This window comes from Sarcophilus harrisii, chromosome 1 (assembly GCF_902635505.1).
Source record: "Sarcophilus harrisii chromosome 1, mSarHar1.11, whole genome shotgun sequence".
Taxonomy (NCBI): domain Eukaryota; kingdom Metazoa; phylum Chordata; class Mammalia; order Dasyuromorphia; family Dasyuridae; genus Sarcophilus; species Sarcophilus harrisii.
Genome location: NC_045426.1, coordinates 651,506,213 through 651,573,278, shown reverse-complemented (window position 1 = coordinate 651,573,278; position 67,066 = coordinate 651,506,213). Strand labels below are relative to the sequence as shown.

Genomic DNA, 67,066 nt, shown 5'->3' with positions numbered 1-67,066 from the left:
ACTGGGAAATGAATGTAAACTGTTTGCATTTTTGTTTTTCTTCCCGGGTTATTTCTACCTTCTGAATCCAATTCTCCCTGTGCAACAAGAAAACTGTTTGGATCTGCACACATACATTGTATCTAGGATATACTAGGACATATTCAACATATATAGGACTGCTTGCCATCTAGGGGAGGAGGTGGAGGGTGGGAGGGAAAAATCGGAACAGAAGTGAGTGCAAGGGATAATGTTGTAAAAAAATTACCCTGGCATGGATTCTGTCAATAAAAAGTTACTATAATAATAATAATAAAAATGAGAACTTATTAGTGTAACCACCTCTAATTCTGGGGTTCAGGGAGAATGGTTCTTCTGGCTTGACTTTAGTTCTACCCTCTGACCTGGAACTTCCAAACTCTATCCCTCTATAAGTGCCTACAGCCAACAATGTCCCTACCCCCACTGCTTCTGAACTCATCTTGCTTGTGCTGGAATTATATCCAAAGTTCTAAAAAATTACATACCTTTTGACCCAACAGTAATACTACTAGGTCTCTAACACAAGACGATTAAAAAAAAAGAAGAAAAAAAATGTACAAATATGTACAAAAATATTTATTGTTATGGGCTAGAACTCTGAATTTGAAACAAAGGTACTAAGTCAGTGGAATTGATAGAGACAATAGTTATCTAATTCAACATGGTTCAGTATGATTGATTTAATTCTACAAGGAAATGTTATGGGCCAGAACTTGAAAGAAGGTACTAAGTGGAATTGAGGAGACAATGATTAAATCTAGTTTAGCATTGATTTAATCCTACAACAAATAATGTTATGGGCCAGAACTTGAAACAAGGTACTAAGTGGAATTGAGGAGACAATGGTTAAATTTAGCACTGATTTAATCCTACAATAAATAATGGTTTCCTAGTGATATAATGATTGGTTTGTACTCAGTGTGGAGCATATAAACTAGAAGGTCTTGGAGGCTGAGACAGATTCATTCCATCTTCCACCTTTGTTGTGGCTGGAGGCTGAGGTACAAACCCCTGGAATTTTTTAGAACTTTGGATATAATTCCAAATTATTCTCCAGAATAGTTGGACCTATTATTTTCTACCAACTCCACCAACAATCCATTAGTGGACCTAGTTTTTCTATATCCCCTCTAGATTTTTCCTTTTCTCTCATGTCAAGCTGAATGGTGTGAAGTGGTACTGCAGAGTTGTTTTAATGTACATTTCACTAATTAGTGATTTATACTATTTTTTCTTATGATTATTGATAACTTTGATTTCTTCTTCTGAAAACTGCTATTGATATTCTTTAACTATCAATTGGGAAATGGCTCCCATTTTTGTAAATTTGGCTCAGTCCTCTATATGATTTAAAAATGAGACCTTTATCAGAGAAACTTTTAAGTCCCTTTCCCGCTCTCCCAGTTTCCTACTTTTCTTCTAATTTTGGCTGCATTAATTTTGTTTGGGCAAAAACTTTAAAATTTTATGTAATCAAAATTACCTCTTTTTGTTTGGTCATGAACTCTTCTACTATCCATACATTTGGCAAATAATTTCCTCCATGTTCACCTACTTTGCTTATATCATCCTTTTCCTCAAAATTATTCAATAAATTTAATATAATATATAATTATAAATATAATAAATTGAATAAAAAAATAAAAAATTCAATAAATAAAGTTTTGAGCTTATCTTGGTATATATGAGATTCTGGTCTATGCCTAGTTTCTGTGAGACTACTTTCTAGCTTTCCCAATAGTTTTTGTTAAATAGTGAGTTTTTGCCTCTAAAAGCTGGGAATCTTTGAGTTATCTCACAGTAGATTATTATTATGTTCATTAGTTACTGTTCGTTGCATACCTAATTTGTTCCATTTATCAACCATTCTTTCTTATGCAATATTAAAGTATTTTGATGATTATCACTTTGTAATATAGTTTGACATTCAGCATAGTTTGACACCTTTCTTCACAGTTTTTTCCCATTGATTCCTTTGATAGTTTTGACTTTTTGTTCCTCCAGATGAATTTCTTTTTTTCTAGCTCTATAAATTAATTTGTTGGTAGTTTGATTGAAATGGTACTAAATAAATAAATTAAGTTAGATGGTATTGTCATTTGTGTTATATTGGGCTCAAATTACCCATAATCAAATAATATTTCTCCATTTTTAGACCTGTTTATTCATGTCAAGTGTTTCATAGTTGTATTTATATAGTTTCTGTGTGTGTCTTGATAAGTATAATCCCAAATATACTATCTGCAGCTATTTTAAATGGAATTTTTCTATTTTTTCATGCTGGGTTTTATTGATAATATATAGAAATTCTGATGATTTGTGTGGAGTTTTTTTGTATTAGTTTTTTTTTGGTTGATTCACAAAATTTCTTTAAGTATACTATCATATCATCTACAAAAAAAAATGATAGTTTTGTTTGCTTTTTCCTTTAATTGTTCTTTCAGTTTCTTTTTTCTTGTTTGTTTGCTATTGTCTACTACAAAATTGAGTGATAGGGGCAGCTAGATGGTGCAGTGGATAGAGCACTGGCTCTGAAGTCAGGAGGAATTGAGCTCAAATCTGGTCTCAGACACTTAATATTTTTTAGGTATGTAACTCTGAGCAAATCACTTAACTGCAATTGTTCCCTCCCCCCCAAATTGAACAATAATGATCATAATGGGCATTTTTATCTCCCCCTTGATCTTACTGCAAAGTCTTTTTAGTTTGTAGATTGTAGATATTTGCTCTTGGTTTTAGATAGATATTCCTTGTCACTTTTAAGAAAAGCTCCATTTATTCCTATCCTTTCTAGTATTTTTAATAGGAGTATTGTATTTTGTCAAGAGTTTTTTTTGCATCTATTGATATAAACATATGATTTTTGTTGTTTTTGTTATTGAAATGATCAATCATTTCCTAATAGTTATAGTTTCCTAATATTGAATCTGCATTCCTACTATAAATCCAACCTGACTATAAAAATCCATCTGATCTCGGGTGTTTTGTTTTGTTTTGTTTTATAGGGGGGAGGGGAGAGGATGCGATGAAGGAGGGTGGGGGTGAACTTATTCATGACTTGTTAAATTTTTTTTTTTGTAAAAATAATGTTATGCAAATATTCCATTTCTTCTTCTATTAATGTGGAAAATTTCAATTTTTGTAAACATTCATCCACTTCATATAGATTGCCAGTTTTATTGGCATATTGTTAGACAAAAAATAGATCCTAGCTATTGCCTTAATTTCATCTGGTAATTTTATCTGCTTCTTTCTTTTTAAGTCAGTCAATGGCTTATTTATTTTATTGACTCTTTCATAAAACCAGCTCAATTTCATTTGTTCAATAAATTTTAAGAATTAATTTTAATATATTCCTCTTGATTTTAAGGAATTCTATTTTAGTGTTTAGAGATTTCAAATTTATTCTTTTTCTACTTTTATTATTTGCACACTTAATTCCTTGATCTGCTTTTTGTCTTTTTTTATTGATGTGTTTAGAGATGTAAATTTTTCTCAAAGTACTGTTTTGATTGCATCCCACAAATTTTAATATGTTGTATCATTATCTTTAATAAAATTATTTTTTAATTCATTCATTCTTTAGGATTTGATCATTTAGTTTTCAATTAACTTTTAATCTATGCTCCAGAAGGCCCTCTACTGAGGGTAATTTTTACCTCATTATGATCTGAAAAGGATAAATTTAATATTTCTTATTTTCTACAGGTTTTTGTTTTTTGTGTCTTAATACATGACCAAATTTTGTGAATGTTTTATGCATGACTGAAATATAAGTATACTTCTTTATATTCACATTCAATATTCTTCATAGATCTATCATATCTATCTCTTATGAAATTCCATTCAGGTCAATCATTTCTTTTTGGTTCTTTATCTAGGCCACAGAGAAATGAATAGTATTCCACTATTTTAAGTTTATTACCTATGTTTCTCTATAATGCATTTAACTTGTCTTTTTAAAGAATTTAAATGCTATATCATTTTGTACCTATATAGTTTGTATTGATAGGAGTAGCTAGGTGGTACAGTGGCTATTACTATATTCATTTTTTATGGTACCTTTCAGTGAAAGGTAGCTTCCTTGTTTATCTCTTTTTTTATTGAGTCTACAATTCTCTGTTGTTTTGTCTGGAATTATGATTGCTTCTTCTGACCTTTTTTACTTCAACTTATGTGTTTCTTTGTTTTTTGTAATTCATATATTGTTAGATTCTGCTTTCTAATGTTCTGTCTTCCATTTCATGGGTGAGCTCATCCCATTTATGTTCAAAATCATGCTTGTTAATAACTCATTTTCCTCCATTTTATCATCTTCTATTTTCCTTGCTTTTTGTTTCTTTCCTTCTCTCTCTCTCTCTCTCTCTCTCTCTCTCTCTCTCTCTCTCTTTTTTTGCTAAGGCAATTGGGATTATGTGCTTTGCCTAGGGTCACATAGCTAGTAAGTATTAAGTGTCTAAGGGCAGATTTGAACCCAGGTCCTCCTGACTTGAGGGCTGGTGCTTTATCTACTGTGCTATCTAGCTTCCTCTCTTTTCTTCTCTTTGAGCATTTTGTTTTGCTTCTAATTAATCTCTTCTTTAATCCACCCTCCTTTCAAATCTCCAAATTTTCTTTTGTTTCCCAGGCAGGTGAAATGTATTTCTGTACCCCACTGCATCAGATGTACCCTTTTCTCCTTTTCTTAATTTAGAGAAGGGTGAGGTTCAAGTGTTGTTTGTTCCCTCTCCAACTCCATCTTTTTTGTTGTATAGACTTCTACTTGAACCTCCCATTTATGTGAGATAATTTTCCCCATTCTTTTTCTCTTCTCCCAGTGTTTCTCTACTCTTCTCTATTTTTTTTTAAATCGGTAAAACATACTTATTCATAAGTTTTCTGTCTAAATATATTCCCTCTATGACCATTGATGATAATAAAAATCTGAGGGATTACATGTATCATCTCCCATCTCCCTTATGATTATTCACTCATGTTGACCTTTTTATACTTCTCTTGGCTCCTGTGTTTGTCAAATTTTCTAATCAGCTCTGATCTTTTTTTTTTTTAATCAGTAATACTAGAAAGTCTTCTGTTTTATTAAAAATTCTCTTCTTTTCTCTGTGGGATTATATTCGATTTTACTTGATAAGTTATTCTTGGATGTAAGCCTGGATCTTTTGCCTTCTGAAATGTCACAAGACAAGCTCTCTGCTTCTTTACAGTGGTGGCTGTTAAGTCTTTTGTGATCCTGACTGTAGTTTCTCAATACTTGAATTCTTTTTATCTGACAGCTTGCAGTACTTTTCTTTGACTTGCAGTTTTAGCTATTATATTGCTGGAATTTTTGATTTTGGAGTTTATTTCAGAAGATTACTGATGGATTATTTCAATTTCTACTTTGCTCACTGGTTCTAAAGGATATGAATCATTTAAAAAATTTTTGTGAAATATAATATCTAGGTTTTTTTTTTTTTTTAATTATGGCTTTTACGTAGTCCAATAATTCTTAAGATTCTTTTTCCCCCAAAGCAATTGGGGTTAAGTAACTTGCCCAGGGTCACACAACTAGGAAGTGTTAAGTGTCTGAGATCAGATTTGAACTCAAGCCCTCCTGACTTCAATGCTGATGCTCTACCCACTGCACCACCTACCTGCCTTTAGTCCAATAATTCTTAAATCATCTATTCTCAATCTATTTTTAAGTCAGTTGTTTTCGCTATAAGAGTCCTTATATTTTCTTTCATTTTTTTCAGTCTTTTGACTTAGTTTTTATAATTTTTTTATATCTTCACATTAGCTTCTCATCATTAGCTACTATTTGGGCAATTCTAAGTTTTAGGCACATTTTCTTGAACAAGGATTTTTATCTTTTGTTTTAGGTTGTTAATTGTCTTTCTATATTTTTCTTCCTTAGTTGTCACTTCTTTTCTAATTTTTCCCTTTCTCATTTGGTTTTTAAAAATTAGTTTATCTCTTTTAAAAGACTTGCTTTTATCTGTTTCAGGAATTCTGGTTGGGCTTGTGTTTAAAAATGCATTTTTTCCTTTGAGGCTTTACTTGTAGATTTTTTTAAAGTTTTTTTTCCTCTAAGCTTGTGTCTTGAGCTTCCCTGTTACCATAACAACTCTTTACGATGGGATTTTAAAAAATATTATTGTTCCAGTGTCCTTTTTGCTTTTGTATTTTACGTTAGGGCTGAGCTCTATATACTTCTGGGGTAATTTCCAGAGTAAGCTTACATCATTGCACGCATTTCCATATGTTCTTTTCACAGTTTTTTCTGGGACCTGCAAGATTTCAGTGTTCCCAAAGTGATGTGATTTAAGGGCAGTCTAGTCACTAACCACTTGAGCTAAGTTCTGCAAGTTCCAAACATGGTTTGGGTCTGTCAGTTTGTTCTTGGTTGAAAGTTTAAATAGGCTACTATTGGACTCATGCATTATTAGCCCACTAGGAACTTCTGGACATTTATAGGGACTAAACCAACCTTTCATTTAGGATATCTGACCTGATTATTCCTACTGCAGCTTGGGCTACAGGATAGAATTGAGTCTTTGCTTTGTTTCTGGAATAAGAACCACATAGTCTGCATCTGAACTTGTTCCTTGCCCAGTACACAACTAAGACCCAGATCATTCCTCTCAATCATCCATAGGTACAGATCCCTTCCTAGATCTGTGACCCATAACTAAATAGTGGGCAACAGAGCTGTCAGGTTAACATCTATTCCTTCACTCTGCCTAGTTCAGAGATTTCTTCTGCTCTGGTGCTTCTTGACCTTGAGGTCAGTCATGGACTTCTTAGGTCCCTGGATACAAGAATACTCTTTATATTCTCCTAATCAGACTCTATTCCCTAAGTATGAAGCCCTATTTCTATCACTAAGACTCTTTAGACAAAGATTAAGACTAGACTAACATTAAGACACTAATTCTAAGACAAATTGAGTTTTTCTTAGGTTTCCTAATCAAAATTCAATATAGTGCATTTTCTAGATATTTGTGGAAGAATTCAAAGTGGGGAACTGGACTCTACTTCTTGCTCCTCCATCATCTTGACTTTGCCTCCCCTTTTTACACTTTTTAAATGAATACTTCATCCTTCCTAATACTTCATTCTTCCTGATCTCTTCTAGGAGGAAGACCGGCTTGCATATTTAAGGAGCAATCACTTACTTGGCAATGAAGAACTACAAACTAGAGGTCACAGTAAAATTATCTCCGTTTTCTGTACTTACCAGGAGATCCCCATTCCTTGACATTCTTGCTAGTAGCTTCCTTGGGGAATTGTTTTGACAAACTGTTTTTGGAGTAGTCTTCAATGCCTGAAATTACTGTTTTTTACTTTGTTAGTTTACCTTAACAGCCACACCCAACTTCCCTTTTCTTCTCTAAGCAAGTTCTTACCAAGCTTGTCATACCAGCTTGTCTTACTTAGTGTAATCTTATCTTATTTATATTCTTATCAGCTACTACCTTGAGTCCTTCTCTTTCAGCTCATCTTCCTCCTTGAATTCTTTCTTTTTTTTCCTCTTTCTCCTTTTCCATATGTGTATACATGTTTGGTGTGTGTGTTACCAATAAAACCCAGCAGAAAGAGAATGGAGAAAATCCATTTAAAATAACTGAAGACAATAAAATATTTGGGGTCTATAAAGACACACCCAGAAACAATATGAACACAATTACAAAACAGTTTTCAAACAAAAACACAGTCTAAACAATTGGAAAAATGTTAAATACTTGGAGTAGGGTAAGCCAATATAATGAAAACGACAAAGTTAGTTAAATTGATTTTCTTTTCCAATGCCACATCAAACTAACAAAAAATTTGTTTATTGAGGTAGGAAAAATATTTCTTTAAGTATTCATGTAGAACAATAGATTAAGAATATCAAGAGAATCAATGAAAAAAAAAACAATGAAAGTGACCTAGCAGTATCAGATCTTAGACTACTACAAAGTAGTGATCATCAAATCAATCTGGATAAGAAATGGAATGATTGATCAGTGGAATAAATTAGGTAAAGAAGTGAATGACTAGACTAATTTGTGTTTGATAATAATGTTTGGTAAATAATAAATAATAATGTTGGAGCAGTATCATAAGTAAATTAGGGAAACGTGGAAAAAAATTATTTGTCACATGTGTGGATAAGGAAAAGAGTTCATGATCAAATAAGACATAGAAAGGTCCTTGGGAGATAAGGAGGATAATTTAAAGTTTTTATTCAAACAAAATCAATGTGGCTAAAATTAGAAGGAAAGTAAAAAAACTGGGAAATACAATTTATAGCAAGTTTCTCTGAAGGTCTCCTTTTCAAATATAGAGAGAATTGAGCAAAATTTATTAAAATAAGATCTATTCCTAATAGACAGTCAAAGGATATGAACAGGCAATGTTCAGAGAAAAAAATCAAAGCTATCAATAAGCATATTAAAAAGCTCCAAATCAATAATCATTAGAGAAATGAAGACTGTAACAACTGTGAGGTACCATCTCATTCGTCACATTGGCTAATGTGACAGAAAAGGAAAATGACAAATGTTAGAGAAGATATAGGAAAATATTCTCTAGTGTTCTACTTCTGCTCATTTCACTCAGTATCAGTTCATGTAAGTCTTTTCAGGCTTTTCTAAAATCAGACTGCTCATCATTTCTTCTAAGACAGTAATATTCCATTACATTCCTATACCATAACTTATTCAGCCATTTCCAAATTGATTATCTACTCATTTTCCAATTACTTGCAACCATTACATCCTGAGGCTCTTCATTATTCTATGATAGAGCTAAATGTTAAAATGTCTTTTAGCATAACAATGATAAATATATATATGTCATTTTGTCATATTCACCCATTGCTCCTAATTCTGTCTTCTGAGAGAACAAAACAGAATTCCATCTCCATGTGTCAATCCTTCAAATAATTGTATAACACATGGCCCCAATGCCAGGCCTCATAAGGACTGACCTCTAAAGATTCATTTTCTCTTTTCCCTCTTGTGCTCCCACCTATAATTTACTCTGGAAAGTCTCCAAATATTTTCACAAGTACAGTTTCCACTGATGTGCATAAATGGGGTCCCCATTTTTCCATAAAAGACTCAAGTTAATACATTTTCACCAAACATAGAATAGGCATTCTTGCAGAATGCAGAAAATGTCCTGACAGATAAGAAAGTACTATTGGAAACACATAAATAGGTAAATATATAAAGCAATTACAATAGTTCCCCCAAGAAGTAACTAAATTTGGCACTTCCAGCAAGGGCAACATTCTAACATTTTGATAAGTCCCAGGTTTTCCATTGTAACAAATATACCCAATCAAGTAAAAACAATTTCCTACATTAGCTGTGTCTAGAAATGTCCTTCCCACATCTATAGTGAGTGCTCTTTGTGACTCAGACTATCAGTAGAAGACAAACGTAGTTTGGGGCTATTAGACAAGCAATTTCTTTCAGTCAGATCTTCATTGTTGTATGGATAATTTATTGTAATAGTGGAAGATGGCATGGAATCTCTTTCTAACTACATCATGGTTTTCTGTTCCTTACTACTTTCCAGATGCAGCAAACATATAATGGTTCTCTTTTCCCCTCCAGGAAATATGCTGTTCAGAACTCTTGGACTTGGGTTTGTCACAATGCACTCCAAGAAAACTAGGTTCTGGTGTCATATGGCCAAGGAAATAACTCCTCCCTATGCTTTTCAACACAAGAGATTGGAGTTCAAGAACATTGTCTAAGATTTCTCTTTCTCAGGCCATAGGGATAATCACATGAAAGCTTCTGCCATTACTTCAATAAGACCTTTTGATACTTCATGACTGTTCTTGTTGGTGCTTTATTTTGGGTTAGAAAAGTCCATTCTTAGGAATTCCTTTCTGATTTTCTGAATAAGAACAAACTTCTATCTGCTAGATGCTTCTGCCTAGAATTACCATTAACTGCTTGGGGACATAGAGAGGGAAGGGAGACCTACTCCTTCTGGAAGAAAGGTACGAGGGGAAAAAAGAGAAAAGAGGCTAACCAGTTTACTTTGAAAGGCTCTTGCAAAGAGATGACTCCTCCATTAAGATGTCATCCTCTTGAGTCTTAACCTACCATATCATCTTATGGACAATCTCCGTTGTTAAACCTCATGCCCTAAGAAGGGCCAAAGGGTGATAGCTAATTCATCACGAGAAGGTTGAGTTTTGGAACTCTAAGCATAAGTTCTCTGTCATCTTGAGACACTTATGGTCATGTCCATATAGGAAGTTTCTATATGGACATGTTTCTATAAGAAGATAGATAAACTTTTAAAACTGATCATCTCCTTTATATATGAAAATATCTCATCTCTCCTAATTCTTCCTTTCATTGACTCACCTAACATCATCTTAAGACCCTAAGATTACAATTTATCAATCTACAGCTTCCTATAATGCAGCATTCAAAAGGGAAGAGAATAAGCTCATACTTACCTACTATGCACTTCAAAATTCTTATAGTCCAACCTGTAGCATCACTTGTACCACAATCTGTTCCACTGATTGTACTATTTTTTTTTTTTAAAACAACTTCCACATTTTCTGGATGATTGCTGTTTGTAATAGAGTTTGAAATCTGGTACTGCTAGTCCCCTTCCTTCCCACACTCTTGATCTGGGGGATTTGAATTCATCAAGAACATTCAAATATCCTCCTGGGAGGATACTTATTTATGTTGGGACACTTTGTCAATCTTAATGCATCTTTATTACTGGTTTTCTTGTGGACATCACAGTGGCCACTCATACTGAGTTTTGTAGTCCATTGAAATCCTCAGATCCTTCTCAATGAATTGCTACTTTCTAACTGTGCCTTCTCTACTTAATACTTGTAGAGTTGATTTTTTTAAACTTTTAAACCATAAATCGGAACCATATCACTGATTTTTTACCTAGACTAAGTTTTATTTTAACATGTAATACTCTTTTTAGCTAGTATCTCCACCCAGAATTTCCTTTGGGAACATAGAAATTTGGCTTACTTGTAGGTGCCTATATAAAAAGCAAAAAAGAAAATGTCCTCTAAGTTCCCATGTAAGTACTCAAGCTAACAATATATTAAATACAGGACAGGCTTTATTTAAAAAGGGAAAATAGAAAGGATTTGTATCTAAACCCAAATTATTCTTCTCTCTTATAGGCCTTAATTTCCCCCTAGGAATTTTAGGACATTCAATTCTATACTATATGGGGGTTCCACTGAAAAGGAAAATAGGGAGTCAATCAATTCCTTTCCCTTTAGACATGCACAGTCCACATATTAAACAATACTAGTGGTTGTAAGAATTCGATTTCCTCTTCTATGTAGCTCTGGTTCTTATTACATGAAGTGCTGGCTCCTGCTTTGTCCAGAACTACCCTTTCTTCTCTGTACATCTGCTCTTGGAATTTCTTTCATTGCATTGGAATTGTTCCATCACTCTGATACCTTTAGTCCACTGCTGCTGCCTCTGGCTCCTTTAGTTTCTGGCTTGACCTAGGAACTTCTGTTCTCCCGCATTCTCTAATAGCTGCTATCTCTAGGACCAGTGGAGTCCCTTCTCTTATGGGACCATGTTTCCCTGGGAGGAATTTCCTGGAGCACAGGCTTCTCTTCTAGGGACCCAAGTCATTGTGTCTGTAGATAGCCCCTCTCCTAGCTTTGGTTCTTTCCATCAGTTTCCACATGTCTCTGCTTGTTTAAATACAGGGGCATATCCCAGTTGCAAACAGCCCACGACTCAATATATTAATCTCAAACTGGGTCAATATAAGAACATTCATACTATGTATAGTAAGATTTTTATGAAGAGACTAAAGGAATTCTCCAACTTCAGATTTTTTATTGTTTAGTATTTAGTATTTTTCACAATTACCTGTTAAAAACAATTTTCAACATTTGTTTTTAAAAATTCTGAGTTCCAAATTCTCTTCCTCTCTTCCCACCCCCCTCATTGAGAAGGCAAGCAGTTTGAAAAAGATTATCCACGTGTAGTCATGCAAAATATATTTCCTTGTTGGTCATATTATAAAAACAAACAAAAAAAAGTGGATACCCCCCCCCTCAAAAAAAAAAAAACTCCAAGAAAAATAAAAGTAGAAAAATATATTTTGATCTGTATTTAGATTCCTTCAGTTCTTTTTCTGGGAATGGTTAGCATTTTTTCATCATACTTCTTTCAGAGTTGTCTTGGATCATTGTATGTTGAGAACAGCTAAATTATTCATAGTTTATCATCTTACACAATATTGCTGTTATTGTGTACAACATTTCTGGTTCTTCTCATTTCACTTTATATCAATTCATATGTCTTTTCAGGTTTTTCTGAGAGTTCATTGTTTCTTATGGCACACCAGTATTCCATCACAAGCATATACCACAACTCGTTCAGCTATTCCCCAGTTTATGGGCATCCCCTCAATTTCTAATTCTTTACCACTGCTATAAATATTTTTGTACATATGTTCTTTTTTTTTTTTCTCTTTTGAGATACAGATCTAGTAATAGTATTGCTAAGTCAAAGAGTGTGCATGGTTTTTATAGGCCTTTGGACTCACTTCTAAATTACTCTACATTATGGTTGAATCACAAACTTAGATTTTTTAAAGAGTGTACAAGAGGTAAAAACAAGGCCTGGTAACTAAAAATGACTAGAACAACATGACATAGAACTATAAAAATGGCATCGGGAATATTAAAGTTCAGAGAGAACTGAAGCTGATAAGGAAAGCTAAAGACTACTTAAAAAAAATAAGCATTTATATAGCACCTACTATGTGCTAGGCACTGCTAAGCACTTTTAAACAAATATCCTCATTTGATTCTCACAACCCTATGAGATAGGTGCTATTTTTATCTTTACAGTTGAGGAAACTAGACAGAGTTTGGTTAAGTGACATGTCCTGCAAGCAAATATTTGAGGCTGAAATTTCTGATTCCAGACCCAGCACTATATTAAGTTCTCTACCAAGATTTTGTTTTCTAGCTATGTTAAGGAGAAGATAAAAGAGGGGATAGATCTTTGCTTGGGGGAGTGAATAATTTGATGGTAATTTACCAAAGAGACAAAGGAAGAGCTACTAATTTTGTTTTCTGTGCAAACAATTGTGATGAAATAACAGAACAAAAATGAGTAATAGGGAGTTGAAATCAAGATAAGGAGAATAGCAATATAGGCTTTGATTCCAGGGAGTAAAAGAATGAATTCAATGAATTCAAGTCCCCTAGCCCAGATGAACTACCTTTCTAGTGCCCGAAAAAAATTGACATTTTGATTATTAAGAGCCTCTAAATGATATTTGAAAAATGGTGGAAAAGAGGGAAGATACCAAAGATTAGAGAGGAATAGATGTCCTGATTTAAAAAGAGATTAGAGTCTCTGAAAAACTACATGCCAAAGTTCTAGAATGGAGATGTAGTTGGTAAGTATCTAGAAATAGAAATTGATTTCAAAAAGTCAGTCTGGCTTCATTAAGCAGAGTTTATGCCAGAAAAACCTCACTTCCTTTTTTTTGAACAGATTACTAGATGAGTAAAATATTAAGGTGATAATGTACCTTTATCTTAGTAGCTTTAAAAAAAAATAAAGTTACTCATAGTATTCTTAAAGTTAGAAATGTGGATTAGATGATTCTACAATCAGAAAGATTTAGATCTGGTTGGATGTCCATATTTACCGAGTAAATTTTTCATGGTTCAATATCAATGTGGCAAAGGTTTCCAGTGGAGAATCCCAGGACTCTGTGCTTGACCCTATTTCTGGTTAACCATTTTTATCAATGATTTTGCTAAAAAAAATTGGTTAGTATGCTCATCAAATTTGCAAATGACACAAAACTGAGATACAAAACACACTAGATAATAGTCAGGATCCAAAAGTATTTTGACAGGCACAAGCATTGAGCTGAATTCATTAAGATGAAACTTCATAGGAATAAAAATGTCTTGCACTTGCTTCTCCTATTCTGCTTCAACTTTACAAGTATAAGATAAGGGATGTATGAAACAACAAAGAAATAGAATCAAAAGTCTTAATGTACTAAAAGCTCAAATATTATGATATGTCAACAAAAAATGTTGATTTCATCGTTAAGCTAAATGGAAGGGCATATCTTTCAGGAAAAGGGAGGTAATAGTCCTATCATATTCTGTTTTTATCATTATTGTGTCCAGCTTTGGGCAGCATCTTTTAAGGACATTTATCATTTGGTTGGAGTGTTTCCAGAGAAGTATAACCTAAATGGTAAAGGGCCTTCAATCTTTGACATATGATTAGTTGAAGGAACTGAGGATGCTTATTCTGGAAAAAAGATGACTTGGGGGGGGAAAAGAGAAAGGGGGAGACATGAATTATCTTAAAGTATATAATGGATTGTCACATCTAGGGGTAGGATGATGTTTGTTCTATCTGGCCCTAGAGAGGCAAACTGGGCGTAATGTACATGAGTTGCAAAGCAGCTAGATTTAGGCCAAAGGAAAAACTTCCTAGCAAGGAGACAAACCAAAGTTGGAAGGGACTGCTGCAGGAAAGACTGAAGTCTTACTCCTCAGTGATGGTCAGACTGGATGATCAGGTATGCTATAGTGGGGTTTTCTTTTGGATATGGATCAGATTAGATGATCACTGAGGTCCCATTCTAGCCTTAATTTCATGATTCTGTGATATTGGTGATAAAAAGCAAAGTGGCAAAAGATGGTAAAGACCCAGGGCAATTCCCAGGAGTACACTCACAACATTCCCAAATGTAAGAATTGAGGTTTTCATTCTTAAATATTAAATTTCACCTTATTAGATTAGGCCCAAAGTTTTATCCTGTCAGGAATTTTTTGAATGCCAGCTCTTGTCATCCAGTATGTTAGCTATTCCTAAGCACCTTTGTATCATCTTTTTACTCAAGTCATTGATAAAATAATGTTCACCATAGCTCCCTGGAGCACTCTGTTAAGAGACTAAACTTCTAAATTTTCATTGAACCATTAATGATTCCTCTTGGGTTTCAGCTGTTTAACTATTTTCTGAATTCAAAGATCTTTGCAAGCCCATGCTTTCCACAATTTCTACAAAAATAGAACAGGTGATCTTACCTGATGCTTTTGCTAAAAATTTAGATAAGTTATACACAATTACCTTGATGTATCTGTCTTAGAAACCCTGCTAAAAATGGAAATGAAATGCTGTGACTTGGGCCTCTAGATCTGTTCCCACAATCCAAGTGTTCTGGGCCCCATTTTCCCTTGCATGTTCTAGGTAACCTGGATCCCAGCATCCCTTTTGTAGTCCAACTGTTCTGAGCCGGAGTCGTCTTCCTATACTCCCAGGCCTTTTGGGCTTCCACTCCCCCCAGCCCCACAACACAGAGGTCTGTAAACTTGGTCCGCCCCCCACATTCCACCTGTACACACAGATGACACACAATAGATGACTTTATTCCTTTATCACCACTTTCACTGTCTTCCCCAAACCTGAAGCTGGGCCTGGGGAAACCCCATCTGGCCCCCAGAGAAGATTTGAAAAATGGGTCCCACTCTAGAGTCCTCCCTGCCTTTCCCACCCTGGGGCTAAGAGCATTGGAAAGGGCTCTGGGCCGGCCTTCTGTGCCTAGCATCTCCTTGGCCCAAGCCTGCCAGACTCCCTGGATGGGGGGCCCTGAACCTTTAACCAGTTTCTGCTGGGGATCTCTGGCCCTCTAGCCTTTCAGACAAGGGGGAAGGCTACTTAGCCACCCCCAGAGCACTCTTCATGGCTTCATACACCACGCAGCTGATGCCCACTGCTGGCAGCACTTTCAGGAGGGTGGGAGTCACCCCCCGGTACAGGCCAGGCATGCCCTGCTGGGCTAGGATCTTTCCAAAGACACCTCGCATAGTGGGATTTGAGCCCTCCACAGTGTCTGTGAAGGATAAGGAAGGGGTAGGATCCGTATCAGAACAAGAAGTCATGGGCCCTCAGGGGTCCCTCTCTGTCCCCCCCACAAGGGAACAAGTGAAAATGAGACTTGATTTGCAGGGCCCCAAGAGGTGGAAATCCACAGCAGGAGAGAAATAAGGGAAATCTAATCTCCTCCCTCACATGTGTCTTCTCTATGACCTACTTCCAATGGGCTTCTAGCTATCCCTTCCACAGTTCTGTTATCCTGCACCCCCAGCTTCCTTCTGATACTGGAGGGATCTCAAGTCCCTTTCCACAACCCCTGGTGCCCATTGGAATTTGGAAAAAGTGGGCATTTTAATAATGGGGAGATAGAAATCAGACTAGGAAGTGTCTTACCTTGGGCCTGCATCCTTGTCCGCACCAGTGTCAGGGGGTAGCTGGCCATCTGGCCACAAGTGCTGGACAAAGTGATGGACAACAGGCTGACCATCCCGCTGGGATTGTTGGAGTGGAACCCTAAGTAGAGCCAGACCCACTTGAGCGCCTATAAGGAGGGGAAAAATTGGAAGGGGCTGGGTTGGGCCAAAAAATGTGCCTCCTTGGGGACCCTTCTTTCTAGCCCTTCCCCTTGCCCTCAATGAGCCCCCATCCCCTCACTGAAACCCGCTCCCTCAGTGATCCTCTATCCCACCACTGGGAGACTCAGGGCAGCCCATGCCCCAGAGTCCCTGACCTCATAGATGGCCAAGTCGGTGCAGGCATAGGGCACAATGCCCAGCATGTTGGGCAAGTAACCCCGATAGAAGGCTCGGGCTCCCTCACGCCCTAGGATCTGGCACGCACAATCCAGGAGCCCGTTGTACTGGCCCGTCCGCCGGAGCATCAGCCGGGTCTTCAGTACCTGGAGTTGGAGTCAGAGGATCTGGATTCGAATCCATTCTCTGCTACTTACTAGCCGTGTGATTTAGAGCAAGTCCCTTCGTCTTGCTGGCCCTCAGTTTCCTCATCTGTAAAATAGTCAAGTTGTACTGGATGGTTTCTAAAGTTTCTTCTAGCCCTAAATCTTATGATTCTAGGAGGCCTGGAGGATGTCCTTGGGGAATAGGAGGACTTGGACAAGGGACTTAGAAGGAATTGGACATCCTGCCCTCAGCCTTGTCATGCAAAGCCCCAGAGGGAATGGCCTGGTTGGAGGGACTCTGGGGGAATGGCTCCCAGGCATTCTGTCCCAGTCAGTCCCATCCTGCCTGATTGAGGCAACCATGGATTAGGCGCTCACCTCCATGGGGTTGATGAGAGTCTGGGAGATGGCCGCTGCCAGGGAGCTAGCCAGGATTCTTTCATGAAAGGCCTGGGGGTTGTCCTGGTTGCAGAAGGAATTCTTACACTGTGGGAAGTGAGGAGGTGACAGGGAAGCGGGGGTAAGGGAAGATTCACTAGTCCTATAACTCAAAGCCCTCTCCCAATTCCTTCCCAGAGTCCCCTCCCGCAAATTCTTTTTCTGACCTCCCAGACCCTTAGAGCTGGACAGAAGAAAGGGCAGAAAGGTGGAATATGAAATAGGACGTATCCTATTGGGATGATAAAGAGAGTGGGCACCTGGGAGGGCTGGGAGAAAGAGAGGGCTGTGGGATGAGGTTCAGAGTACACACTGAGTCAGAAACAAGATGAGTTAAAATAAAAATAAGGTTGAGAGTGAAGGTCAGAACCTGGATCAGGAGCAAATCTAGACTCTAGAACAGGCGAGTGTGTAGTGCAGGGTCTGTGCAAGAGTGAGGACCTAGGCCAGGGTCAGTCCAGGTCTCGGAGAGATATGTGGGAAGAGCCTCAGCCTGTCCCCCCACCTGCTCAAAGACGGAGAACTTGATGGCGTACTCAGGTGCGATCTTGAGCACGTTGATGCCATTTCCCCGCCACAGGGAGCCGATTCCACCTTCTTGGATCATGCTCCGCATCCCCCCCAGCAAATTCATGATGTTTGTTTTGGAGGCGTAGACCTGGACACACAGGGAGAGGATGTCCCCATCCCTGTGCTCTGTGCTGGCCCGTCCCCCATTCTCTAGGCGGCCCTTCATCGCCATTCCCATCCCTGTCCCCAGCCTTGCCCCAGACCGGTCCGCACCTGCATGAAGACTTTAGCCCTGTCCAGTGGGGCTGTCCCAGTGCGCGACACAGCCCCAGCCACAGCCCCCGAGACCAGGAATTTCCACCAGGCTGCTTGGTTGGTTTCACGCAACACTTCTACCGGGACCATCAGCTGTTCACCGGTGTCTAGTACCTGGCCAGATCAAGTCCCAGGGTCCCCACAAAGCAGCTCAATAACCCGACCCACAGACCCCCCCCCTCATTCTAATGAGAGCACCCTGACTGGTTATCTCCTCAGGGACTGCCCCTTCTAAGATGCATTTTTGGATTGAGATGTAAAGCCCTGCCCCGTCCCCTGCAGCACCCCCCTCCCCTCCATGCCCTGTACTCTCCCTTAAGTCTCTTCCTTCCCCTATGGAGCCTAGCCAGGCAGTTGGAAGCTGTTTCTTCCCCAAAGAGGTTGACAGCAACAGTATGGGCGTTGTGACCTTTGCCCTCCACCCCCATCCCCAGAATGGGGACCTGGGAGATCCCTTGTTCCGGACTTGGCCCTCTGAGTTTACCTGCTGTTTCTCCTGGTGGTGGTAGGGATGGGGCCCAAAGCTCTGGATGTAAGAGATGGGATTCCTATCATGGGGCTCCATGGTAGCCGGGGGTGGGGGTGGGTGGGAGAGACTTCGGACAGTGGGTTTCCTTCCAGGACTCTGGCTCTCTCCCGCTTGGAGGGAGGAACCCCTTGGAACTCTGGCCCTTCCTCGGGGAGTAGCCATGATGTCACAGAATCATTGGTGAAGTCACTGAATTCTGTTACCCTGGGGATTGGAATGACATCTAACTTGGGGGAGTAAGATTTCCTAAAGTTGCAGGATCATAGAATGTTTGAGGCAGGAAGGCCCTTAGAAAAAGGTCAGTCCAACTTCACTGTATTATTTTTATTAATAGTATTTAATAACCCTATCAATAAATTATGTCATCATTGAAATTTTATAAGCCTCTTGGGCTAGCCCAGGTGATTATAAACATTATTTCTCTCCTTTTAAAATACACTGTTAATAATAGTTCAAGTTTGGGGCTTTAAGATTTACAAAGTGCTTTCCTCATAGTAACCCTAAGAGGCAAGTGCTCCAGGTATCATTATCCCCATTTTACAGAATAGGAAACTGAAGCTTAGGGGAGATTAAGTGATTTGCCCAGGTTTACACAGGAGAGGTCAAATGAAAATTTGAACTTGAGCTTGTATTTCCTGACCCAAAGCTCAGTTCCACTTATACAATAAGATAGCACGAACTTCTAGTCACTTGGAAAGGGACTGAACCTTTTTTGTATATGTCCTAGAACACTTCCTTCTCTCCCCCACCTAGGCTATCAGTCTGATAACGTCTAAGGACCCTTTCTCAGAATCAGGTTTTTAAATGCATAAATGAAATACATAAAATTACAACAGAAACTGGTTATATTGAAATAATTACCAAAATACTTTTTAAAAATCCGATTGAATGAATCCTTTGAAATCTGTCCAAAGGCCCAAGGTCCTCTGGTTTCAATCAACCCCTTTATTTTACAGGCGAGGGCCAAAGAGCTTTTCTGATCTTACCCAACTACGAGGTACAAACTGGAATTTAAACCAGATCTAATCTCCTAGAGAAGTTAAAAAATATTAAATGTGAAATCAGGCCTGGGTCTAAGCTTCTAAGTCATTGTATAACCTTCCTTAAGAATATTCATTTCAGGGGCAGCTAGGTAGTGCAGTGGAGGGTCTGAGTTCAAATCTGATTTCAGACACTTAACACTTCCTAATTGTGTGACCCTGGGCGAGTCACTTAACCCCAATTGCCTCAGCAAAAAAAAAAAAAAGAGTATTATTTTCCATCTCTAACCCTTAGTCCCCATCTTTGAAGAAACATGGACATTGAAATTCTTTGGGTCTCTGACTCCTAGTTTAGGGTTCATGACTGCACTATCTAGTACAGTTTAAGAGTCCTAGTATTTTATGGCATTTCCTGCTCCATCCTTCCTCCCCTCCTTGGGTTTCTCAAAGGCAGACATTGGAAGCTCTCCTATCTTTTATCTAGGCTCCAGGGTAGAACAGTTAGGGCCAGGTGCTGGGGCTTGGGTACCAATATCTAGGGAGAGGGTGGGTTCTGCCTGTCGGGGATCCTCCAAGCTCACGATCCTGAGCTTTAGTCTATCTGCTGGCCTGTGCCATAAGGCTGGCTTAACGGTCCCAGTCTGGGGCAGAGGGAGGAGGGAGGCTGCCATAGCCCACAAGAGCCTCCTCCAGAAGAAGGGCTCTGGCCTTAAGGAATGGGAATGTGCCGCAGGGGCCTGCACTAGGCTCTCTGGGAAAGATTGTTTCTTCACATCAACTGTACCTGAGGCAGGAGCCAATCTTCTCCTGTCAAATCTCCTCCCTGGCCGTGATGTTGCTTCTGGCACATAAATCCTAGCTACACTTTTGTTCCAGGGAATGGAAAGTTTTGTGCGGTGCCGAAATCCCCTTGAACCGTGTTCCTCTCCCCCTCAAATAAAGACACCACACAGACTGGCCTTGGGGACTTAGAAAAATGTATTCATTTGTTTCCCTTTGAAAAGGTGCACACACAGGCAGAGAGACTGAGTGGGGAGGGAGCATGAGAGGGGAAGAGGGACCTCTGGATACTGCTCTCCACAGGGACTAGATTCTCTGCTTTCGAAGAGAGGAGACCTTTTTATACCTTAATTCTCAGGTCTCACCTCCACTCCCAGCCTCAGAATCCAGCTATAAAATGCAGTATATACAGAGATTCCCTGGAGGTTGGGGAAGGTGTGGAATGTGTGTGTGTGTGTGTTGGGAGAATAGCTGTTCTTTACCCCAGTAGAAAAATAGAGCTGGGTGGGGTGATTTTTAAGACTTCTTTCTTTCTCTCTTTATTTCTTCCTGGCAATTAGAATGTGTTTGGAGGATGCTGGAGGGAGGGGCGTGGACCTAAGTATGGCTCAGCAAGAGGTCCTAACCCTGTCCTGGGTCCCTTTTCAGCCTTATTCAAACTCATCTCTTACCTAAGCTGAGGAATGAGAGAAGGGGGAAAGAAAGTAGAAGGTTCGTCCTCAGCTGTGGGGTTCTGGAGGACCTCTGCCTCGGGCCATGGGGAACCCTCTCTCTGGCTGGGCTTAGCTAGTGTGTCTCCCTGACCCCTGCGTTCCCCCACAGATGGGTTAGGCTGAGCTGTCTGGGGTGACGGGGTAGTCAGGGCTGGAGCAGAACAGTGTCGCTATCATGGGGGATTCGGAGGAGGGATCCAGGGAATTTGCACTGCCACAGGGGGGCCCGGTGGAGCTGCAGTACACGGGGATGGGGAAGAGACCAGAGGGTTCTCATGTCAGTGCAGTGGGGAGGGGAGGGGGCGTAGGGGTGAAGGGCCACCGCCATCCCCACCTCCACCAGAGGTTGGGAATCCAGTGCCAATGCCATGCAGAGCAGATCCTGGGGCAGGTTCCTCTGGTGATCCAGTGTCAGTGACCAGGTGGGGTAGATCAGTTGGTTGCAGGCTCCAGGAGCAGCCGAGAAATCTGGCACAGGGGGTTGGTCTTATCACCAGGATCCAGAGGGAAAGGGATAGGGCCCAGCAGGGAGGGGAAGGGGGGGAACCCCCAGCCCCTCACCTGGTGGTAACCCCTAGGGCTTGTTTCATGTTCTCATAGACGACATAGGAGATGCTGACAGCTGGAATCACTTTCATGAAGTTGGGGGCGATGCCTCGATACAGGCCCCACACCCCCTCTCGGGAGAGGATGTGGCGGAAGAGACCCAGCATGGTGAGCTGTGGGGCACCCTCGACGGAAGCTGGGAGAGGCAGTGCAGGCGCAGCGGTCAGATTGGGCCCAGAGGTTCAGGTCCGACCCTTCCCTGACCCTCTTGGGGCCGGACTCTGGACTGAGGGATGGGGAAAGTGGCGTACATGCTCCGGCCTTAGATGGGGGGAGGACAGACTCAAATCAGGCCCTGACAGACTCAGAGCAGCAGCTAGGCCCAAGAAGGTACCCTCAGCAAGAGGCCTCAGAGACTCCCAGGGAGCTGTCAGGCTCCCACTTGGCCCTCCATAATTCTCCATTAGTTGTGCCTACGTGGAAAAGTTGGAAATGGGGAGGACGCGTTGCCCTGAGAAAAGGAAACCTCAGGATGGTGTACCACTAAGTGTATTCACAAGCAGATATTCTAAAAATGCAAGCCCTTGATAACTGTTCTCAAAAAACTAAGCCTGAAGCTAGAAATACATGGATAACCCCCAAATCCAAACCCCACAAACAACAGTGAAAATAAACCCACAGACAACCCTCAAACACCAGCTGTTACAGAGTCTGGAAATAGAACAAGCAGTTAGGAGAGCCCTCTTCCCTCTATCCCTGCCCAAGCTACCTTGAGGAGCCCCAGAGGTTCTAGGGATTTTTGTCTTGACACACTACCTCCCCTGTTGGCTCTCGGGCACCAGAAGCGCTCATGTGGGGAAAGGAGAATGGAGGGCCCAGAATGATATTCCACAGTCAGGATCAATGCACCTCCAGGAGAACCAGGAACCTATTGACTTCCTCCTGCCCCCTCCTTCCACCTTGCAAAGTGATGGAGAGATTAGCCTGACTCTCATTACCCAGGTTTTCAGGCCCCCTGGGAGGTAAGCAGTCAACCCTGACCCCAGGATGGGTGAATTCAGTCCTTCCTCCTCATTCTCCTTCCTGCCCTCCCTTCAGGCCCCACTCACCCTGAGCTTGCATGCGTGTTCGGACCAGAGCCAAGGGATAGCTGGCAATCTGGCCACAGGTGCTGGAGATGGTGCCGCAGGCCAAGAGGATGAGGATCCCCGGGTCAGCTGAGTGGTGGCTGTCCTGCTGGAGCCACCTGTTCTTCAGGGTCTGGAGGAGGAGGACCCAGAGCTGGAGATCTCAGATCGCCTTTACAGGCTTTCCCTGGGAGTTATGTCTTCCTGTGCTACTGGAGGATAAATTGAGGCAGGGGGTCCTTGGCTGAGGGGAGGTCCAGGACAGTATCCAGGATTTTAGCCCCAGAGAGAAGGGGAGGGGCCGACTGACCTCATAGACAGCCAGGTCGATTCCCGCGTAGGGGATAATGCCCAAGACGTTGGGCAGGTAGCCCTTGTAGAAGGCTCTGGGGCCCTCCTGTTCTAGGATCTGCCGAGCACAGTCCAGCAGTCCTTTGTACTGGCCAGTCTGGCGGAGGGTTAGCCGCGTCTTCAGCACCTGCAGTGAGGCCCCAGAACAAGTAGACAGGGAATCTATAATCTGCCCCTGAGGGAGCTACTCCCATGACAAGTATCCTAGAATAGGATAAATGGTCCCCCCGCCCCAGGTATATACCCCTAGGACAGTACAACCAAGACAGGCTCCCCAGGACAGCTACATCTTAGGAGAGACAAACTTGAGACGGCAATTCCTTTAGTTAGGCACCCCTTTCTTCCTTTCTGATAATCACCCGGGGCCATGGGTTCTTTCTCATTTAAGCCCAGAATTATCCCCAGGAATAGCTACAGGGGCTGCAGCTGCCCCAGGACCCCCCCCCCCCCAGCGCCCGTATAGCAGTCCCAGCTGCAGCTGTTGCTCTTGAATCGCAGCCCAAGACTCCAAAAGGGGAGCTGGCGCCCAGACCTCCCCCCAGAGCTGCTCTGGCCTCCCAGGGACGGGTAGGCCGTGCTGTCAGGGCCTCCCTGCATGGTCTTTCCTAGGAAAAGCCCAGTCCTTTCCCTGGCCTCTCTCACCTCCATGGGGTAGATGATGGTTTGGGCCGTGGCCCCAGCCAGGGACCCTGCCACAAAGCGCTCCTGCACCCGCAGCGTCTCCTGCTGCCCCCGAATCGCCCACTTGATCTGAGGTGTTCACAGGGCATTGTCAGGATTCTGGCATCTGTCCACCATCCCTTTGGAGGGCCCTCCCTCTTTCTTTCCCTGCCCAGCTCCTGGAGAGACAATGTCCTGCCAAGGGGCAGCAGGCAAGGGCACAGATGCCCGTCCCCTCATGCCAATCATATTTTTCTCATGCCTGTAACATGCTTCTCCGCAGCAATCGCATCCCCACAGTCCGGCTGCAAACTAGCTCATAGCCATCATGCACCGGCTCGAATCGGTACCCACCTGCTCATATGCCATGAACTTGATGGCGGATTCAGGGGCGATCTTGAGCACGTTGATGCCGTTTCCTCGCCACAGAGAGCGGATGCCGCCCTCTTGGACCATACTCCGCAAGCCGCCTAGGACATTCAGCTGGTTGGTCTTGGAAGCGTGAACCTGGCAAGGGGAAGGCAGGGACAAGTGTAGAGTCTTCCAGCCCAGGAACTACTACTCCCGGTCCAGGACGGAGGGATGTGGGATTTGATGAGCTCTAGGAACCCGGGAAGCAAAGAAGTAGGTGGGGATCTAAAGCCTCTGTGCCCTCTGATTGGGGAAGTAGAGTAGGGGGAGAAGGATGTTCTATGACCTTGGCCGAGGATGGGTTTTATCAGGGGAAGGGTTGACCTTCACCTGCATGAAAACCTTTAGTCGGTCGAGTGGGGCCGTGCCCGTCCGTGACACAGCCCCTGCCACAGCTCCTGCCACCAGCTGTTTCCACCACATGCCCGACAGCTTCTCTTGTTCTGAGAACTCATCGGGCACTGTCAGACATTCACCTATGTCCAGGACCTGACCAGGGGTAGGAAGAAGAATTGAAGTAGGTCACTCTGGTAAGGAGATCCTTCTCTCCCATGGGATCTATTACTTAGAGTCCTGCCCAGAACATCTGTCTGTCTCTTGGATCCTGACTGGATCCCATTTGAGCCTTTCAGGAGGATCTCAGTGTGCCAGATCCTAATCAAGGCGTCCTACCAGATTGTACCATCAAATTCAGCCAAATCGCCACCAGTGTCCCTTGACCCAAATCCAGTAAGGGATCCTGCCCAGAAGATATAAGGATATCTTTTGTCCCAGTGGCAGGGAATTAAGGAGGGGGCCTCACACACTTGACTTCTCCAGAAGTTTTGCAAGCTTGAGCCCTGGTGTTTCTGTACTCTGTTCCCATAGCCCAGGGTAAATCCTCTAAGGAGATTAAGGCCTGAACAGCCTCAGGGATGGGTGGGGGGAGAGAGGAAAGGAGAAATCTGACCCAGAACAGCTCCTTCCCTGAGGTCTGGCTGTTCAGTTTGATGCTATTTTTCTTTGGGAACCTGGGCATCTGACTTTGCAGCTTCTGGTCCTCCCCCTATTTGCAGTGTTATTTTCCCCTTCCAGGGTATGACCTTGACCCTTTCCTTCTACTTGACTAGACCCCATGGCCTTGTTCTTCCAGTCAGCGCACCGTTGAGTGCTTCCAGAACTTCAGGACATCTTCCATGTTCTCCAGGGGCTGTAGCAGGAAGTGGTCTCGCCATTCTTGCCAGTCAATGGTCATTGTCCCATCACGGTCCATGCTGGGAAGGGAGGGAGGGAGGGAGGGCTGGGGATTGGGAGGAGGGGGGTGGATGCCAGGGTTCAGGCTGCTGGGTAGACATCTGGGTCTAGGTTGTGTGTGTGTGTATGTATGTGTGTGCTTGGGGATGGGGGTGGGGGTGGGGGTGGGCAGACATCTAGGTTCAGTCTGGGGACAGACACCTGGGTTCAGGCTATGTATGGGAGAGATGTCTTGGTTCAGGAGGGTGGAGGTAAAAAAGACAACATAAATTCAGGGTTTATTGGGGGGGGGGGGGAGAGGAGAAACTTAGCCTTAGAATGGTGGGGGTGGGGATGTAGACATGGGTTCTGGATACCTAGGACACTTACCTGTGCAGAATTTTTTCAGCTTGCTGCAAAGAGATGGAAACGCCCAGGGCTTGGAAGCTCTGCTGGATTTCTGAGGCATCTATGTGGCCTGGGAGGAACACAGGGGAAAGAGGTTTCCATGGGTTGAATCCACTTGATCTTGCATGAGGGAAAAGTGGGGACTGAGGAGTTGGAAGAGATGAGACCCATAGAAGAAAATAGGAAGGACTCCTTTTCTAGGGGCTTAAGATCAAGGAGACAGGGGATAGGATCCAGGAGATTAGAGGCTGGGACTGAATGGGAAACAAGTGGCCAAGAAAGACTGCAGTCCTAACACAGGCATTTGGGATAAAAGGGGATACTGGAAGCCAATCCCCTCATTTTATAGATGAGGAAACTAGGCCCAGACAAGAGAAGGGAGTGTGAAAAAGCAGAGAAAAGATCTGAATCTAGAGTTACCTGATGGAAAACCCTAGGTTCTCTATTCTAACACATTGCTTCTCCCAGTCTAGGACTGACTGGGAGCCATGGGTCATGTCTGAGAGGAATGTGGGATTTAATGAGCTCTAGGAACTGGGGCCTGGGGCATCCAAGGAAGCAAAGAAGTAGGTGGAACCTCTGGGAAAGGAGGGAGAGAATAAAGGAGGGAAGGAGGGGCCTTAAGAGCTGTTCTCAAAATAGTCTGTGAGTCACCAGGAAGAAGCCACCCCCCTTCTTCCCTCCCCCTAGGACTGTCACCCTGGATTGTCTCCCTGCCAATGACACCCCTGAAGCTTGGGCTGGGGCGGAGGGCATAGAGGCAGGGGAGGGTTCCCTATATTAGAATCCTCAGCTCAGCCCAGCCCAATTGGGGCCGCACCATCCTGGTTCCGGTCCAGGCTGTGGAACATGAGCAGCAGCCGTCTCTCATGTTCCTGCAGGTAGCGGGTGAACTCCTCAAGGGTCAGGCCCCCATCTTGGTCTATGTCCCCCTCCTGGAGAATGTCCTGGGGTTAAGAGGGGAAATAGGATGGAGTTTGTTGGGGAAGGAAACAGTCAACATGGGATTTCTAAACAGGGACCCCTCTTGCCTTGTCCTTAAATCATGAGAATTTAGATATGAAAGGGATTTTTGAGATCATTTCATTCAGCTGGATCATTTTTAGATGAGAAACATCTAAACCACATGGTAAAGTCCACCATATATATAAGTGGCTTGTCCAAGGTTACCTAGGCAGCATAAGGTAGACTTAGAAATTGATTTTCTGACTCCGAATCTCTGCTTTTCCTACTATCTCTTGTTTCTTCTAGAGCTAGAAGCACGTCACTGGGAACTGGGCCATGAGCTGGTACAGCAGACCACCCTTCTCCTTATTCTGCTTGGAAGCCCTTCCCTTTCCCAATTCCTGGGGACCAAAGCCCAGATGTTCAAGTTCCCCAGCTCTCTCTGGGTAGTTTCAGAGACAGAAACAGGTCCGAGCTAAAAATAACAATCATTTTCACTTCTTTAGGGTCTATAATGTGCTTGCCTTGGTAGGTAGGGAATACAAACATCACTACTTTCATTTTGTAGGTGAGGAAACTGACTCAGAGGGGCAGAAATGACAAGCACTATGTTGTAACAGAAAAGATTTCCAGTTAAAAGGTCCGAGTTTGAATTCTGAATCTACAAATTATTACCAGAGTGGCCTTGAACACTTCCCAGGGCTTCCAAAATGGGGATAATAATCCTTGCACAACCTGATGGGAGCAGTGTGGCCTCTAGCTAGCCTTTTTCACTAAGTTTATTCTGGGAGGAAGCCCAGCTGTGAGAGATTCACTCCCTGGGAGATCCTGCCCTTGCTTAGCCTTTCCTAACAGGAAGGAAGCCGGAGGATAGGACTGGACCCCTACGTGCAACACATACATACATACACACACACACACTCTCTCTCTCTCTCTCTCACACAAACTCTCCCACTGGCCTGCATGCAAGCTAGGCAGGGTGGACCAACACCCCACCCCCACCCCCCACCTCTAACCAGCTCTGTGTGTTTACATTCCAGGCATCAGGCTCACTAAGTCCCATGACCAAAAGGCTCAAGGAAGGGAAAGCTAAGTGGGCACAGTTTCTTCAAGGAGCTGTGTTCTTGTTAGATGGGACCGGCTCAGCTACCTCCCAATAGAAGCCTGTTGATTACTGAAGACAGAAGGAAAGGAAGGGCTAAACTCTAGGGTCTCTAGAGGCCCTGGAGAAGAGCTACATGCCCCAGGGAAGACCAGTCTCTAGATAGCACTAAAGGATTCCCCACCCCCCATATTTGACCCAGTTTGGAAAGGCTGTTCAATATGGTGAAGAGCATCCTGGATTTGGAGTCAAGATCTAAGTTCGAATTCTGACTTGGCAACTGCTTACTACTGTGACCTTGGGCAAGTCCCCTAGGTCTCAAAAACTGATAACCCTTATACAACTTCTCTGAGCCTCCATTTGGGTCCCTGTAAAATGAGGTTGAACTAGAATGTTTCTAAGAATCCTTCCAAATAAATGCTCCTATGATGAGATCTCTGCCCCTCAGTGGGTCCTGGTGGGTTCTGGTTCACTAATGGGGTGAGGGGGTTCCCCCCCTGCAACTGTCTGAACCAAACCCTCCATACTTTACCACTCCTACATTCTCTGCTTTCTCTCCCCTGACCTACTGGATTTCATCAGAGGCTTAGGAGGGCAATGATGGAGAGGACCTTGTCTCCCAAGGGGCTTCTGCAAATTGTTTAGATTCTAGATTCTGATGGGAACTACGAGGAGAGACCTATAAAATGTCAGGTGGGGGAAGGTACTGCTTGGGAGAGAGCATTTATGGGCACCAAAGTGAGGACTGCCCAGGGTTATTTGGGGCACTACCAGGGTATTCCCACCTTTGGGAGGTACCTGCAGGGATCTGACAAATAAGAAGATTGATGGACTGACTCCAGATCCTGATAATCTTGATAAGCGCTGCCTAGTGCTGAGTTCAACTAGGCAAGGCCAGGGAGATCCTAGGCTGGGGATGGACACCATCAGGCGGTTCTAGCAGGTGCTGCCGGAGCAGACTGATGGTACTGAGATTTTAGGCTGGGGAGGGAGGGAGGGGACCTGTTCTACGTGTATCTATGTAGACACATGAACCTCCTAGGCTGGGAATGCTACTGACCTTTTGTCCACTTGCGCACCACCCCCAGAAATATTCATACCTGGCCGGCGCTGTCCGGGGTCCTCGCGCCTAGCCGGGCCAGCCCCAGGCGCAGCTCGTGAATGTCCACGCGGCCATCCTTGTTGCTGTCCAGCTCGTCGAAAAGGAGGCCCCATCGCTGCTGGCGCTCGGGGTCCCCGGCAGGGGGGCTGTGGCCCGGACTGGTCCTGGCCATGGCTGTACCGTGGCTACCACCCAGTGCCTGAGCCAGTGCCCGCCAGCCTCATGCTCCTGCCCCAGCCCGGCCCCCCGGCCCTCGGGGGAGGGGAGAGGGGAATGGAAGGAGGGAGGGAAAAAGGAGGGGGTGGCCCGGGCTCAGCTGGAGCTTAGAGGCTCCCCCTCCCCCTCTCCCTTACCCTCTCCCAGTTTGCCGGCACCCGGCCGGGCCGGGCCGGGCTGGGGCTGAAGCAATGACTGCTCTCCCACAAAGATCGAGTCCCTCCGCTAAAGCCCAGACAACTGCCCCGGGGCTGGGAAAGCGAACGGGAGGAGGAGGAAGGTTGGGAGGGAGGCTGGCTGGCAGGCAGGCAGAGAAGCAGACAGGCTTTCTGTGCTTGTCGTCGCCGCCCGGCAGAGATCTGGCACCTCCTCCCCGCCCCCTCTACCCTTACCCTTGGCTCTGGGGGAGCAGAGAGCGGGGGATGGTGAGGAGCTGGAGAGCCGGCACTCTTGGGTTTAGGGATACTCCCCTCCCTTCTCTAGACACGTGGGATCGGGTGGTGAGGAACGGGACTTCTGCACCGCCCCACCCCCACTCCCCTCTTCACCCACTCGGTGGGTAACTCGTAACAGAAAGCGTGGGATCATGAGGACTCGGGGGCAGGGACTCCTGGGTCCTCCCTCCAATACAGCTAGAGTGAGAGCGGGGGGTGGTGAAAAGCTGAGATTCCTAGATTCTTGGTCTTCCCCTCCTCTCAGTCTCGTGGGAGCAGGGAGTGTGAGGAGACAAGAGGGCAAGACCCAATTCTGAGAGAGAACAGAGAGAAGGGTAGTGAGGAACGGAGAGACTAGAACTCTTGGGGTCTCGGTCCTCCATTCCTTCAGCACCAGGGCATCATAGGATCATAGATTCAGAGCTGGAAGAGGCATCCGAGATCATCTAGTCACCGCGAGCAGGGGATGGTGAGGAGCTGGGTGGGAGGGAGAGATTTCTGGGTTCTGGGACTTATTCCCCTCCATCTCAGTCTTGAGGGGCTGGAGAGCAGGATGGTGAGGAACTAGGAGGGGGAAGAATTGCTGGGCTTTGGGTCTTCTCATTTAAAGAACTGAGAGATGGTTGAGGGATGGGAAGTGTAAGGAGTGTGTGTATGTGGTGAGAGAGACAGAGACAGAGAGACAGAAGAGACAGAGAGGGGGAGTGGAGGGGGGGGAGAGAGAGAGAGAGAGAGAAGAAATTTATGGTATGTGTACAAGCGCGGAGTGGGGAGTTTGGGGGGGGGGGAGTGCTGTCAGGCTTCTAGGTTTGGCGCATAAGACTGGAAAAGAGGTGGGAAAGACCGTTTGGGAGTCGGGAAGCAGACGTGATGACAGGAGACACCAGATAAGAGGGCTTTTTCCAAACTCAGAAAGCGAGGGCGCAGGAGGAAGCTAGCGACCAATCCTGTGTGCCTGGATGCAAGTGCAATTTCAGGTGCCTTTGCGTGACTCAGTTTCCCAGCTTCTTGGGAATCAACACACCCTCCGCTAGCAGCGTGAAAGAGAGAAGAGCCCCAGGATCTTCTAGAGTCGGATAATCCCCCTCAACCGATTAGGGTCAAGGGGCCCCAATCTGATTTAACGACTAATCCTCCCCCAGGTCTTGTTAAAAGGTGCCTTGTTGACCGAGAATGAGCCCGCCCGCTTCTTTTCAAGGCTTAATCGTGGCCGAGAATCCCAAGATCAAAGCTCGGCCACGGCTCCTTCTTTGGCTCACCATTGGCTCCGGCTCTCAAGGCTGAGCTCAGCCTCCTCCCGCTGACCCCCTGCCGGCACGAGCCTAAACCATTAGGCTCCGCCTGTCTCCGGAACTCCTTAAAGAGGCAGTGACCCACCATGTACAACAGGTGTCCCGGGTCTGAGAGTATTCAAGGTTCTCCTCCCCACTCCTCTCCCCCCTCTCCCCTGCCAAATGTCGGCCATGGGTTTATCTCATATCTAATGAAAGCTCCTAGAATGAAGAGTATAGATCTATTCTATCCGTGCAGTTTCTCATTTCCACCACTAGGAAGGCGTGCTTGGTTGGGGAAGATTTGGTAAGGGTCTGTAGGAGGAACTGATCCAATGAGAACTAGGGTAATGAAGCAATTTCTCAAAAAAAAAAAAAAAAGAACTCTGGACAATTTCCTCGAATTTAGTCAGTCAGTAAACGAGCATTTATTAAACGCCTACTTTATGCCTCCTGTGCTGAGCACGAAAGACAAAGGACAGTTCCTGTTCTTAATTGGTACACAATTGCAAACAACTTTGTGAAAGACCATTTTGGGGCTTTTAGGTACACAATTGCAAACAACTTTGTGAAAGACCATTTTGGAGCTTTTAGACCCCAAGATTAGCAGGGTTCGGGAAAGAATTCTTGCAAGAAGTTGGGATTTTAGCGGAGATGTAAACATAGGCAGAGGAATCAGGTGGGAGAGATAAGGAGGGAGAGAGTTGCAGGTATGGTAAACAACCAGTAAAAATAACCTGGAATCTGGAGATTTCTCTTTGTGAGGAACAGCAAGAAGAACAATGCGATAGGACTGGAGTACGTGGAGTTGGGAAATAAACTTTCCAGTTAAGCCTGGAAAGGTGGGAAGGGCCCAGACTGGGAATACTAAGCAGTTGATTTTACCCATGATAGGAACCCTTCTGGAGTGGAGAGGAAAGGGAGGGATGGTTAGACAAACTTTAAGATCATTGACAATTGAGCAGAGAATGATATGTGGTAAGGAAACACTGGAAGCAGGGAGATCAACTGTTGGAATAGTTCAGGCTTGAGGTGATGAGATTCTGCATCAAAATGGTGGCAGTATCAGAACTAGAGAAGGGGCCACATTTGAGAAATATTGCAAAGGCAGAAACAACAGAATTTAATTAATTGGAGGTTAGAGTGAAGACTTGAAAATGACATTTAGGTTTCCAGCTTCAAGGGTGGGATGATAGTGGTGCTCCTGACCATATTAAGAGAGTTAGGAAGAGGAGAAATTGGGAGAGATGATGAGTTCAGTTTTGGACATGTTAAGTTTAAGATGTGCACAGGACATCCAGGTAGAGATGACTAGTAGAAGAGAGCAGAGGGGCTATGTAGATAGCCTGAGTCCAGATAGTTTTTATAATGCCACTGTGTGTACTTTGCATATCATGGAAAGAATGCTGAATTTGGTATTAAGGTACCTGAGTCAGAATCTTACCCCTGTCATTGCCTGTTTGACAGTTGGGCAAGTCATTTTAATCTTTCTGGGCCTGAATGTCCTTATCTACAAAATGAGGGTTTGGAGTAGATTTCTAGGTTTCTTCAAGCTCTATTCAAAATCTATGAAATTATGCTCCTACGTGCCACATAAAGGTGTGTCTCCACATAGGTGTTCTTCCATGAAGTCATATTTCTAATACATAGTGCTTCTAGTTAATTTCCCTCTCCTTACAGGTGTGGCTCAGAGACATTTCCCTTTCCCCTTTATCATTATCCATTTGTTATTATCACTCTCCAGTGGTTGCCTTGGTGATTCTTTAGTACTGGTGGCATCTGGTGAATCCTCAGTCAGATAAATCTTGCTTACATTTCCCCACATAGTTGTATTTCTCCTTACAGATGTGTTTCTATTCACTGATATGATTCATTCACAGGTGTGGGGGACATACCTGTTAAAACTCTCACTTGTAACATTTGAGTCTTCCCAAGAAGTATGTGGTCCCTCTTAACAAGTCTGTCCCTTATTTTAGGTGTTTCCTCCAACAAGTATGTTTCCATCATTATAAGCATGACCTCCTTCATGTTTTCGCTCTCCTTTGAAGTCATTTTTCAGTCATGTCTGACTCTTTATGACCCCCTTTGAGGGTTTTCTTCAAAAAAAATACTGGATTAGCTTGCTATTTCTTTCTCTAGCTCATTTTAGAAATAAGGAAATGGAAGCAAATGGGGTTAAATGACTTGCCCAGGGTCACATAGCTAATTAGTGCCTGAAGCCAGGTTTGAACTCAGGATGATAAATCTTCCTGCTCCAGGCTAACTATTTTGTCCACTGTGCTACCTAGCTACCCTTCTGACTTCTTTAATAGAATAGGTCTACTCCCCATTGGTGGTTTTTCCCCCCCTTCTTCTATTACAGGTGTATATTTCCCAGAAAGTGTATATGTCTCCAATATTTCTCCCTATGCACCAACAGGTGCATATTACAGATGTCTTTCCTAAAAATTGGTCTCTCCATTTAAAGTACTTCTCCTTCTGGGGGTATCTACCCATTAAATTACAGTAGTGTGTTCTTCATTATGTTTTTACCTCATTAAAGATGTCTATTCTCCCAATACAAGTCTATATTTCCCTAACAGATATTCCTACATGTTTCCCAATACAGATGTGTCCCCCCTATGGGTTTAATGCTCCATTGTAGGTATATGCTCCCTAATAGCTACATGTCCTCCTTGCTACAGACATGATTTTCCCTACAGATGTATGTTCCCCGCCCCCGACAGGTATGTCTCCTTAATAGGTTTTCCCATTAGAGATGTATCTTGTATTACTGGAGTATGTGCCCCAATACAATCATTCTACCTTACAGGTGTGAGTCCTCTGTTACAGGTGTGTCCAAGTTAGCCCTGCCCCCTACCTGGGGCTCAGGTGCACAGACAGGAAGTTCGCTCCCCCTCCCAGGTGAGTGACTAAACTTTCCGGGTCACGTGATCGGGTGGAGCCGGCTGGAAACGAGTGAGGGACAGAAGGACCGACTGCCAGACTGAGGACCAGAGCTAAAAGCTGGCGCCAGGTAGGGGGTGGGGCAGTTCAGCCCAACTCTTCCCTTCCCTCAATTTCCCTCCTGGAACCCAAACCTTCTTCCGGGCCAAGATAGGTTAATCTTTAATTTCAAGCCGGGAAGAGCGGATGAGGGAGCTGGGAGGCGGGACTCGAGTTCCTTTTGGGCTGGGGGCACCTGCCCTGCAGGGATCCTGGGTCTGTCCCCTCCCCTTCCCCTCCCCCTCCTGGGGCCTTGGGCTCTCTCCTTTCTTCCCCTCTCCTTTCCCCTTCACAGTAGCCCGAGATGCAGTAGCCACCGGAGGTCCTGCAGTTTGGGAGCGGGAGCCAGGTCAGCCGAGGCATAGGCCTGGTTCGGTTCCCCAGGGGCCCATGGCGAGCAGCCCTGGCCTGGGCCTGTGCTTGGCACTGAGCCTGCAGCTATTGAACTCCCAGCCTGCCTTGGCCCCCAGTAAGTAACTTCAGGTTTTGGTGCCTTGATCAGAGGTGAGAGCCAGGGTGCTTGGGTTCGCAACCCTGAGAGAAGGGGGACAGATTAGAGGTAGAATTCCAGGGGGAATACCTTTCAGGATATATGATTAGAACTGGAGCCCAAGGACAGAGATCTCCTGTTTAGAAGGAGGGGGGTGGTGGTGGTGGTGCCTGGAGAACTGGGAGGTTGTCTTAGCTGGGTTTCCTAAGGATCGGTTTAGTTTGGAGAAACCAGCTGGAAGCCGGGACACTTGGATTCCCTCCTGGGAAAAGTCTTAGGATTTGTGTGCCGAGAGTAGGTGAGGCAGGATGCCAGGATATCTGGGGGAAGGGAGAAGAAGGTATTCAGCGCCGGAGGATTGGAAGCCAGAATTTGGGAAAGAGGAACTGGGGTTACATTCAATTTTTGTCCTCCTGGGTTCCGTCTGATCCATGTTGTGTCCGGGCAAAGTCCTTTAGAGGAAAGGGGGTGGAGCTTGAAGAGGGACTAGAGTCGAGGAAAACTGGGTAAGGGAAAATCTAGTTTCTGTTCATCAACTGGACATAGGTATTCTAGGATCTTCGGCCAGCTGGAGCCTTCTTGGGGAGTGGCTGTAATCTTTCTACTAGTTTCGGGAGCCTGGGGGGGGGGGGCACTTTGGTGACTCAGGCACTCCAGGTCTAAGTAGTAAAGGCCACGCCCACAGCCTGGGGTTGAAATGGCCTGAAGGTGGGGAGGAAAGGAGGGGGCGATGGCTTTTAGTTTTTTGAAAGTGACTGCCCGAACCCTTGGCTTCCCCCTTGCTCTCCTTTCTCCCATAGACATTGACTACACTGGATATGAGAACAACACTACTACCCCTTCCACAGCACCACCAGCCAGTGGGACCCTGGTGAGTTGGTGGCAGGGAAAAGAGTTTCCCTGGTAATATAGTATGATAAGGGGAGGCAGGAGATGTGGATATTAGTCCCTCAGAGACCTTGACCCAAATTCTCTTTTGGCTTTTATCTTCCCATCTGTAAAGTAGGATGGGAGTGGGGTGGGACTTGGTGTTCCCTGGCAGCTCAAACTGTTCAATATTGTAATCTGTCCAACCCTGACCCTTTTAATAGAGAAATGTGGCAACTGGAGGAGGAAGGGGGGGGGAGGTGTGGAGATATGGGGGGAGGGGATTGAAGATCCCGCATGCCTTGTCAGTGGGTGACTCCCCTCCTTCCCCCTAGTCCCAGGGTGCGGTCACTGCCATCATCACTGTATTCTCAGTCCTGGGTATCCTCCTCCTGGTAGTGGCACTGGTCCTGCTAGGCCGGAAGCTTCGTGAGAAACGTCAGACAGAGGGCACCTACCGGCCCAGCAGTGAAGAGCAGGTGGGTGCCCGGGCTCCACCACCCCCCAACCTGAAGCTTCCCCCTGAGGAGCGGCTCATCTGAGCACTGCATCCGCTCTTCCTGCACGTAATCCCATGTCCCATTTCTGGTTTGGGACTTGCTTGACATTGGGCATTCAACCACGTTGACCAGCCCCTTCAGGGAGCGTCTGGAGTGACGATGAGGGCTTCAGATGCCAGGGGCTGGTAGGGAGTGGGCAGGGGGGCACTGTCTAAGCTGCTGGCCATGGCCGCCTTCACTGCACCACCAAGCTTGCTGCAGACTTTTGACTTTGGTCTGTGGATATTGGCCTGGAGTTGGCGGCTACTTCTGCTTCTCCTGACTGGAACTATGGTGGCCACCTGGCCTTCTCCCCTGATGACCTGCTCCTGCCTTTCAACCCTGGTCTCCTTGCCTTTCAGTTATCTCACGCGGCTGAAGCAGCCCCAGGGCCCCAGGACTCGAAGAACAAGGCGTGGGGCTGGGTGTCCTGCTGGGGTTAGGGTGTGTGCAAAAAGCCTGGATCCCCTTTCCCTTTGTGGGGAGGGGCAGAGACTTGAGTGGGTACCCACCCTGAGCTCCCCTTCCCCCTCCCCAGGCCATTTGATTAACATTCCACCCTCCCAAAGACCTCTCAACTCTCTCAGGACTAACCTTCCCCTCCTGGTGAATAATAATAGGTATTTGTACTGAAAAGGAAGTGCTTGGAAAAGTCTTCCTCTCCCCACCCCCTTTCCCCGAAACTTATGTCTCTGGTCCCTTCTTTTTTCCTCTCTCTCCCCCAGACACTACCTCCTATTTCCTAGAATTGTCCCTGAGAGGGGCTGCTTGATTTGTATTTTTTATAAAGATGGTCATAAGGTCAAACCCAGGATTTTATCGAGTAGTGGTTGGGGTATGGGGCTGATGCCCTGGGGTAATGGCGGGTGGTAATTAAGTTTTTCCTTCCACACATCAGCTCACCTGATTGCTCAAGTCCCTTTCTGCTCTAAACCCTAATTCTTTTACTAGTGAAAGCAAAGAGTCCCAAAGAGTTTGTGACCAGGGTTTGATGCGGGAGACCCTGGAGGGGTAAATGGGAATAGTAACTGAAGTTTCTCCGGTGATTTTTAAGCTTGTAGAATTCTAATCCTACATGATCTAAAGCTTAAACACAACTTCATGAAATAGATGCCCAAAGTGTCAACAATGATTTTACAGATGACAATACGTTTGCATGTTCTGTTGTGGTATCACATACAGTTTAGCTAGGGCTTCCTGGCTAAAGATCTATCTAGCACATTATGCTAAGCCATTTAGTTTGGATTAGGGCTCTGGTGCCAGTTGTTTTACTAGCCGCTTGAAAGTGGGCCTCAGTTTTCTCAGATCGCAAAATTTATTTGCCAGGGGGCACCATAGGGCACAAAGTGCTGTCCTGGCATCAAGAAAACTTCCCAAGTTTAAAATCTGGACACTTACTGGTGTGTGACCCTGGGCAAGTCGCTTAATCCTGTTTGCCTCAGTTTCCTCATCTGTAAAATGAACAGGACAAGGAAATAGTAAACCACCCCCTTTGCCAAGAAAACTCCAGGTAGTGTCACAAACAGATGGATGTGACTGAACAACATCGACAAACTGCAAACCCTTTGTTTCCAGGGGATACAGCTGAAACAACACAGATTTCCAAACTTCTCATTCTGTAATTCTGGCATGTCCCTCATCTGGGGGAACTAACAGTCTGGCTGGGAAGGTCTGAGGGATGCCAAGTGGCAGAGCTTGGCATATGTATGGAACAATCCTGCCTCCCCTGGGAGTGAGGATGGAGACCACGGGCACTGGACAAACGGTTTTATTGGGGAGGCTTCAAGGCCTAGGATGGGACTTGGTATAAATGAAATTGGTATTGTGTGGGAGTGGGAGGAGATCCAAATTAATGAATTTTTTTATTCTCAGCATGGTCTGAGCAGAGGAATTGCCCCTAGCCCTCGAATCGCTTTTTGAGCTGAGCTACCCTGGGCTGACTGGAGACCCCCTCTCTGAGGCGTGGGGGTACTCCTCTAGGAGTGTCCTGGGGAACTGGCACAGGGTTAGGGGGCCTGTATTCTGCACAGATGTTGGGTATCTCTGGCTCTACAAAGACTTGGGAGGACTGAGGTACAGCAAAGGTCCCACAGGGTGGCAACTGTGGCTCTTGAAATTCTTTCTCCTCAAACAGGAGTTGCTGATGGCTTGAGGAAGGGATTTGGGAGGCTACAGTCTCCATGGAGGCATGAGAAGTCTTGGGTTCTTCCAACTCCTGACTGAGAGGAGCTGCAGTAGGCACTATGGGGGACAGCAATTGTTCCTTTGAAGTTTCTTCCTCCTGAAGTATCTAGGGGAGAGACAGGGTGAAGAAAAATCAGCTGAACTGAAGTAGAAAGCAGATATGATGGAGCACTTGAGATAGAGCCAAACTTTTTAACTCTGCCCTTGAAATGGGCTGCCTGGAGGGATTGGATTGTAAGATTCCCTCTACTAAAAGTGGATGACTACTAGATGGGGACAAGAGTCTTAGAGATAAAGAAACTAGATAATCACTTAGTCCAATCTCATTTTGTAGATGAGTCTGGTACCCCTGTGTTTCTATAGAAGTTGAGTTTTGTCCAAGGTCACTTTACCAAGTGCTAGAAATTACAGCTTCCTGAACTTTTCTCATTCATGACCCCTTTTCACCCCAGAAATTTTTACTCGACCCTGACTCCGGTCTGAGCAGCTTTTGATTGTATTTCGTGGCATAAGGGTATATGCAGTGTAAAATGAACATGTGTATTCAGAACCAAAGCTCTAGTGAAATTGAGCCATACAACATGGGTAAGCACTGCTAGAGACACCTCAGATTCAATGTAGGTTTGATTTTGTGTTGACTTTTGGTTGTTGGTGCTTTCAGAAACCTTTTTACTGTTGCCAGATTTTTTGCCAATCCCACATTGTTACATGACTGGTGGTGACCCACGGTTTAAGAAGCTTTAAGTTAGATGACCTGTGAAATCTCTAGTAGTTATGCTATGCATTATTGTTTAGAGGTAGAAAGTCGACCAGAAATTTTAGAAAGGAGGGTGACCCAGAGAACTGATGGAACCAATGGATTTAGTGCCACTCCTCCGTCAGCTTTGGGAGAACCCATTAATTGAGGTAAACAGTCTAGTGGCTGAGCTGGAGGTTCTAAAAGGGGACTCACCAAGTTGAAACAGCTGCTCTGGTCTAAGTGGCAGCTGTCCAAGCTATGGCTGGGGTACAGACCAGGGGATTGTCCAGGCCCAGACATCCCGATGCTGAGGTTGTCAAGGATCTCCCCAAGCAGGTCCAGTTCTCCTGAGCCCAGGAAGTTGCTGTCGAAGTCATCTTGTCCCCAGGGTTCCTTGAACCCAGGCAGAGACTCCCTGAGGGAGGAGAGAGGACTCAATTTTTTCAGGTTTATTTAGTATTTTTCCCCAGTTAGATTTAAAACAATTTTTTTTACATTTGTTTTTAAAACTTAAAAAAGAGTTCCATTTTCTCCCCCTTTCCCTTGGCCTCTATTAAGAAACTACCTGTGAAGTTATGTAAAACATTTTATTCCCAAATCAATCCCAGGCCCAGAAGAATCCAGCCTACCTTTGTTCCTCTCCCCCAGGTACCTCGTCCTCAGTTCGGGATTGGGACCTTCGGTGGCGGGGACGCAGGGGCCTGGACTAGAAGGGGTATGTTGGGAAGGTTAGCATTTCCCAGACTTTTTCCTTCAGGGTGTAAAGTGGCTCTTGGGTTTTGATCATGTAACCATGTGGTGATCTGTACATGTCGGGGTAATCTGGTGGTCCTTTACCTGGCCAAAGTGGTGGGTGATGGGTAGACGACGTTGAAGACATTCAGAGCGGTTGTCTGGGGTTGGGACTCGAAGAGAACCCCACCTCTGCAGTAAGGGGTCACTATCCTGTGCGGGAAAGGAGACTTGTAAACCAATAACCTTGTCTTCACCCCACTTCCAGGCCCTCCAGTTAGTCCCTCTCAAGTCTTACCTTGTACTTTAGCCGATTTTGTACTCCTTTGAGTCCAATCTTGGCCTGGGGATGGGAAAAAGGAAACACATGGTCGGAGGGGATTCTTAACAATGGCTAACAATTTGAAGCCCTTTTTTAAAGTCTGCATAGTACATACATTCCTTCATTTGATCCTCACGGCAAGGGAAGATAAGGAGTTTACTGGTATTACCCCCATTTTACAGATGAGGAAACCAGGTAGTAAAGTGACTTGCCCGGCCTCTCCTGTGTGGGATTTGGATCCAGGTCTCAATGCTTCCCAACTCAATACTGTTGAACCTTGCCCCAGCACCAAAATTTAGCTAGTGCAAGAATGTAACACGATAGACTCAGCAGTTTTAAAATTTGTTACACTTCCTTTGAAGAAACATAGTCACTATTTGAACCAGCTTTGAAACTAGTTAGCAAGGAATCTATCAGATTGTACCACATCCATGGAGCTCCTCCCCTTCCTTGGTGGTGACTCCCTATCCTGGGCTCCCTGGGTCCCTCCTTGCCTCTGAGCTCTATATGCAGGCTCTGTTATTCTCCCAAGATTCTCTGCCCCCGCCCAGCTTGGCACCCAACTATGACGGCTGCCACCCCACCCCCATCTCCTTGGTGCTTACGGATCGGTACATGTTCCTCACGGCTGGCTGGGTTTTGGCCTTCACAGAATGCAACAGGGCTCCTCCGCCTTTCTGGAGATGGATACAGGAGAGGCTCATTGCCGGGAGTGGTGGGGGAAGAGGACAGGGAGATAAAGAATGGCTTGGGTTTAAAGGAATACAGAGCAAGAGTTGAGACCCTGGGGGGACTTTTCTTACTTTCAGATTATCTGCCCAGAGCTGATAGGATCGCAGGTTTCCTGGTTTGGGGGAGAAAGAGACTTTGGCCACCAGTGTAATGACTGGTCTGTTCCCCATTCCTCCCTTCCAGCCCTGGTCTGAGGCTGGGAACCGGGAACCTGGATCCTGAGATCACCGGGGGCTGGGACCCTAATGTCTCACCCGAGGCCAGGCCATTGCTAGTGATCTCCTGTTCAAACAGGTCTGAGAAGCCTTCACCAGAACTCAGCTTCTCAAGGCGCTCATCTATGAACTGGGGAGGGACAATCAGTCGGGTTAATAGCCAGCCCTGGTACTTGGGGATACCCCCTTCTCCTGTGCCTACTTCTTTGGCTTGGATATACCTGTTTGAAGAGTTGGAGGTGGATGGCACTTTGTCTGAAGGTCTGTAAGGGTCCTGGCTTCTGAGCTACAAAAACTTCTTCTTTGAACTTCATAGGTTGTCCCTGGGGGGGTGGGGTAGAGAGGGGGAGAGATTGCATCCTAAAATACCTTTCCCATCTTCATCCTTTCACCTTCTTGATCAGTACCCCAGTCAAAGGGTACTTTGAACCCTTGATTCCACCCCACCACTGCCACCCAGTTGAGCTGACTAAAAGGAAATTAAGTAATAGAACCCAAGAATCCTTTTCTCTTTGTATCCTTGACTACAACCCATGGCTTCTGCGCCTCGGGAGTTTTGTTCTCCAGACCTCACTAGTCTAATCCCTTCCCCCCCACCCTCCCCAGGGCCTGGGCATTTGGATGTCTGCTCACAGGATTGCAGATCAGTGCATCTCTGTAACCACCAAACAGCATAGCTTGGGCCCTCAGGAAGAGTCGAGAGACGCCATCACCAGCAGCCAAAGCTTCCTTTCTTAGCCTTAGTCTCAGAAGAGACACCTGGTCCAGAAAAAAGGTAGAACAAGGAACCTGAGAGGGATCATCTTGCCCCTCTTTTTCCCAGCAGATGCAGGGCTCAGCCCCCAGAACATAGCACTATCACAATGCATCTGGAGACTAAGTGAAAGTCCTTGAGGTGGTTTATAAAGAATTTGGAATGATAGAGCCATTCATGAGGCCTAGAATGTCAGTGTAAAAAGCATCTTTCTAGATTGGGAGCTATAAAAGACCATGGAGATTTTCCAATACTACACCCTTATTTTGCATAGGGAAACAAGTCCTAAGAAGTTAGAGAAGGGGCCTAAGGCTACTCAGGATAGCAAAATCAAGATTTGAAGTCAGATTGTTGACTCCAGTTCTCACTCATACCATGCTTCCCTCATCAAATCCAACATCCATATTTTACAAAAGGGGAAGTTGAGACCTTGGGTGTGAATGAAGAATGGTTTCCTTAAGGTTACACCTTGAATTCAGAACAAAAAAGGGCAAGAATTTAGGATTCCTGACTCATAGCCTATTATTTCAGCAACTTATAGATAGTGCCTCATTTTCTAGGAACATGAGGGAAGACCAAGCAGATGGGGGTCCCTGGGAGTGTTTTCCATCTTGCTCATCATTGTAAAAGGAGAGTGATGTATATGTGCCCTATCTGCACCCAGATAAGCTTGGAGTGGGATGATACTAGATGGTAAATGGTTGTCAAAGACAAAGGGAGTCTTGAAGGAAGTCACAGGGAAGGTAAGAACTGACCACATCAGGGGGTAGTGTATCCACATCCTGGAATGGTGACTCCAAGGTGTTTGTGTCCACATTCAAGATGACCACATCCTCGAGGCCCTTGTCCCGCACCCTCTGAGGAGAGAGAATCAGGTTGCCCTCTGGTTTCTGGGTCTGAGAGAATGTTTCTTTGCTTCCCAGCCTCACTCACCTCAATAAGGCTGGTGTGGACGCCGATGAGGTAAGGCATGGGGGCACTGCAGGTAGAGGAAGAATGACTTAGGTGAGATAAGGAAGGGAAAGATAGCTCCAGGAGATCACTATGCTCACGGCCTGCCAATTTCCTTACCAGCAATAGTCCAACAAGTGGGGAGGTAGTGTGGGGATGAGTATGTGTTCCCAATGCATAGGATACAGCAAGCCACAGGATGCATGAACACAGGCTGTCAGCTGGGAATGATGGAGATCCAAAGAGAGGGAGTTAAGGGCCCATTGTCTAACCATACAGGCTCCCACAGAGTCTAAAGAGTCCTGTCCTCACGTCCTCTCTAGTGTTTTCAGAACCAAATTCCTTCCATTTCACATTCACTCCCTATCACACCAGCCCAGCTTCCCATCCATAGATCTGCCTTCCCTTCATTCCTGTCCCTTCCCCTAGACTCCTGGTTCAAGCATTTTTGTTCATATTCTCCTGTATTTAGAGATACTCATATCTCCAGAAGTTCTGGGCCACTGGGCCTTTTCTTCTAGCCCAGAGGTTCTCCAGTAACCTGCCTTTGTGTTCCCTTTCCACCAAAAGGATCCTGAATCCTTGTCCTCACTCCTCTGACCCGAGACTCAGGGCCCTTAGAGCCACTGCCATCATTGCCGAATTTTCCCAGCCCCTGAATTTGCATCCCTACTCCTTTGTTGCTTAGGATCCCATTGCCCTAATCTGTGTTCCATCTTCAAGCCAGATGAGGACAGAATAGAGCTGGGTCTCACCGTGCTGAGTTTGCTGGCGGTGAGCAGAACTCTACGCTCACTGAGTAGAGAGCTATAGAGGCCCACGATGTTCTCTGAAGCCACAGCCACCACCAACTCAGTCAGATTCCTCTGTGAGCAGATGGATAGACAAGGGACAGCAGTGCCAGTTGGGCTTGAAACCTCTTGTCTCTGGCCAGTCCAAGTTCCCGTCCTTACCCCTGCCCATCCTAGTTTTGCTCCCTGGTTGAACCACAACTCACATTTTCTGGGATGGAGGGCAAGCATCCAGAATTTGGAGCAATGAAGCAGGAAAGCTGAGGTTGGGAAGAATATCAAGGTTTCAGATCTGGCTCCTTCTTGACTTCCAGATCTCCAAAGGAATCCAGCTTCCCCATAATTTTCTCACCACTCCCTTCCTGATTACTCCTGGCTTTTGTTATCAGATCTCTCCAAACCAACCAGAACCCTCCACTTGATCTCTCCTGGCTTTCAATACCAACTTGGATCCCCCCTGGGATGCACTACATTATCTGCAGTTTCCTAGATGCTTTGATCCTTGCCCCCAGACTCCAGTTCCTACTCCAGCCCTTTCCCAATTCACCAGTTGGTTGGTCCCAGGTGCAGGAGGCAGAGGACTGGGGTGAGTGGTAATTTTCAGCTTGCCTTCCTGCCGGTCCTGAAGGTACACATTGAGAGGTAGGGATGAAGAATGGGGCCAAGGCACTTTTCCACTCCAATCCAAGAAGCTGGCTACCCCATTACTTTACAGTAATGGAGACCCAGTGTTCCAGAATGGGATACATACCAGAGACAGCCCCAAAGAGGCTTCTGGCCCAGGTACTGGATGTAGATACAAGATAGAGAGAAGTTCTTCAGCCTCAGAGACCTGTGAGTGGAGGCAGGGTCACGCAGGGAATCGGGAACAAGCAGGCAAGTGGAGATGGGGAGTGGAGAGGAAAAGGGACCTTACCTGATTCTGGGCTAACAGATCCCCAACATTGTTGAGCAATTTGTAGAAAACCTCAAACCAGGGCAGATCACTGAGGGGAGAAGGGGCAGCTGGCTCTGGGGTGGAACAGGATTCCATCCCCCTTCCATCCCAGCCCCTGGGTGGGGGGGCTGGAATAGAACATTCGAGCTGGAAGGAGCCTTAGAGAATGTCATTTGGGCATGTTCCTCTCCACCCCCCAGCTTTTGACAGATGGGTCTCTGAGAGGGGATGGGAACCTACCCAAGTTGCACAGCTAATCTGTGACAGAACTAGGGACATCCTAGGCCTGCTGGTCCCCAGCCCATCACTCCCTCCCACCCCTTACCCTCCAACCTGAGTATGCAGAGGCAGCTTCTGGCACTGGTACCTAGACGGCAGAAGCCAAATCTTCGGCTCCCAGCTAAATCGGTGAGGACAAAGGTGAAGTGCTGGGCAGCTAGAGTGTGGCCTGCCCTGGTGAACGTGGGAGGGAGGGAAGGAGAAGCTACTCAATGCCTCTGCCCCACCTCATGCCGCCTCCCAGGCCCCCTCACCCACAGCAGAGCTCAAATTCATCCCAGCCATCAGTCTCTCCTCTGTCCCCCCCAGCCTCAGTTTCCCTTTGTCTTGCTGTTCCCTCTGTCCCTCTGACTGCATGGTTTTGGGTCTTGATGTCTCTTGTCTTTCTGTGGATCTTTCTCCATTTTTTTCTCCTCACCTCTCCAAGTCGAAAGGGAAACAGAATTTGGGTACCGTTTGCATTAATTCCTAGGGATGGAAACAGTGAGGGCAGCTTGGCCAGGGGCAGGGTTTGGGTGCTGGAGGGTGGAGAAGGTCCAAACCTGGACATAGAGGCCTCTTTACACCCTTTACCCTTCCCCACCCCATCAGGGCCAGGATGTCTGAGTCTGTCGTCCCTCCCTCATCCCTTTCTTTGGTTGGGGTCCCCACAGAGGAGGAAAGGGATGGCAGGGCTGGAACCCTGGCTTCTGGGGTTCAGATGAGCACATACCTGATCACAGAAATCCTTAGGGAACTGGCGCAAGATGGGGGGTGCTGCAGGGACAGCAGGTTAGTAAGCTCTAGGCCTCCCAAATAACCCAGTCTATCCTGTTGCCACCCCCACCATCAGTTCAAGGAGCCTCACCATCTCTGCTCCTTTTTCCTTACCCTCATCTTAACCCTAGAATCTGAATGGAATTCCCTCAACTTACCCTCCTGCAGGGAGGTGGGGTAGGCAGCCTCAAAGAACCAAGCAAATGTGTTCTTGGGATCCTCCCTGGGGAACAAACAGGGGTAGGAGGCTAAGGCTCCAACAACTCAGGGAACCTGTGTGTGTGTGTGTGTGTGTGTGTAACACACTAGTCAGAATGCTCTCCTTGGAGCCAGGAAGTACTGAGTTTGAACCCTTACTAGCCAGGGCAATTCATTTAACCTCTCTCACCATCAGTTAGGGGGCAAACTGGATAAAATGCCATGCCTGAAGTCAGGAAGGAAGATCTGAGTTGAAATCCAGCTTTAAATACTTAGTTGCTCTGTGCCCTTGGGCAAGTCACAACCCCTATTTGCCTCAGTTTCCTCATCTCCAAAATGAGGATAATAACATCTCCTTCAAAAGGTTGTCATGAAGACCAAATAATATAAAAATGGTAATATGCTTAGACCAGTGCCTGGCACATAGTAAGCATCACATAAACATTAACTATGTAAAATGTTAATCTGTAAAATGGGCATAATAATGGTATTTACCTCCTAGGGTTGTTATGAGGATTATATGAGGTAACAGAAATTTCTTTGTAAGTCTTAAAGTATGCTCTCATGGGGCTTAAGGTCTAATAGAAAGATATGATTCAAAAGTAATGATAATCCAAATAATACTTGATAAATGCATTAAAAACTGGAGGTACAAAGGACTGACGTACAAACCAGGGTGAAAAATAATTATTAACAAGAAGAATCAGGAAAGGTTCATGGATAAGGCAGCATTTGAGCTGGGCTTTATGGGATAGGTAGGAGGTAAATGGTCAAAGAGGGAAAGAGAGTAAGGATTTTCCAGGGATAGGAAGCAAAGTGAGCAGAGGCTCTCGGATCTTTGGACCTCAGTTTCCTCATCTGCTAAATGAAGAGGTTGGGCTACATGGTCTTTCAACTCCAAATCCAAATCACTGTCCACACATATTTCTGTGTCTGTCCCCCTCTAATCAAACAAACCCCTTCCAAGCTTAGACCCTCATTCCCCCTCACCTGGCTCTTTCAATGGTCTCCCCCAGTCTCCCTTCATGCCTCAAATCTCTCTTTGTTTCAATTCAACTTTCACAAATCTGCCAACATGATTTTCCTAAAGCATGGGTCTGATGGGTCTACTCTATAAATTCCCCAAGCTCCTTATATCCTAGAAAATCAACGTCTGACATTTAAAGCTCTCAACAACCTGGTCCAACTAACCTTTCCAGTCTTTTTACATATCATCCCCCCTCTGCTTCCTCTTCAATCCAACCAAACTGGTCTTCTTGTTCCTCACACTTGAAGCTTCAACTCCTGTTGCTATCCCTATGTTCTACATACCTGGAATGTCCTTCTTCCCCACCTCCATCTACTGGAAAACTTCATTTTTCTTCCAGACTCAGTTCATGTTCTCTTTTGCATGAAGCCTTCAGGGTTACCTAAGCTGCTGTGCACCTCTCTCCCCTTCTTTAATCTATTTTGTATAAATAGCTACATATATGTTTTAGCTCTTCTTCTGAATGTAAGCTTTTGTTTTTCTCTTTGTGTATCAGTGCCTAACAGATGCCTGACATATCTAGTAGGTACTTAATAAATGCTTGTGGAGTGATTGGTTGGTGTGTGTCCCTGGGTCTCTGTGTCTTTTATCTGTCCTCATGAACAGAATCTCTTTCTGACTACACTATTTTGGGGAAGGCACAAGACATTCCTCTTCTCCCCATCATTTATTCCCCGGTGGTTACCAGCTAGGATAACAGTCAGAAAAGCCAACCGAAATGAGGAAGAAAGGAGATAGAAAAACAAAGAAAGATAAACACAAAAAGGAGGAGACATGGAAGGGGGGGGAGGAGAAGGGGGAGAGAGAAAGGAGAGGAGGAGTGAGAGGGAGAAGGAGAGGAAGAGAGAAAGATGAAGGGAAGTAGGGACAAGGAGACAGAGACACACAGAAACACAGATCAGCAGAGAGAAAGAAGCCTATAGAGACAGATCCAAAGGCTGAAGGGGACTTGAGATGATGGAGGCTGCAGAGGAAGATTTTGAAGTGTATTTAGAACTGTTTTTTCTTAGGTTTGTGGCCAGTTTACTCTGTTCTCTAGCATCAGATCTGTTCCCTCTCTTCCCCCATTTCCCCCATAGCCCAATACAGAAGCACTCTCTCATCTCAAATTCTTACCCAAAGGCTATATTTAAGGGGTATGGGGAGATGCCTGGATCTTACTTGATATCGGATCCCATGGTCCCCCTGCTGAATGGGTGCAGCACAATGTGGCCAGGATAGGCGTCCCTGGGGGGGTCCCTACAGGGGCCCGTGCTGAGGCAATGAGCCAGGGGTGCTGGGTGCTGGGCCTTTTCTTCTTCCTGTGTGGCTTAGAGAGGAAGTCTGCTGGGTGACGTCCCCCGGAGACAACTTTCCCCTCCCTTGCTAGCTTTACAGAACCCAAGCACACTGCCTCCTAGTCTCCCCCATGAGGAAGTGGGACTGAGGAGTAGTTTCTGGGTCCAGATCAGAGCTGAAGTAACTGGAGGCCAGCATCACATCTCTTGGGCAAAGTTGGGCACCTGCTAATTGAATTTCTATAGTTCCTTGGAAATGGTTTGCTGAGATTCTCCTACCTGTCCGTTCAGAGAACTTCCTTCCCTCCCTTTCTTCCGGCCTCCTTCATCCTGCTCTATTCCTCCATCTCTCTATCCCTACCCCTCTGTCCGTCCCTCCTCCCACTGGCTTTTCGGACAACTCACCATCCAAACACAGGAAGACCACTAGAGGGAGTCTTGAGTTATATAGTAGAGAGAAACACAAAATGAGGTACTTAAGAGATACACAAATAAACACGTACCTTCCCATCATTTCCTGTTCCTCATGGGGAGAAACAGTGAGTATGAGCATGCCCACAGCACCACAATTCTGATACCAGATATAGATTTGTCAGGAAGCCGGCAGCTGTTGGACATGACAGAACCAGAGACCAGGTTCACATTTCCAGAACTGCAGGTACCCAAAGTGGCCAACAACACTGGATTTATTCCAACCGATCTATGTACCAATTATGTTGTTCTAGAGAGACAGGAATGGAACTGAGTCCAAAGTGTGTGTGTGTGTGTGTGTGTGTGAGAGAGAGAGAGAGAGAGAGAGAGAGATCCTGATGGGAAGCATACTTAGGACCTGGCTGGTGAGAATATCAGGGAGAAAAGATTGGGATGAAGTGGGGTGAAAGAACTCTGGATCTACTGTACTGGATCCAGTTCCCCTAAATTTGCTCCTTCTTTGAATTAATTCACTCAGTTTTGGGAATCCTACCCTGGACCTGACTTATGTTTATTGATAACTGAATGAGTGCAAGATTTCCTAGCTCACTATATCTAGCCAGATGCCTCATCCAGGCCAGGGCAGCTTCTCTATATTCTTTCCACTCCTTGCTCTGAATGAAAATCAAATCAACACTACTGTTGCTTTTGTAAAGGGCATATTTAATGAACTGCTTCAAGATTCCAATCACAATCCCTGCAACTTTACAGACCAAAACTACTTTCTCTAATCAACAATTCCTTATATCCCTAGATGTGTTATCTTCCCCCATTAGAATATAAATTCTTTGAGGATATGGACAGTCTCACTCACCTTAGCACTAAGCACAGTGTCTGACATATTGTAAGTCTTTTTTTTTTCAATTTTTTTTATTATAATAACTTTTTATTGACAGAACCCATGCCAGGGTAATTTTTTACAACATTACCCCTTGCACTCACTTCTGTTCCGATTTTTCCCCTCTCTCCCTCCACCCCCTCCCCTAGATGGCAAGCAGTCCTATATATGTTAAATATGTCACAGTATATCCTAGATACACATATTGTAAGTCTTAATACACACTTTTTTATTCATTCATTCATCAAAGAGGGAGAGGAGGAAAATGTATTCAATGAAAAGCCTAATTAAAGAAAGGAAAATGACCCATATGTTAAAAAAAAAAAAAGATATCAGCCTTTTTAGTCCTAGCCAAAAGTTTGAAACTAAGGGGGTGTCCTTCTATTGGATATGGCTAAACAAACTGTGGTATATCATGCTATATTATTGTGCCTATATTAGACAATTCAGAGGAAACTTGGAAGACTGTTATGAATGGATGCAGAGCAAAGTGACCAAGAAGTAGGAGACTATCTCAAAAGAAACACTGTAGAGCTAAACAACTTTGAAAAACTTTAAAACTCTGATTAACATGAAGATAAACCAGAAGAATGATGTTGAGACATGTCACTCCCCTCCTGTTAAGTTTGATAAACTGAAAGTATGGGGACACATTTTCAGATGTGGTGAATATGGGAATTTGTTTTGCTAGACTATGCATGTATCAAAAACTTTATTTTGCCTTTTCTTTTCTTCTTAATTTAACTCAGTAGGGGAAAGTGGTGGTGGGGAGAGATTATAAAAGAATAAGTAGCAGTGTCATCAAACCCATGACTTTGAGAAATTTTATACCAAAAACAAGCCTACCCAACAGATTCCTGTATCATAGCTACTATTATAAGTTACATCTATGTGTGTTCATTATTTTTTATTTAAGATTGCCCTCTATGTTAATAAAATTGAAATTAATTCTAGAAAAAAGAAAATTCTTGCTTCGGGGAGATGGAAAATCCCCCAAACATCCATATTCAGTTTGATCTGGAGTCTCCTAAAATATGTACATATATATATGTATGTGTACATATATATGTGAATACAGATACATGTACTTACGTGTATACATGCATCTAAGTTTACTCTTGTTTTCAAAGCAGATTGTTTAAAGTCACTTACTCACATACCAGTTTGACTCTCTGGTATGACGATGTAAAACATTAGCCAGTGGGGAAACCAAGGTACAAGTTGATAGAGTAGTTGACCTTTATCAAGTCCCTTCCAGTTGCAAAACCTATGATCTCTCTTTTCTCACAAAGCCATCAGCTTTAGGAATGGGTAGGGAAAACAAACAATTTTATGGATTTGCAAAAATGTTCTTCCACTGCCCTGAATCACAAATAATACCATTTGTCAGGGACCCAATGTATCTGTTTCAGTGAATTCTCTCAATATTTATACTGTTAAATAAGGATTTTATTTTTTTAAAGTGTGCTCTCAGTGGTATTAAGAGGTAGAAGACTTGTGAATCTTGGTTCTCTTGCCAACTACCTGTATAATCATAAGCAAAGCTCTTCATTTCAGTACACTGTAGAGACTGGACTAGATTCCTTCCAGCATTGAAACCCATGGCAGATAATTTAATAACTGGAACTTTGCTCTAAAGTCAGGCAGCTAAAGTGCAAGAAGCCAGAGGCTATGAGAGTCTATGCTATCGCTGTTCCCACAAACCTGGGGTCCTTCAGTGTTTTATAGTTAGCCCTTTTCTAAGCTTCTGCCCTTTTCAGCTCTGCCTCCCTCCTAAGGGAGCATGATGGGGATTGGTGTCAGGTGACCAGGCTCATGGCCTTGGGCTATTTTGAGCAGGGTGGGGCAGGTCATGCTCTCTAGCCCAGCTGCTGGCTGGGCACAAGTGCCAGGTCCCAGATATGGATTGGGGGACAGACACAGGCTTTCCTGGATAATGGGGGAAGGAGATACTTCCCTATCCAAAGGGCCTATAATCCACTTCCCCTACACCAGTCTTCCTCCTCTGAAGCCCACGTACCTCCATTCAAAGTAAGAATTCTCCACACAAGTGTGTTATCATGATTTTATTGTGTAAATGTTTAGGGACATTTACTGAGTCCTACCCCCTCCCTGCCAGCCCCATCCAAGTCACAACACTAGGCTAAGGTGGAAATTAGTGCATGCTCATTTGGAAAATGAAAACGTGCCCAACATAGCATAGGATGGAGTTATTTGGAGGAGGGAAGAATTTATTTGGGAGAAGGGATACATTCAGGGACGGGATTTAGGTCACGACTCCATCATTCGCTCTATGAGTATGACTCAAGGCCACTTTTTATGAAGAAGGGCTTGTAATCTCTAAAATCTCTTCTAGGTCTAAAACCCTCTCTTTCATGGGCCCCCTTCCAAGACTAGTTTCAGAGAAGGCCTAGGATGGCCAAGGTTTGGAGGAGTAGAGAAACTGAGGGAGGATTGGAGAAAAATCAGGGGGGCAAGTATCAGGGAAATTGGGGTAACAAAGGATTGGGTGGGATCAGAGAGGCTGGATGTAGATGGCCTGCAGATCAATTAGGGAGACAATATAAGGGATTTAGAGGGATAAAGGTTCGGTGGGGTCAGAGGACAATATGAAGTCACGTGAAGAGCAGAGAAATAGAGGGAGCACAGGGGCATGGCCGAATCCAGGGGGAAGAGTATCAAGCAAGAGTGAGGGTGACACAGGGTCATTACTGGGAAGGGTAACAGGGGGTCTGTATACTCTAGGCCACTTCTTCCTCCTCAGCTTCTTCCTCGAACTCTCCCTCTTCTGCTGTGGCATCTTGGTACTGCTGGTACTCAGAGACCAGGTCGTTCATATTGCTCTCAGCCTCAGTGAACTCCATCTCATCCATGCCCTCGCCCGTGTACCAGTGAAGGAAGGCCTTCCGGCGGAACATGGCCGTGAACTGCTCGGAGATGCGCTTGAAGAGCTCCTGGATGGCGGTGCTATTGCCGATGAAGGTGGCTGCCATCTTGAGACCCCGGGGCGGGATGTCGCACACTGCTGTCTTGACGTTGTTGGGGATCCACTCCACAAAGTAGCTGCTGTTTTTGTTCTGCACGTTCAGCATCTGCTCATCGACCTCCTTCATTGACATGCGGCCACGGAAGACGGCAGCCACTGTCAGGTAGCGCCCGTGGCGGGGGTCACAGGCTGCCATCATATTCTTGGCGTCAAACATCTGCTGCGTGAGCTCGGGGACCGTCAGCGCTCTGTACTGCTGGCTCCCTCGGCTGGTGAGGGGGGCAAAGCCAGGCATGAAGAAGTGGAGACGGGGAAAGGGGACCATGTTGACCGCGAGCTTTCGCAGGTCAGCATTGAGCTGGCCTGGGAAACGGAGACAGGTGGTGACTCCACTCATTGTGGCAGACACCAGGTGGTTGAGGTCCCCATAGGTGGGTGTAGTGAGCTTGAGGGTACGGAAACAGATGTCATAAAGGGCCTCGTTATCAATGCAGTAGGTCTCGTCTGTGTTCTCCACCAGCTGGTGGACCGAGAGGGTCGCGTTGTAGGGTTCCACCACGGTGTCTGACACCTTGGGTGAGGGCACCACGCTGAACGTGTTCATGATGCGATCTGGGTATTCCTCACGGATCTTGCTGATCAGGAGGGTGCCCATGCCTGAGCCTGTGCCCCCACCCAGCGAGTGGGTCAGCTGGAAGCCCTGCAGGCAGTCACAGCTCTCCGCCTCCTTGCGAACTACATCCAGGACCGAGTCCACTAACTCAGCACCCTCTGTGTAGTGACCTTTGGCCCAGTTGTTCCCAGCCCCAGACTGGCCTGGAATGAACAAGGGAGATCCTTAGTCACAGAAGGAGGGGGAGTTGGGACCCTAAAGCAAGCAGCCCACATTTTTGGACCAGTAACCCCTTAAGCAACTGTGAAAAGAAGGGGCAGTTGGGAGGTAGGACTCCTGTGTTGTACTATTTGGACAGAGTCCCCGAGTTGGATTTACTTCTGCTAAGAATGAAGCAATACAAAATAGAGGGGAGAGAGAAAAGGGGGAAAGCCTGGAAACCTAGTACCTTAAAAAGAAAAGACTATTCTAGGGGCAGCTAGGTGGTTTAGTAGATAGAACATCAGTCCTGAAGTCAAGAGGACCTGAGTTCAAATCTGGTCTCAGACACTTAACACTTTCTAGCTGTTTGACCCTGGGCAAGTCACTTAACCCTAATTGCCTCAGCCAAAAAGAAAGAAAAAAGAAAAGGCTATTTTTGCAGCCTGCCCCCAACTTTTTGGAAGAGACGTGTGGTCCTTTTGGTCTCTGTAAGCACAATAATAATGATCATGCATCTGTCTCTCCATCACTCACCAAAGACAAAGTTGTCTGGCCTGAAGATTTGCCCAAAGGGGCCAGAACGGACCGAGTCCATGGTCCCTGGTTCCAGGTCCACCAGTACTGCGCGGGGCACATATTTCCCTCCTAAGGAGAGAAATCTGTCAGAGCTGGGGACTCATGCATTCCCCCTGCTTCCATTCCTCCTACCCCAGCTCCCATCAGGCACGGAGGTGAGCAGACCACCCCACTGGGGACACAAACCACAAGCTCCTGGCAGACTGGCTCACCTGTGGCCTCATTGTAGTAGACATTGATCCTTTCCAGCTGGAGGTCGCTATCACCATGGTAAGTGCCAGTCGGATCAATGCCATGCTCATCACTGATCACTTCCCAGAACTAGGGCAAGGAAAATCATGAAGAGGGTGGGGTCAGGGCCTCCAAGGGGAAGAAGGATCTTGGGACAGCTCTCCCCCCACCTCCCGTACACAACACCGCCGGCATATAACAAGGGCCTCAGGCCCCGGTATACAAGGTGAAGAGAGAAAGGAGGGGAATCCGTGGCAGCGGGGATGGGGAGCAAGAGGAAGCATCCAGAGACTGCCGAGACCGAGTCCTTGGGAGGGGCAGGCACTGGGAAGGGGACAGAGAAGTGGAAGGGGCCAGGGACACGGGGACGGGCAGAATAGATGGAGAAAGGAGGAAGGGAGGGCTGCAACAGCTGGCTCCTTCTGGCCAAGCTCTCCGCCTGGGGGTTCTCGGGGCAGGGCTGGCCGGCCGCCGGGACCCAACAACGGGGTATGTGTGTGTGCTAGGGTGGGAGAGGGTGTTGGCGCAGAGAACAAGGGCGGGTCTATTTATATCAGCAGGGTCCGCTGGAGCCAGAAAGAGCCAGCTGTGCAGCCGGGGCCCCTCCTCTGCCCAGGACGCCGCGGCCCCCGCTCAGGGGCGCAGGCTTCCATGCCCCCTCCCCCGCCTCACTGGCTCCCCCGGCCCATTTCTCTGTCCCAGATGACAGAGCTTCACCTCCCCCTTCTTTATTAGGGCTCCCGACCCCCCCCACGGGGAGGAGTGGGGGAGAACAATACTGCCTCCTAGGACTTTCTGGGTCGGCGGGAGGGGGACGGAGAGCTCTGCCCCTCTCTTTCCTTTATCCCCTCACCCCACCTTGGGGCCCCAGGCCCTCCCCGGCACCCCGCTCTGCGCACGCGCCTCCTGGAAGGGAGAGAAAGCAGCCCCCACCTTGGCTCCGATCTGGTTGCCGCACTGGCCCGCCTGCAGGTGCACGATCTCGCGCATGGTGGCCGCGGGGGGGCGCGCGCGCGCTCCAGTGCTCGCACTCCTGGGGAGGGGTAGGCGCGCGCTGAGTGAGCCTCTCCGGCCCGGCCGCCCCTTATATGTCCCCTCGCGCAGCGCAGCGTCACCACCACGTCACTCTCGCCCCCGCCCCCGCCCTCCCACCGGGCTGCGCCCGGCTACTTCTCCCAGGGCGCGTGCGCGTTTGATCGCGCTGCACCTGCAACCTCCGGGGTGGGGGCCGGTGGTCGTGGGCACAGGCGGCTCTCCGTGGGGGCGGCTCTCCGTGGGGGCGGGTGGGGGCGCCTCCCTGCGCACTGCGCCTGCCTCTCTTCCCCTTTGCGGGGAAGGAGTGACCCTTCCAAGCCCGACGCCTTTCTCTGTCCACCTCCCGGGCTTAGGCGGCCCAACTCCTCTGGGACTGCACCCGACCTCCACGCCCCCCCCCCCCCCCGGGGGTACTGGCTGTCCTTTCCGTTCTTCTCGATCCAAACCCGCCTGGCCCTTGTCCTCCTTTCCCGAGGTCGTGGACCAGAGGTCGGGGGAGGGGGTGGCTGGGGGGGTTGGAGCTGGGGCGCGGAATGGGGGCGAGCAAAGAAAGCTTGGGAAGGCGAGGATGCCGAGCGGAAAGGTGCCTTAGAGCTTCGCTCCCCGCGCACTCCTGTCTGCAAGTGAGGCGCAGTTTGGGTTGGAAGGGTCCGGGCTTCAAGGTGGGTGAGTCTGGGCAGCCAGAGCCGTGGAGACAGGTTTGGGGTAAAGGCTCCCTGGGCGGCGGGGGCCAGACTAGCGCGCTTTCTCAGTCCCCAGGGCTGGAGGCCCCCACTCCGGTTGGGGAGGAGTGGATGCTAACCTCTCCCCCCCATCTCCAGCGCAGTGGCTGGGCAGGCCGGGCCCTCCCTTTGTTCTGCTGCTCCGGGGCGAGTGGTAGTGGGGAGGGAGAGGGGGAGGGGGAGAGGGGGAGGGGCTCTGCACATTCCGAAAGGAGTCCCACAGTCAGTCCCGGGACTACATGCTACTATAAGCCTCTCTTGGGTGTTGCGAGTCGGAGAACCAACATACATGCGACATACGGTGGCTTCCAGGCTTTTTGCTCCTACTTGGATCCAGGGCCACCCATGCCAAGAATCTACCTTCTCCCCATCTCGCTATACGGTCCCCTTCCCCCCGGCAGTGACTGCATATCCCTTGTACTCCAGAGGCTGCTGCCTGATGGGGCTCCTCCCCAAGCTGGGCTTTAATGCAGTGTGTTTTTCCCCCAGCCCAGTCCTTAGTCGAGGAGGCTTCATGTGTGCTCCCAAATCTCTGGAGTAAGGGAATTTGCTTTGCTTTTGCACAGACTGTGCCAGGCAGGAGAGGCGCAAAGAACAGGCTTTTACCCAGCCTCACTGTGTCCTTAGGGCGTAAGGGTCATTAAAGATCATTTTACTTTTTATAGATAGAGAAACTGAGATCCAGAAAGGGGAAGAGACTTAGCTAATATCACACAGTGACTTAGTGGGAGTGCTAGGTTGAAAACTCAGGTTTCCTTATTCCCAGCCTGTAGCTTTTTACTTGGGGCAGAAAATGTGGAGATTCACCATCCCCCTCCTTCATTCAATATCTGTACTGATACAGATTCCTCAGAAGTATCTCACCCTCAACCACTAAGCGAACCATTTATTGTAAAATAATATTCATGTTACATTGTTGCAGGACATCAGGAAGTCTCAAGGCTAAGGACTGAGAGGGAGGATGCTTCCTAAATGGTGATCATTAAGTTCTTGGACACATCCCTCCTTTTCATGGACAGAGGGCATGAGAAGAGAGCCAATCTGAGGTGGGATTTCTTGTGTTAAGCATCCCAGGGAAAAGCCAGCTTCCTGTTAGAATGGCGTGAAGAAGGCTACTGCTTCCCATACTGTTTTACAACCATATGAAGTATTTTACTTTACAGCAGGGGTCCTCAACTTTTTAAATAGGGGGCCAGTTCACTGTCCCTCAGACTGTTGGAGGGCCGGACTATAGTAAAAACAAAAACTTTGTTTTGTGGGCCTTTAAATAAAGAAACTTCATAGCCCTGGGTGAGGGGTATAATCATCCTCAGCTGCCGCATCTGAGCATTGCTCACGAAGATGAAGGTGGAATTTCCTACTGCCTTATTCCTTCCGGTCCCTTGGTATCTTCAGGTTGTGTTGAAGACTTTTGTGAAAGAGTAGAGTTTGGATTTGTTGACCCATGATCTTCAAACAATATTGAAAGTGCTTGGGGAGGTAGGAAAGAAGGGGGAGCAATAGTATGTAGTGATGGGAGAACACCAAGCTTCCCGTGGCTGGTGGACTGCTGGGGGTTGAGGGACCCCAAGATTAGCAACTGGTCTGTTCACTTGAATCCTGGTTTTCAGAGCAGGAGGAAGAGCCTGAAGACAAGCACTTTTCAGAAGAAAATATATCCGAGATCAAGAAGACCTGTGGAAGGGTGTACCAAGGCAGTGTGTTCTCTATCCCAGTCTTACCTCTGGCGTCTGGGGTCCCAGATCCCTCCCAGAGTTGGGGATAGTCCTGGCCTTCTTTCCTGATCTCTGCCTATTCTCATCACTTCATAATGCTTTACCATTTATCACCAACCCCACAAACTCCATTTCACAGAGGGGAAGCAATTTGCTCAAGATCACATATCAAGGTTCCAAGTCCCAGTGAGGTCATCCTTTTTTCTATACTAGGATCCTCATACAACTGTCTGGGGCTCCCTAGTGTTCCCATTTCCCTAAGGGTGGAACCTACCACCCAGAGGGCTGTGATCAGCCCCTGTAAAAAGCCAGCGAATACGTCTGAAAAATGATGCCAATAATTTTGAACTCCAAAGTAGCCCACGACCAAAGGCAAGGGCAGAAGGATGGTTTGAAGCATGAGCCGGAGCCATTTGGACCCCTTCCAAATCATTCGAGCCTGCAGGTAGAGCTAGAGGTAGAGGGACAATAAGAAGCCCAGCCCTCCCAGAGGGCTGGATTCTGGCTTTTTGCCTGTCCCACTACCCTCACATGACCTGGCATGGCTGCTTGGCTTCCCAGACAAAGGCTGCCTGGGTGACAAAAGCCAGTTCTGTTTGGGTTGTGCCATGCTGTTCTCAGCTCCATAGCCTCTCTCTGGGAGCACAATGGAGTCATCTTTGGATTCTGTGCAGACCCACAGCCTCCTCCCATTCTTCCTTTCACAAATACTCACCATCAGATAGATCACACAGTACATAGAGAAGGCAGCATGACCAGAAAAGAAGGATTTCCTGCAGTGGTAGGCAAGAGGGGCAGCTAATGAAATGCAGACCCTAAAGGATGCTGGAATACAAGACTTTCTACAGCAGTCTTTGCTATGGACACCCCCAAACAAATCACAGAACAGTAGAACACCTATGATCAGAGCAAGAATCCATCTACTAAATCAGGAAACATTTGAGTGAGGAGAGTCCTTAGAATACAGAACATTGAAGATCTAATCTAGAAGGCTCAAGGCTAAGGACTCTGGGACTTGAATCCAGGTCTCATGACTTTCAGTCTAGTGTCTTTCCCATTATAACCTGATTGCCCATTTGAATGACTGTTCTCTACAGACTTGTTCCCAAGCTAGCAGGCAGCACCCCCTTACCTAGCCCTGGATACTTCAGTTGGGTCCCCAGTACAGGTATAGTTGGTGATATAGCCAATCTTGCATTGCAGGTAGGCTGGCTGGCACACATCCAGGAAGTTGGGGCGGAGGCGACCTGTGAAAATCTTGACAATACTGGTGAAAGACTGATTCACAGTGACTCCGAAGAAGAAGGCACTCAGCTCTCTATAGATCATGGTCATGTAGGTGCTGCTCAACAGCATTGGCGAGGTCAGCTCCTGAAAGCGTAACCACTGTAGCTCTCCCAGGATGATCTGTGGCAGCATTTGAATCCATTACCCATTACCTTTGTCCCAGGAGACCCATTATCCTCCCTAAGCTTCTGAAAGCTTTGTAAAAGTCTATCTTGGAAACTTAGTTTGAGTCCATTGAAATCAAAGTTGGGAATGGGAGGAGTTGAAATCAGTCAGTTAATTACATACTTCCCCCAGCATCATCTATATGTATGATGGCTCTTTTTCCATTTGGGGGATGAGCAAAAACCTGCCATCTTTCTCCATCTAGGTGGGGGTAAAGACCAGATTCCCTCTACAAGCCCCTTCCCTAAGGTAGGATTTTTTGATGTGTGGGAAAATATATAACTTTCCTCATTGATCAAGAAAATGACAAGCTTCTGCTAGTCATTGGAAAAAAAAAAAAAAGAATAGGATCTCTCATGTTGCCAGAAAAAAGATCAATTTTCTGAATAATAAGAACAAACATTTTTACAGCATTTTAAGATTTGCAAAGTTTTACATGTCTCAGTTGATCCTCACAACTTTGGGAGGTGGTGTTATCCTTTGAGAAAACTGAAGCATAGAAAAATTCCCCTGGTATCACATAGCTAATAAGTGTCTGAGGCAGAATTCAAATTCAGGTCTTTCTGACTCTTGAATCCAGAAAGTTGGGACTTCTACCCAAAGAGTAAAAATGCTGATTTTATAAAGTACTTTTAAAGCTTATTCTGTCATTATCTCATTTAATCCCTTAAAGGCTCAATACTACTATGATGTGCCTCATGGGGTTGAGAAAGTTCTATCTTAAATTAATATAGAAATGGAAAATACTATTATTTTCCCCATTTTACAAATGAGGAAACAAATTAGGGTAAATGGCTTGCCTAAGATGACAGAACTAGCAAGAATTGGAGGTCAGATTTTGACTTCAGATTCATCCATGTGATAGCTCATTGAGGAAGGAATTGATGCTGTATATTTTATTTGTTGGGATCGGATGCATAGATATGCATAGAATATCAGAGCTAGAAAGGACCTTAGGTATGAGACTAGTAGAGTTAGAAGACATCTTAGCAACAAAGTTTCTCAACCCCAACATTTTGCAGATGACAAAACCAAGGCCAGAGAAAGGAAGGGCATTGGTTAAGAAGTGCTCCTTCTCCCTTCCCCACTTACAGAGGTGATGGAGATGAAAAGGCCGGTGCAGGCGAGGATAGTTTTGTCAATGGTCGGAACTTTTAGTGGGTATTTGATGCTATTGTCTTCGCAGTAGAAGCCAACATGGATGGGGTCTACGATATTTGCCTCACACAGGAAGAAAGGAATGAAGACTAGGAATAGAACAATATTTCCAGTGATTTCCTAAATTATCACACAAGATGAAGGTCTAGAGCTGCACATGTGCAGGGCAGGGAGGGACATGGAGGAAACCCAACTTTCCTGAAAAGATAGTTCCCAGGTTCTCCTTGTTATGACATGGGAGGAGGGAAAGTCTTAGGGGAGAGGGTCTCAGTGGCCCAGACCCTGACCAGAAGTGATGAGGGCTGATGATATGGTCACCATCTGGCTGTGTTTCTGCCCTCTGAAGGTGGAAAGGAAGGGTAGTCTGGCCTGTGTTTCTCTCCTGGTGCTGGGAAAAAGCCTGGGATTGTGAGCATCCAAACAGGGGTATGAGCCTCTGATTCTCTTGTGGAAGTGAGTGTTTCTGTAATTGTATCAGGATGTATTTTGAGACAGGTATGACATGGAAGAAGGGGATCTTGGGCTGTCCTAGAGTTCCTTGTTCATAATAATAAGACCCTCCCCCAGAGCGTCATCAGCTCAAAAATATTTGTGTCAGGAGCTGGTACATGGCTGGAAAACTTGAATTGTACACTAAGATGACTGGTCCCAGTTTCTTCCCCTGATGGAATCCTTAGATATGGAAGCATAGATGTCTTCTGTGCAGACCCACAGCTTCCATGCCCTCATCTTGGGCATGGAGTTGCTCTGTACCCTCCCAAGCAAGGTGACATGCCTGACTAGTGGGAGTGGGGGAAAGAATTGGAACAAGGAGTCATTAATGAGACCACAGGATTTGGAACCAAAAAGCCCTTAAAAATCATTCAGTCCAATCCACTCACTTGAGAAACAGGTCCAGAGGGAGCAATATGATTTCCCTAAGACCATGCACCTAGTAAATAAATGGTGGGGCAGATATAAAAACCCAGTTTCTCTGACTCCCAATCTAGTGTTCTGCCATGCTACAACAAATAAGAGCTGGAGTAGAGCCTGGGGTGGCGGTGAGCCAGCTTAGAGGTGACTCCTCCTGTACATTCACTCTCCAGACCTGTTGGCTGCCCTTCACCTACACACAGGTCTACAAGTGTTCCAGGTGCTACATGAAGCCTTTTGAGGGTGCAGAAGCAGAGAAGAGGAACAAGGGAAATTGAACTCATTCCTGAGCTCCCTAGGCCTGAGGAACTTTGTATAAAGCTGCTCATGCTACATTCTAGCCCCTCTCCCAAAAGAAGAACCCCCTGTTATCCTTGACCTATTCCTATGATCCTGACATCGAACTTAAGCCTTCAATTGTGGCCCAATGGACTTACCCAGAAGGATGCAGATCAGGTCCACCAAGAATAATTTCTTATTGTAGCCATGGGGATATGAACTGTTCTTTTGAGCAGTCACCTGGTCTGTGTGTCTGTCATCAGGCCAGACTTGATGCTCGGACTCTTGCTTGGCCAAAACCTGGCAGTCTGGCTCTTCGAACTCTGGCTTGTTCATGAAGACAGTGAAAGGAATCTGAGGTCCTACCTAAAACCAATTTAAAAGGGGCACTTGCTTGGCTTCCAGAGTAGGGGGATGGGTTACCCAAGAGCCTTCTTGTGGGTTGGGTGAAGTGTGGAAATGCTAACATGACACCCCTCCTTACCCTATTTCCTTTGGTGGAGGCTGGAAGAGTAAAGGGTCTGGGTCAACTGCCCTGGATACCAGTCAAGTTCAGATGTTCCAGGCAGGCAGGGATAGTCAGAGAACAGAGGAGGTGAGGCTTTGGGTCCAGTTGGGTGGAGACAGAACTGAGGGAGAGAGTGAAGGCTGGTTCAGCCTTGAGTCATCCATGTGGGGATAATGTGTAGGGGGAGTACAAAGCCCTGGGAAATCCTGAAGGTGGAAATATTATGCAGAAAGTGAGGGAGGGAAAGCGGAAGAGGAAGGGGACATTGGAGGTGACACTGAGGAAGAACCACAGAACCTCAAGAGGATAGATGGGGAGGGATGAACTGTTGAGTTACTGTGGGGGGAGAGGAGGAGAGATGGTGAAAGGCACTTTTATCAAGGACCTATAAGTCCAGGCCAAAAGATTTAGCCAAGAGTAGGGAGAAAAGGAAAAGAGGATGATAAGGGAGGGAAGGTTCCTGGCGATCATCCTTCCCTGGGCTTTTGGAGTTTGGGCTTGAAGACAAAAGTTCACAACTGGAAGGGCCCAAGGAGTAACTTTGGTGTCTAGGACTGAGTTAGATCTGGAGGGATGGACCTAGAAGCTAATAGTTGGGTTGGGGTAATGTCTGGAGGTAAGGGCCAGGAGACCATCCGATTATAAAGGCTCCAGCCTCTTCACAGGAAGAGGAAACTAAGGGCCATTGAGAAGTGGGTTGCCCGTGGTCACACAGGCAGTAAATAGATGGGATTCAAATCTGGATTCCCTGGTTTCAGAACAGTGTACTTTCCAGGCCACGGGATGGGCCGGGACTCGGGAAGGGTCTGATTTGGAGCTGTGGAGCCCAGGAGAAGGCTGGATTTGAAGCTGGGTGTTGGGGGCTGGGTTGGTCCTGAGGCTGGAGCCTGGGCCCTGGCAATGCCCGAAGGTGGGAGGGCTGTGTCCGGCCTGGGCAAGGGCCGGAGCTCAGGGTGTGCCCTTAGTATACATCCAACCGCAGTTTCCATTCAGTTTCCAGAATATGTTTCAACGATTCGTGATTTGCATCTGGCTGCTCACCCTGAGACTGGGCCCCGGTCTGGTCCAGGCCTCAGGGATGGGCCGCAGCTAGAACCTAGCGGGCTGCCGGGATGTCACCGGCGCTTGCTCCAGCCAGTTAGCTTCTGCGCGCCGCACTCCTGGGCCAGTAAGGGGCGGGGTGAGGGGCTGCTGATGGGGTGGGCGCCACCAGCTACGGCCAATGGCAAGCGAGCTGCCCCTCTTCTCCCGCCTTCCCCCTTTACCTCTTTTATTCCTTTCAGTCAGGGTAGAACTGGTTAGGGATTGACCAGAACGGAATTACAACGTAGCTAGTCCCGTTTTACAGACGGGAAGACTGTGGGCTAGAAGGGGACAGCTCATTGCCAAGGTTACACAGAGGCAGAATGGGGGTTGAATCCAGAGTCCCCGACACAATCTCCCTGTGTGTGGTTTTGGAAGTGTGTACGTGAGCACTGTGTGCCTAGGAAGATGAGGGCTTCTTGAGAATATGTGTCTGGGATACACGTGTGTGTCCGAGGCCAACTTTGCCCGGGGACACCTCATCCCTCATTTTCTGATGCTTTCGGACTTCTGGCCCTGCTAATGTCCAACCTTGTTTCATCCCATTGCTCATCGGTTCCGTGATCTCCGAGTAACTCTCTTCCACATGTAGCAATTAACTATCCTTTTGGGATTCCAATTTCCCTTGCCTTCTCAGTCACTACGCATTCCTTAGTCCTTCCACCTTTCTGGCGGCTCTTTCCCTGGTTTCTCTTCTCCTTCTAATTCTTTTATTTAAAAAAAAAATAGTCTATTTTGCTGACAACTGGTATTTAATTTATTAATCAGTTCCTCCCACTTCCCCTTCCTCCCAAATGACCACATTAAAAACAACAACAAACGAACTGGAAAAGGCAATATATGTCGGGATAATCCAATAGATTAGATTCCCACATTGATTATGTCTGAAAATGTAGTGCTCTTTACATTTTAAATTCATCACCTCTTTGTCAGGTGGTGAGAAATAGTCCATCTTCATTGTTTTGGATTTATGGTTCCTCATTGGGTTGATCAGAATCCTGAAGTCTAAAACCATTTTCTCCCCTAAAATGTTATTGTAGAAATTCTTCTCTCAGTTTTGCTCACTTGGCACTATATCAGTTTGTTGAGGGATGAGACACCCTAACAGTATTTGGGGGTCTCCAGACAGGTGTTGCAGGTTTTGCAAAAGAATTTGCAGTCCCTGGCTCCAAGTTAAGATTGGCAAAAGAGGATTTATTCACATTGTGGGTTCTCTTAGCGGGCTAAGATCCTGATTAGGAAAGTAGCAGGGAATTTAGAGACAGAGTTCAATTTTATTTAGCCTTCTGTAGCTTGGGGCTAGGGATAGATCTCCAGATGAATTAAGGGTAGAAGGTGGTGGTGTAGAGAGTAATTTCCAGAAGAATTAAGAGTGGAGGGTGGTGGCTTGAAGAGTAATCTCCAGGTGAATTAAGGGTGGGTGGTGAGTGGTGGTCCAAAGCCAGAAGATTCAGGATTTTCTGACCCAAGCCACCCCCAAAGATCAAAGGACCAAAGAGTCCTATTACATCAAGTTCATGAAACTCTCCTCAGTTCCTCTGAAATTGTCCATTTCATCGTTTCTTGCAGGTCAGTGATATTCCATTACATATATATTCCATAATTTGGTTAGCCATTTCCCAATAGGATACATGCCCTCTAGTCCTTTACATATAACTGTCCTCAAAAGTTTTATGCTCACCATCCATGATATTCTCCATCTATTCTTTTACTTCAATAATCACCTTTGTATAGATGATTCCCAATCATATTTCTCTTCCTGGGCTTCAGATCTGCATCTTCCATTTCTTGCTGGATTTTTTTTTTTCTTTTTTTAATGAATGCTGTATTGACTTCAAAGTTAATATTTTATGATAGGGTGTAGTATGGTGCTAGTGTTAGAAATGTACCAATTAGTGAATTTATTTTCCTCTGATTTCTGTATTACAGAGAACACCAGGCTGTCATGTGAACAGTCAATTCTTTAAATAGTTTTTTTCAAAAAAGAAAGGTGGGAGGAAGGGGAAAAAAATAAATACATTATTTGGCCACCAGATGGCTCTCTGACCAATGCTGAGTAGCCTTTTCCATTCTTAACTATTTGTAGTGTCTTTCTCCTCCAGCTGAACATAGGTTGGATTAAAGTCTAGCAGTAGGATCTAGTTCAGCAGTTCTCAAAATTTTTGGTCTCTGAACCCTTTTGCACCCTTAAAAATTATTGAAATCCTCTGAAGAGTTTTTTGGATATGAGTTACATCTCTTAATATTTGTTGCCCAGCGTTTTAGTCATGTCCAACTCTTCATGACCCCAGTTAGGATTTTAATGGCAAAGATAGCCATTTCCTTATCTCATTTTACATATGAGGAAACTGTGGCAAATATGGTTAAGTGATTTGCCCAGGGTTACAAAGCTAGTGTCTGAGGCCAAATTTGAAGTCAGGAAGAGACTCTTTGACTCAGAAACCAAGGCATTCTATCCACTGCACCATCGAGCTACCCCTATTAATATTTACTGTATTAGTAGTTTAAAATGTTAAAATTTGAAAATATTTATTAGTTCCTTAAAATAATAGTAAACCCATAAAATGTTGACTTCCTTATTAATGACCTTCTTGGAAAATAAACCTAATTGTGGAATCTCTGCGTCAAAGGGTATAAAGCACATTAATTACTTTATTTGCATAGTTCCAAAGTGATTTCCAAAATGGTTGTACCACTTCACAGCTTTACTAACACTCTATTAATGTGCCTGCCTTCCAATAGCCCCTCCAATATTGATTATTCCCATCTTTCACCATTTTTGCCATTTTGCTGCATATGAGGCAAAACCTCAGGGCTGTTTTGGTTTATTTTTTTCTTATTATTAGTAATTTGGAACATTCTTTTATATAATTGTTAATAGTTTGCAATTCTTGAGAAATTTGTTCAATTCTGAGTTAACACCTCACATCTCTCAGATTGGCCAAGATGATAGGAAAAGATGATGATAAATGTTGGAGGGGATGTGGGAAAACTGGGATATTAATGCATTGTTGGTGGAGTTGTGAAATGAACCAACCATTTTGGAGAGCAATTTAGAACTGTGCTATCAAAGGGGTATCAAACTGCGTATACTTTTTAACCCAGCAATGTTACTACTGGATATGTATCTTAAGGAAATCATAAAGGAGGGAAAAGGATCCACATGTGCAAAAATGTTTGTAGCACTTCTTTTTGTGATAGAATTGGAAAATGAGTAAATGCCCATCAATTGGGGAATAGATGAATAAGTGATGGTATATGAAAGTAATGGAATACTATTGTTCTACAAAAAATGATGAACAAACTGATTTTAGAAAGACCTGGAAAGATTTACATGAATTGATGCTGAGCAAAACAAGCAGAACCAGGAATATATTGTATACAGTAACAGCAAGACTGTGATGATCAACTATGAAAGTCTTGGTTGAACACCGTAGTTCAGTGTTCCAAAGCAATTCTAATAAATTTTGAGTAGAAAATACCACTTGCATCCAGAAAGAGAACAATGGAGATTGAATGTAAATCAACACATGCTATGTTCACTTTTTTTCCTCTCATGATTTTTCTCTACCAATGTGATTCATAAAAAAAGTGTATTAAAAAAGAATATTCATACATAACCAGAAAAACAAAACAATTAATAAATAAAAAGAGAAATTTATTTATATTTTGATCAAAAGATTTTGCTTAAACAAAATTAATCCTTTTAGGATGAAAAAGAAGATAAGTGGGAAATGAGTCTGTGCTTTTCTCTGTCTTTCTCTCTTTCTGTGTCTCTTATTTCTATCTCTCCATCTCTGTCTCTCTATACATACATACATACACACACACACACACACACACACACATATAGTGTTGGGTTTGTTTCCCTCTCCAAATACAGGCTGGGATTTGGGGATGGAAAAGAAAAATACTGGATAGATTTTTAGCATGAACGGGATATAATTCCTCAGCAACTACGCTGTGGGAAAGGGGGAGAAGGAATCTTTGAATTGGAGTTTGCCTGATCTCATTGTGATATGTCTTAGGAAGCCAAAGGATGTGTTCAGGGTTAGCATCAGGCACTGAATGTTGGGGTTTGATCATGCGAAGAATTCACAATGGCCATTCTTTTTGGCAAAAGGTAGGTTTATTTAGGAGAAGAGATTTCAGACAAAATGAAGGGATATAATAGAAAACAGGAATGGCAAATATAAAATAGAGTTGGGAAAGCAATAGTTAGCAAGGAAAGGAGTTTTAACGATTAATGATGGAAAGAGGCAGCTAGGTGGCGCAGTGGATAGAGCACCAGCCCTGAAGTGAGGAGGATCTGAGTTCAATTGTGTCTCAAGCATTTAACACTTCCTAGTTGTGTGATCCTGGGCAAGTCACTTAACCCCAATTGCCTCAGCAAAAAGCAAAAAACCAAAACAAACAAACAATAACAACAACAACAACAAAAACAATTAATAATGGAAAAGACAAGTTCACTAGTGGAACTCACAATTAACAGGAGTAAGGATATACTCCATGAGATGGGAGCATGCCCTTAACTTTCAGGGTAGATCTATAGAGTTTAGCAGCTTAAAAGAGTTAGTTACAAGAAAGAGAAAGACACCATGACAGATGGGGAAGGGGTGACGAGAGGAGGAGGCTCCTCCTCACGTGGCATGGGGGAAGGGGAAGGAAAA

At 45.6% G+C, this 67,066-nt stretch overlaps 6 protein-coding genes and 1 long non-coding RNA gene across 17 annotated transcripts; 2 read left to right on the top strand and 5 right to left on the bottom strand.

The window, feature by feature from the left end:
* Window positions 1-15,430: 15,430 nt before the first annotated feature.
* On the bottom strand, window positions 15,431-18,740 carry SLC25A41 (solute carrier family 25 member 41). 2 transcript variants are annotated; one of them, XM_003760630.2, is made up of 7 exons: window positions 18,539-18,738; window positions 18,013-18,168; window positions 17,735-17,887; window positions 17,170-17,277; window positions 16,624-16,791; window positions 16,287-16,434; window positions 15,431-15,909 (listed from the first exon to the last, which is right to left on the bottom strand). In XM_003760630.2, the coding sequence occupies exons 1-7, from the start codon at window positions 18,617-18,619 to the stop codon at window positions 15,731-15,733; spliced, it is 993 nt and encodes a 330-aa protein (XP_003760678.1). In that variant the 5' UTR covers window positions 18,620-18,738; the 3' UTR covers window positions 15,431-15,730. The 2 variants fall into 2 exon arrangements, with proteins under 2 accessions (XP_003760678.1, XP_031803601.1); XM_031947741.1 differs by lacking the exon at window positions 17,170-17,277 and having other exon boundaries at window positions 18,539-18,740.
* A 1,759-nt stretch (window positions 18,741-20,499) lies between these two features.
* SLC25A23 (solute carrier family 25 member 23) lies at window positions 20,500-29,630 on the bottom strand. 7 transcript variants are annotated; one of them, XM_003760642.4, is made up of 11 exons: window positions 28,919-29,624; window positions 26,592-26,718; window positions 25,754-25,841; window positions 25,293-25,404; window positions 24,482-24,640; window positions 24,095-24,247; window positions 23,723-23,830; window positions 23,040-23,207; window positions 22,712-22,862; window positions 21,618-21,798; window positions 21,197-21,524 (listed from the first exon to the last, which is right to left on the bottom strand). In XM_003760642.4, the coding sequence occupies exons 1-11, from the start codon at window positions 29,090-29,092 to the stop codon at window positions 21,335-21,337; spliced, it is 1,611 nt and encodes a 536-aa protein (XP_003760690.1). In that variant the 5' UTR covers window positions 29,093-29,624; the 3' UTR covers window positions 21,197-21,334. The 7 variants fall into 7 exon arrangements, with proteins under 7 accessions (XP_023352510.1, XP_003760690.1, XP_031803598.1 ...); XM_031947738.1 differs by lacking the exon at window positions 28,919-29,624 and adding an exon at window positions 27,750-27,845; XM_023496742.2 differs by lacking the exon at window positions 21,618-21,798 and having other exon boundaries at window positions 20,500-21,524; window positions 28,919-29,630.
* Window positions 24,244-27,957, top strand: LOC116420771. Of its 2 annotated transcripts, XR_004231193.1 has the most exons (6): window positions 24,244-24,368; window positions 25,261-25,380; window positions 25,773-26,337; window positions 27,023-27,184; window positions 27,285-27,356; window positions 27,757-27,957. It is a non-coding gene; the product is annotated as an uncharacterized LOC116420771 (long non-coding RNA). The 2 variants fall into 2 exon arrangements; XR_004231194.1 differs by lacking the exon at window positions 27,285-27,356 and having other exon boundaries at window positions 27,757-27,842.
* A 102-nt stretch (window positions 29,631-29,732) lies between the features above and the next one.
* CRB3 (crumbs cell polarity complex component 3) lies at window positions 29,733-36,529 on the top strand. 3 transcript variants are annotated; one of them, XM_012542056.3, is made up of 6 exons: window positions 29,733-30,039; window positions 33,674-33,857; window positions 34,125-34,295; window positions 35,117-35,187; window positions 35,519-35,662; window positions 36,085-36,529. In XM_012542056.3, the coding sequence occupies exons 3-6, from the start codon at window positions 34,217-34,219 to the stop codon at window positions 36,163-36,165; spliced, it is 375 nt and encodes a 124-aa protein (XP_012397510.1). In that variant the 5' UTR covers window positions 29,733-30,039; window positions 33,674-33,857; window positions 34,125-34,216; the 3' UTR covers window positions 36,166-36,529. The 3 variants fall into 3 exon arrangements, with proteins under 3 accessions (XP_012397510.1, XP_012397509.1, XP_031803602.1); XM_012542055.3 differs by having other exon boundaries at window positions 34,122-34,295; XM_031947742.1 differs by having other exon boundaries at window positions 33,654-33,857; window positions 34,122-34,295.
* A 1,031-nt stretch (window positions 36,530-37,560) lies between these two features.
* DENND1C (DENN domain containing 1C) lies at window positions 37,561-47,600 on the bottom strand. Its single transcript, XM_012542061.3, has 23 exons — window positions 47,501-47,600; window positions 45,273-45,337; window positions 45,071-45,114; window positions 44,777-44,826; window positions 44,413-44,532; window positions 44,059-44,128; window positions 43,894-43,974; window positions 43,690-43,764; window positions 43,349-43,402; window positions 43,107-43,217; window positions 42,472-42,572; window positions 42,334-42,379; window positions 42,156-42,257; window positions 41,280-41,405; window positions 40,868-40,969; window positions 40,686-40,776; window positions 40,503-40,543; window positions 40,305-40,376; window positions 39,676-39,720; window positions 39,483-39,590; window positions 39,275-39,351; window positions 38,859-39,060; window positions 37,561-38,012 (listed from the first exon to the last, which is right to left on the bottom strand). The coding sequence occupies exons 1-23, from the start codon at window positions 47,515-47,517 to the stop codon at window positions 37,620-37,622; spliced, it is 2,193 nt and encodes a 730-aa protein (XP_012397515.1). The 5' UTR covers window positions 47,518-47,600; the 3' UTR covers window positions 37,561-37,619.
* A 3,376-nt stretch (window positions 47,601-50,976) lies between these two features.
* On the bottom strand, window positions 50,977-54,654 carry TUBB4A (tubulin beta 4A class IVa). The gene is made up of 4 exons (XM_031947734.1): window positions 54,466-54,654; window positions 53,514-53,622; window positions 53,260-53,370; window positions 50,977-52,727 (listed from the first exon to the last, which is right to left on the bottom strand). Exons 1-4 carry the CDS (start codon window positions 54,520-54,522, stop codon window positions 51,667-51,669), a joined length of 1,338 nt encoding a protein of 445 aa, XP_031803594.1. The 5' UTR covers window positions 54,523-54,654; the 3' UTR covers window positions 50,977-51,666.
* A 1,903-nt stretch (window positions 54,655-56,557) lies between these two features.
* Window positions 56,558-61,433, bottom strand: LOC111719176 (phospholipid phosphatase 3-like). The gene is made up of 7 exons (XM_023496747.2): window positions 61,290-61,433; window positions 60,964-61,171; window positions 59,549-59,703; window positions 58,137-58,411; window positions 57,720-57,777; window positions 57,279-57,455; window positions 56,558-56,963 (listed from the first exon to the last, which is right to left on the bottom strand). Exons 2-7 carry the CDS (start codon window positions 61,139-61,141, stop codon window positions 56,862-56,864), a joined length of 945 nt encoding a protein of 314 aa, XP_023352515.2. The 5' UTR covers window positions 61,142-61,171; window positions 61,290-61,433; the 3' UTR covers window positions 56,558-56,861.
* Between the last annotated feature and the right edge of the window lie 5,633 nt (window positions 61,434-67,066).

Bases quoted from the DNA above. Each gene is read 5' to 3' on its own strand.
- SLC25A41 (XM_003760630.2), bottom strand. From the start codon at position 18,619: ATGGAGCCCCATGATAGGAATCCCATCTCTTACATCCAGAGCTTTGGG. The intron at 18,169-18,538 runs GTAAACTCAGAG...TGATCTGGCCAG, and splicing joins ACCACCAGGAGAAACAGCAG to GTACTAGACACCGGTGAACA. The intron at 17,278-17,734 runs GTGGGGGGACAG...CACTTCCCACAG, and splicing joins AGTTCTCCGTCTTTGAGCAG to TGTAAGAATTCCTTCTGCAA.
- DENND1C (XM_012542061.3), bottom strand. The intron at 43,403-43,689 runs GTGAATTGGGAA...TCCCAACCTCAG, and splicing joins CACCTGGGACCAACCAACTG to CTTTCCTGCTTCATTGCTCC. The intron at 42,258-42,333 runs GTGAGTGAGGCT...CTCTCTCCTCAG, and splicing joins TCCACACCAGCCTTATTGAG to AGGGTGCGGGACAAGGGCCT.
- CRB3 (XM_012542056.3), top strand. From the start codon at position 34,217: ATGGCGAGCAGCCCTGGCCTGGGCCTGTGCTTGGCACTGAGCCTGCAG. The intron at 34,296-35,116 runs GTAAGTAACTTC...TTTCTCCCATAG, and splicing joins CCAGCCTGCCTTGGCCCCCA to ACATTGACTACACTGGATAT. The intron at 35,188-35,518 runs GTGAGTTGGTGG...CCTTCCCCCTAG, and splicing joins CACCAGCCAGTGGGACCCTG to TCCCAGGGTGCGGTCACTGC.
- TUBB4A (XM_031947734.1), bottom strand. From the start codon at position 54,522: ATGCGCGAGATCGTGCACCTGCAGGCGGGCCAGTGCGGCAACCAGATC. The intron at 53,371-53,513 runs GTGAGCCAGTCT...TTCTCTCCTTAG, and splicing joins CTACTACAATGAGGCCACAG to GAGGGAAATATGTGCCCCGC. The intron at 52,728-53,259 runs GTGAGTGATGGA...TGTTCATTCCAG, and splicing joins GCCAGACAACTTTGTCTTTG to GCCAGTCTGGGGCTGGGAAC.
- SLC25A23 (XM_003760642.4), bottom strand. From the start codon at position 29,092: ATGGCCAGGACCAGTCCGGGCCACAGCCCCCCTGCCGGGGACCCCGAG. The intron at 23,831-24,094 runs GTGGGTACCGAT...TGAACACCTCAG, and splicing joins AGTTCATGGCATATGAGCAG to ATCAAGTGGGCGATTCGGGG. The intron at 23,208-23,722 runs GTGAGAGAGGCC...GCCTCACTGCAG, and splicing joins CCATCATCTACCCCATGGAG to GTGCTGAAGACGCGGCTAAC.
- LOC111719176 (XM_023496747.2), bottom strand. From the start codon at position 61,141: ATGAACAAGCCAGAGTTCGAAGAGCCAGACTGCCAGGTTTTGGCCAAG. The intron at 57,456-57,719 runs GTGAGTATTTGT...CTCTACCTCTAG, and splicing joins ACTGTGTGATCTATCTGATG to CTCTACCTGCAGGCTCGAAT. The intron at 56,964-57,278 runs GTAGGTTCCACC...ACCCTTCCACAG, and splicing joins TGATCACAGCCCTCTGGGTG to GTCTTCTTGATCTCGGATAT.